The 71,423-nt window shown below is 39.3% G+C and overlaps 6 protein-coding genes across 8 annotated transcripts in view; 4 read left to right on the top strand and 2 right to left on the bottom strand.

Annotated features, from left to right (window-relative positions):
• Window positions 1–9,678: 9,678 nt before the first annotated feature.
• Window positions 9,679–10,916, top strand: olig4 (oligodendrocyte transcription factor 4). Its single transcript, XM_020654797.3, has one exon. The coding sequence runs from the start codon at window positions 9,846–9,848 to the stop codon at window positions 10,602–10,604; it is 759 nt and encodes a 252-aa protein (XP_020510453.1). The 5' UTR covers window positions 9,679–9,845; the 3' UTR covers window positions 10,605–10,916.
• A 7,485-nt stretch (window positions 10,917–18,401) lies between these two features.
• Window positions 18,402–24,074, top strand: bsdc1 (BSD domain containing 1). The gene is made up of 11 exons (XM_020654786.3): window positions 18,402–18,485; window positions 19,039–19,093; window positions 19,460–19,576; window positions 19,724–19,891; window positions 19,983–20,037; window positions 20,557–20,672; window positions 20,864–20,932; window positions 21,415–21,499; window positions 21,596–22,087; window positions 22,264–22,367; window positions 22,464–24,074. The coding sequence occupies exons 1-11, from the start codon at window positions 18,475–18,477 to the stop codon at window positions 22,491–22,493; spliced, it is 1,302 nt and encodes a 433-aa protein (XP_020510442.1). The 5' UTR covers window positions 18,402–18,474; the 3' UTR covers window positions 22,494–24,074.
• A 7,322-nt stretch (window positions 24,075–31,396) lies between these two features.
• gjb9a (gap junction protein beta 9a) lies at window positions 31,397–37,388 on the bottom strand. Of its 2 annotated transcripts, none has more exons than XM_020654770.3 (4): window positions 37,236–37,388; window positions 34,428–34,640; window positions 33,613–33,914; window positions 31,397–33,515 (listed from the first exon to the last, which is right to left on the bottom strand). In XM_020654770.3, the coding sequence occupies exons 2-4, from the start codon at window positions 34,596–34,598 to the stop codon at window positions 33,176–33,178; spliced, it is 813 nt and encodes a 270-aa protein (XP_020510426.1). In that variant the 5' UTR covers window positions 34,599–34,640; window positions 37,236–37,388; the 3' UTR covers window positions 31,397–33,175. The 2 variants fall into 2 exon arrangements, with proteins under 2 accessions (XP_020510426.1, XP_020510428.1); XM_020654772.3 differs by having other exon boundaries at window positions 37,240–37,347.
• Window positions 37,389–42,096: 4,708 nt separating this feature from the next.
• Window positions 42,097–58,579, top strand: LOC109999677 (protein tyrosine phosphatase type IVA 2). Its single transcript, XM_020654775.3, has 8 exons — window positions 42,097–42,243; window positions 42,937–43,075; window positions 43,174–43,298; window positions 43,379–43,948; window positions 44,054–44,146; window positions 46,567–46,697; window positions 56,671–56,745; window positions 56,900–58,579. Exons 4-8 carry the CDS (start codon window positions 43,853–43,855, stop codon window positions 57,009–57,011), a joined length of 507 nt encoding a protein of 168 aa, XP_020510431.1. The 5' UTR covers window positions 42,097–42,243; window positions 42,937–43,075; window positions 43,174–43,298; window positions 43,379–43,852; the 3' UTR covers window positions 57,012–58,579.
• Window positions 58,580–61,609: 3,030 nt separating this feature from the next.
• On the bottom strand, window positions 61,610–66,459 carry haus2 (HAUS augmin like complex subunit 2). Its single transcript, XM_020654774.3, has 7 exons — window positions 66,326–66,459; window positions 65,420–65,506; window positions 63,523–63,621; window positions 63,240–63,309; window positions 62,792–62,924; window positions 62,506–62,614; window positions 61,610–61,959 (listed from the first exon to the last, which is right to left on the bottom strand). The coding sequence occupies exons 2-7, from the start codon at window positions 65,504–65,506 to the stop codon at window positions 61,840–61,842; spliced, it is 618 nt and encodes a 205-aa protein (XP_020510430.1). The 5' UTR covers window positions 66,326–66,459; the 3' UTR covers window positions 61,610–61,839.
• Window positions 66,460–67,476: 1,017 nt separating this feature from the next.
• The window catches only part of lrrc57 (leucine rich repeat containing 57), an 8,075-nt gene continuing 4,128 nt past the window's right edge, over window positions 67,477–71,423 (top strand). The window contains exons 1-4 of one of the 2 annotated variants that reach the window (XM_020654777.3): window positions 67,477–67,627; window positions 67,865–68,134; window positions 68,209–68,298; window positions 68,442–68,577. In XM_020654777.3, coding sequence (XP_020510433.2) covers window positions 68,215–68,298; window positions 68,442–68,577 — 220 coding nt within the window. In that variant the 5' untranslated portion in view covers window positions 67,477–67,627; window positions 67,865–68,134; window positions 68,209–68,214. Of the gene's footprint in view, window positions 67,628–67,864; window positions 68,135–68,208; window positions 68,299–68,420; window positions 68,578–71,423 lie in introns of those variants that run through there. The other variant, XM_020654779.3, reaches the window with a different exon arrangement.

The following is a 71,423-nucleotide window of genomic DNA, read 5'->3' as shown; positions in this document are numbered from 1 at the left end:
GTGTTGCAGATTTGTTAAATGTAAGAAATGGAATTCATGATATATAATTTATTAATTATTTCATTGGTGCATGTATTCAATCTCCATGAGTTGTGCATTATTTGAGAATTTTTATATCCTTACTGTAAAGTATTTCCTTCCAAGTTAATTTATTGATTTAATGTTATAAGTCCCTAAAAAAAGTAATGCCCATCTTAAATCTTTTGTTTGTTGTGTAACCTGTTTTTTTGCCCCGAAATTGAGCATCCTTCAACAAGAAGCATATCAGTAGGCTATATGAGTGAATCATTTTTATTTAAGCAATAATCCACCATGTACCTCACATCTGCTGAGAAAGTGATCTTGTTTGTCTCCCCTGTCTGTTTGTTTTTACCTTACCCCTCTCTCCCCATGTTCCCTGTATGAGACGTGTCCCTCAGCACCACCCAAAGCCACGTTCATTTTCTTTAAGGACAAAGGCACCTCCTCAAATCCCGCTGACTCTGTGGCAGTGGTCAGGACCCAGGCTGTGGAGGACTGACTCCCCCTCAGAGTTCCACGTCCTGAAGGCTGCAGCTTCAAAGAGAGTAGGGTCAGGGGGCTGAGTAGGAACTTGGTTTAACCCTCATGTGTCCTTTGCATCACAATGTTTGGGTACGTTCCCACTCTTTAACGCTCACTTTCCCCATCATATGCGTATATCAATGATTGTCCCTCCCCTCCTTTCAAGCTGATATGTCCCTCCCGCTGCTGCTTAATATACAGATTACACTCTGAGCTACTTGTTCTTTATAAGAAAAATTAGGTAATTTATTTCATCACTTATAAAATCCAGGAAGAAAGACATTTGCTATGTTGCTATGGTGTTGTAGTCTGCAATAAATCTAAAATGAATGCCTTATACTCCAAAGTACTTTGTGTGCATAGAAGTCATGTAAAAAGTCAAAGAGGTTTCATTATTAGGTAGTTCAATAATCCTGTCTATTTCATATCACTTGATTTAGATATTTTCTTTTATTGTTTTTTTTTCTGAAATGAGACATTATAGATAAACTGTTTCTTACATTAAATTGTCATTCAGTCTTAAATATGCAATCAGAATCACAAATTCACAATAGTCTCTTTCAATATTAATATACAAATACACAATAAAAATCGGTATAAAATAATCTGTCAAATCACTAACACTTGTTGAAATTTTAAATAGCTGTTGCCAATAATTTTATGGTTCCATCAAACTTATTACTCAATCCACAAAGATGTCAAGAAATCGCAAATCTGTTCATTACCACCATTTCCACTGAGAAAGTTTTTTGCAATCTAGTGTTGGCAAAACAAATCGCTCTATGGAATGAGGTCAACACAGTTTTGAAACGCTCTCTTCAGTCCCCTGGGTTAATCAAATAGTTCTTCTGGATATAGGGTTTTTGTCAAGGGTAAGACAAAATGGCATGTGGCCTGCACCATAAATAAAAAAACACAAAAGTTTCCACAAATTCTATGCTAGGAATTGACACTGCATACATCCCTTCTGGCCAGTTTTACATAACAACATTCAATGTATTATCATTAGTTTACTTATCAGTGGCTGAGCAGACGACAGTTGCTTCAAAGAGAGACTTGGTTAACTGGAATAGGAGGAGGAGAAGTAGAGGGCAAAGGGCACAATCCTACATGAGTTTCCTCTTTCTCTGATACCCAATAAAATTGTGAAAGGACTGAAAGTGAATGGCAGAGATGGGTCACTGAGAGACACAATAGTTACTGAGGAGAGAGGAAATCTAATCAGCTTGGACATGCTAATTTTAAGGAGCACCAATTAAGGAGAGAATTTTATGACACTTTTTTGACAAAACAAAACAGTAGAGCTGCTCTTGCTTGGTTGGGGGTCTATGGTAAGTGCCCCTCTGTACAAGTATAATGCCCCCCCCCACCACCACCACCACCACCACCTTTCCTCAGCCTCAGCAGCATTTAGCCCAGGCTCTAATGGGATGGCACCTCCTTCATGCCTGCCCTCGCCCACATTGGGGAAATAAGGCAGTGTCTGTTTGTTGTTCTGGAAGACCGTGTGTCCCGTTCATCACTGTCAGAGCACAGAAAAAGGAGGATTTTAGGATGGGGGTGAGGTTGTCAAATATGTCCTGCATTGGGTTTTACAATCAGGGCCCCACGTGGCGAGTACCCCACCCTGGATCCATACATCTTTCTCTCTGCCTTTTGGGCACTGACAGCCTTTGTATCAGCTCACTCTGGCTGCCAAGATATGTGTCTGCACTGCTAACAGGGGCCCAGATAGAGCTCCTAACTAGACAATGACTGGATATCCAAGATGGCCAATGTTTAACCACTGAGCGACCCACTCACACCCCTGCCTGGCCCCATAGCCCCCTGTGCCTTTGTGAGCTCAGGATTAATCTTTTAAAGGCCAGAGCAGGGGTGCGCCCCTCCTGCCCACTGTCCCCCAAATATACTGCCAAACAGTCACTAGAGATGTACTTTTACGAGACCTTTTGTTTAAGAACTGTGAAGTCTGCCTTCAAGTCAGTACTTCATTACTCTCTGATTCTTAAATATTTGAGGAATAAACATCATGAATAACAGATAACTGAAAATAAACCCTGCAAAAACTTAAAAAGATGCTTTGGACAGTTCAGTGCAAGTGCTTGGTAAACATAATTCATCAGTAAATAATTGCTAAGGATTTAATACAAAATTAAACATGGTTTTGTTAAAGGCAGAATCACGACCAAAAACAGCTATTTAATACTGCACTCAGATGCATTAAATAACAATTGGTCTGGAGGGCTAAAAGTTGCCATTGGATCCCAAAGAAAGGGAAGTTAGACAGAGTGATATCAATTACAAAGTGCTATAAACCCACACTCAGACCTCATAACACTGAGAGGGCCTGATAAGCCATCTGAGCCAAAGAGCTGTCTTTGTTCTTAGGAGAAAATTCACAACTAGAATCAAACACTATTATTTACTTTTCCCCCAAAAAATAGGGGGTTCCCAATTGGTGTAAGGAAGAACAGGTTACATATCTGTATGTATGATTTGTTGATCAGGATTCTGATTGATAATCATTGCGTACTGTCTGTCATCTTATCAGTATGACAGTGTCACTGGGTTCTCATCAATAGTATAATAAGTACACTGCTTTATTCAGATACTGAGAAAAAAGTAATGATAATTTGTTATAAAGATGATGATGTTAGACGTTACATTAATTATTACAAATCTACAATCCTCTTAATGCATAAAAATTAATACCAAGCAGAAGTGACTGCAGTAGTAGTTCCTAGGTCGGAAAAGTTTAATCTAGCTTTGACCTTTGGAAAGTACAATATTTGATATTATTAATAACAGCCTTGAATCTTTTTCCATTGCGAGGGAATGTTACCATTTAAAAGGTTTATACATGGCTGCTCACATCTCATCTAAAAGTTTTCGTCAGCTTGTTTCAAAATCCCTTAATCCCTTTGAACAACTCGTCATATCTGACATCTTTCACCCACAATGCTGTTTCCCCACAATGTAAACAATAAAAAGTCTATAGACGAAAGGTTCATGGCCAGTTATTTTCTTCTTCAAAGCAGAGAGAAGCAAGATTCAGATTTTGAGTCATTGGGCGGCATTCACTAATAAATGCGTAGAAATGTTCTTACTCTGCGCATACAATAAGTGTATAATGCAAAATCACCGTAGGATTCATGACACGTACGTACCGGTCAATTTTGTTCTCACCACTTGCAAACAATCATGTATGTTCCCTGCCTGCCCTTAAATAGGCTCCAATTAATCAGCTGGTTTTGATAACACAATGCGATATTTCATGGCACTATTGGTGGGAATGTTCGATATTTAGATTTAGATTTTAGATTAAAGAAGTATAATAAGGATTAAAAGGCATACATTTCATGGTTATTTAATACATTAAGTCAATGCATAAGTAATATAAGTAATAATATATATATATTATATTTATTTATTTTACTGAATGTATTTTTAATATGTCATGCATTTAGTTAAAAGACTGTATGTTAAAATTTTCTGAGAAAGCATGGTCAATCATTTGTGCGTACTCATAGTCTGAGGAAGTTCTATTTTTGTTTGCAGAGTAAGAATAAATTCAAGTAAAACATATTGATGAATCTCAGTTTGTCTGGCAAACATCCATACGAGCAGTTTAAGAACAGAATCATGCGTACTGTTTGTGAATGAGGCCCATTGAGAGTGAACTTTTCCTCTGTCCCCCCCCAAGTGTAACAGAGAGCCTTCTATTACCCAATAATCTAAATTGGTGTTTTTAAATGTACTACAAAAAAGCAAAAGGTCAAAGCACTCAATTGTGTGTCACTAACTAGTCTGGTGCCTTCAAAAGACCTTTACTTACAAAACAGACATGCTTGATACAATGAGACTGCAATAGCTGTATAGAAACCAAACATGTTGGTGCGCACACATTAAAACTTACCATTGATTAGCTCCTCAATCATTGGCCAATAAGGATAACTTTTGGGCACAAACACTTAGGTGATTGTGCCCAGTGACCCTGGGGTCAGCAGTAAGTAGCAAAGGACTGTGCCCGACACAAAAGGACAGCATCATGTACTATCCACATACAGTGGTGGCTGCTGGCAGTCTTTTGAATAGACACATGGCAGGCCTATATGCAGATGGGACAGGGAAGAGGGAGGGGTGAGGGCATGTGTTGCCGTGGTGAAGGAGCACATGCAGAGGTAACAGACTGAAACAATGGTCTTGATGAAAGGGAGAGGTCATGCCTGGGATTCAAGGAGGGAGATTATTGGCCAAGCAGGTCCCCTGTTTTATTAGACTGGATAACAAGGGTGGTGGGGGTGGGAAGAAGTCTGCAGAAAACTGACACAAAGCCACCCCCATGCACCAGTGGGCAGCCAACTGTTCCAAAGTGTGACCAGCACAATGCCAAAAAGATAAGTGTGTGTTGTGTGTATAAGTGTGTGCATCTGTATAGGCTTGTTAGCATTTGTGTATAGTTTGTCGGCTGATTAGCATTTACCAACTGGTTTTCATCCCTTTCCCAATCTACCCCTGGTAAACAGACAAAAAGGGACATGTAGTTATCCTTGTTATCATTATGCATACTCAATTACCTTCTCTGTTATTAACTTGACTCATATTTTTACTGGTTTATTTAACAAGTCTGATCTCTCAAAACTCAGTTTTTCTCCCCAAAAAAATAAATACATTTTACTGACATCTAGTGATATTGCAAGTATAACAGTAATAACAGGCTGAATGTTTCCTCAAAATTATTTGAGAAGTTTCAGCAGCCATTTATCTTTTTCTGGACCCCTTGTACTCTGGATTTTTAACATACTTGTCTCTCATCTTGTTCTGTGGATTATTCAGTTAAATACAGGATGTCGTTTACTTTAAAAAAAAAAATTGTTTTACCTTTATTGAATTAGGGTTGAGGCAGATTCTAACTCATGAAACAAAAACTGTGTCCAGAAAAGGATATGTTTTTTTTAATTGGAGTAAAAAACAGTGAAGAAACAACTTAGATGCTGAATGTCAATATAGCTTTAAAATTGTCCAAATTAAACTGACTCTGATCTGGTGCACTTGATGACAGTCATGCAGTTTCTGATGTAACAACATGCCACTTAATAATTATAAATTCTTCCGATAATTACTAAACTCAGGTGCGGCAGAATCCCAATCTGATTGGACTGGTTGCTTGAGTGGTGCCAGTTCACTCCCAGAGCACTGCTGGGGTGCCCTTGAGCATGCATCAAACCCCCAACTACTGTTGTGCTCTTTCATTGGCAGCCCCTCACTCTGAAATGTCTACGTGCAGGTACACATGATGCTGTTTGTGCACGTGTGTGTATTACTGGCCTATGTGTGGGTAGCATGTTCAATAAGAGAGTGAACACAAAAGGAATATCCCCTGCCTTGGGGACAAGGGTTAGGTTATTGTGCCATGTGTCAGAAAGTAATTTGAGTCACTATATAAATCAATGCATTAACTGCTCTCCATTTCATTTGAATATCTATATTTAAGCGTTTCAAACGTATTATGTTTTGCATATGTTCTGGGCTACTTTCTACTAATTATCCCAACATGCATGAGCATGGGGCCCAGAAATCCTGGCGATGCCCCCATGTTTTTTATAGTTTAGAAAAATCCCAAAGGAAGATATGCATTGTTTATCTATTTGAATATCAAATGGCCTTGCTTGCAGATTACAGTATCACTAATGTAAAAATTAGGGTGTTCTGGAGGCTGCTATCATTTGGGTTATGGAAACATGAAGGTCAACATCTTGACCTGGGCTCTAGTCCTTCAGATGACACTCTGCACAGCAACCACTTCTGCTGTTTCTCCATTCAACCTCTCTAGCCCTTTTGCCGGTCTTTCTTTGGGGTATAGGGTTAATTGTGGGGTAATTTATGAAGTTCTGTCAGCATGCAGCAGGCCAATGTATGAGACAGCCTGCTGACCAAGCCCCATTCAGCTCCAGAGGAGAAGGCCCGGACTCCTTTTATCCTAACCATATTCAGCATCCCTCCCTTGGTCTGGATCCCCTCTTGACTCTCTCTGCCCTGCAGCTCTCCACAGCATGGGACCCTCAGTATCTGCTTAAAGATGAAGGGGAAAGTTATTGGACACTTCAGTGACTCATAAACATCCAGGGGATTTTCATGGAGCCTTTGTGTCTTTTTGTTGTAGAAGAGATAATACAATTGTTTCAGGCCTTGTAAATGAATAAATCTCCAAGCAGTTTGTCCTAGGGGTGACAGATAACAAAGGGCAATACGCCAGTCCTCAGAAACACTCCTTGGCCCGTTCAAACAGTTTGTGAAACAGTTTTATTTCTTTTCCTCGACATTGTTACTCAGAAGGAAACATTAAGTACCATAGTTGAAGCAAACCAAATGAATTTGCTCCCTTTCTGACTTCAACAGCTACAACTATTAATAACAGCCTTATATCTATTATCATTAATATAAATATTGAAGTAAATCTTAGAGCAGCTCAACTTCAACCACTATAATTACCATAGTCAGTCCTCCCCAGTTTTTCCTTGCCACTGTATCTTTGCTTAATGTTGCTTAGCGCTGTGCTCATGATGGATTAAGTTTAAAAAAGTAATAAGGATTAAGGTCTGTTACCTGCTCTTTTGTAACATAACAAAGAGTAAAGGCATTTAACTGACCTTTTTCAACATAACAAAGAGTGAGGTTTATCCATGCTCTTTTGTAAAGTGTCTTAAGATAAAATTTGTTCTCAATTGGCTATACAAATACATTTGGATTGAATTTAGCATATCTTCTCCAGCTGATCCCTTTTTCTACAATGATCTTGATCTCCGAGCATATGAAATTCAGGAAGAATTGAGAAAAATAGTGAAAAAACAAGAGGCAGCTACATTGGGTATGGGGTCTGCTCATGAGTTACGACCACATGCCCTAATAGAACAAAAGTTCTGTGGGGCATGTACACTGAACAGGTTTGCTCTTCAGTTTAGTGATTTCTTGAGCCATGATAGGGCCTAATCTCACTTGATCCTCTGCCACTACAAGCATACGTCTGTGTTAATGCCTTCATTTTCTGGTCACATGAGCACTTTCATTGGACCGCACCGTGTGAAATAGCAGAAAGGGGATCTTGAGCTCTTTAATTAGATGAAGTATCCTGAAAAGCGGCCTCCTGAGAAGACAGACAAACATTCTAATGCAGGGTTAAAAAGGTAAAGATTATGTTGAAGCTTGGAAGGTGGTCACACTTTCATTTGTAAAACACAAAGCTTGGATATCATTGTGTCTCTATGTGTGGCCAGTTGCCAGTGCAAACACATGAATAAGAAGAGGAATGTAGAGGAGAATGCATTCTATCAGGCTCATGCATATAATAATGGAATAAGGGATGGACTGATTATACTCCTTTTATTTACCCAAAGCCCCAACCAGTTTTCTATTTCAGTTAGTAATTTTGTATTCATTTATAGACTGCTCTTAACTGTATCCTCATTTAGTTGATATGATAACAAATCTCTCTAAATGAACAACATGTAGCAAATTGTGTCTCATTAAATATAATTTCAGTCACATGATAGTTTTCTAAGAACAATTAAGAAACATCCATAATTTGTTCTTATCTACTGGCTGTTAAGAACACAACGAAAGCTGTGTCACAGAATCTGACATGAAATTTTCCAAACGACCGGCAAAGGATAAAAAGCAGATAATTGTGTCTTACATAGTTAATTAGAACCTGACCCAATTAGCAGTGGAGGGGCTACAGTCCTGTTGGCTCTGTGCCTAACGATGGGAAAATCCATATGCTCCAAATAAATGGCCCATCTTGGCTCTCAAAGCTATCCAGTTATAATATTACTGAATGTTGGCTGAGCAACAGCACCATGCACCCCCCCGCTGGATCTACAGTGGGGGGTCCTAACGTCCCTCTTGATTCCCAATTCTTTCTGTGGGTTCCTATTTGTTTAAGAAGGTTTTCACTTTTCAGAGGCACAAACATATTTTGACAAATTTGAGTATTGTCACATATAATTTGATTAAAATAACAGAAATTCACTGAATACATTTGGTAATTGAAAAAATATAAACAATTTTTAAAGTCATATAGAGAACTTTTTTTCATCTAAGTGGATGGGATTTGATCTTTTGTGTTCTGAAAGAATACAGCCTTGCTCTGTATCATGAAGTACGCCTAATAATCCACCCATCAGTCAGTCATTCACATATATTTTTCAGATGCAATACAATTAGAAATAAAAACGTGACTGTTAAGGTCAGCCTTTGCTGGGTTTGATTTGAGTTATAGAAATGTGGAAGGAAAATAAATAGGTTACAGAAAACAGAGAAAGTGCTACTAGCACTTTATGGTAAGACAATGCTGTGCCCACTCTTAAGTATCTATTTAACTACCTCCTCCCTAACTGAAGGACCCCCTCCCAGTGATAGGGATCTGATTTCACAGACAGTTTGAGGAGCCAAGTCAAATTTATCTCCTCCCTTTTGTTTTGAACTCCTGGTTAAATTCTAACTAGTCTGCCATTTACTCTGTTCCTTACATGTTTCAGCACCTCATATGGTGTTCATACCATTTGCTAACGTGTGTCATGGATACCAAATGTTATTAAGACATTTAGACCTAATATATTGCGTGCTACTGACAAGTGAAATAAAAATTTGTTCCAAATCACTCTAAGGAAGTTTAAACTCTCACTTTTACTTGCACTTCTAATTACTCAGATGAATTCCCATCAGGAAAATGTACTGTGTCTGCATTATTGCAAACTATAATGTAAATATTTTACCTACTCACAAAAGAGTCGTACTTACTTTTGCTACAGTTCCTATTAACACATTCACTGTACATCATGTATTTTTAGAGGACATTTTAACACAACTCTTTTTGACTCCTAAATGTGCATCTTGACACAGCACACCCCATTTTTGGTTAATGTGTAGAGGGTTCAACGGGGTTGGGGGTTTCAAACGTTAGTGTGGGAAGGTGAGGTGGGGGCTGCGAAAAAGAGATGTAGGGGTGGGGGATGTCCCTTCTGCAATTGGCTCATGCTCCAAGTGTCTCATTATGCGACTTTATTGTTCCTTTGTTTTGTCAGTGGTATAAATACAACCCAGTGGGCCCAGAGGGTGACAGTTAAGACAGATTGATTCAAGTGGACAGACTGGCCATTAGACTGAACAGCACAAACTCAGAGGCAAGTGAAATTGCGGCGACACTACAGAGAACTGGAAAGCAGAGCAATAAGAAGTACGAGGTTTTTTCAGCTGCTTTCTTTTTCAGTTTAAGTCCCAGTTTTCTCTTTTTTTCAACCAAAATGGATTCTGACACAGGCTCCACCTGCAGCCGCTCTTCATCCCCAGACCTGATTGTAGACGACTCTGCCGGGAGTTTCTTCTCCAACAAGATGTTCCAGACATATTGCAGAGAAAAAAGAGCTGGTAGTGAGGATAACGAAGGCAGAATGATTTGCAGTGGGGGTGCCAATACCAGGTCTGAGCTCAGCAAAAATGATGTGCAAGACCTGAGATTGAAAGTCAACAGTCGGGAGAGAAAGAGGATGCATGATCTGAACCAGGCAATGGACGGCCTGAGAGAGGTAATGCCCTATGCTCATGGACCATCAGTACGCAAGCTTTCGAAAATTTCCACCTTGCTTTTAGCTCGCAACTACATCCTCATGCTTTCCAGCTCTTTGGATGAGATGAAAAAGCTGGTGGGTGACGTTTATGGAGCCAGTGCTTCCATTCAGAGCCGTCCAGCTGCCCTACCTGCTATTAACCCTGCAGCCCCCACTGCACATCTCCCTCTGCATCCTCTGGCCCAGTCTCTGCACTCTCTGGTGGGCAGCGCCCCTTCAGCTCTCCAGCATCACTCAACTTCTGCTGTAGTGCCAGCCCCACACTCGCCTCCCTCTGCCAGCTTCCTGGGTTTTCATTCTGCTGTCCAGGGACTTCTTAAGGACCCCCATCATCTGACCGGCACCTATAGGCACTTTCCTGGCATGCCTTGCCCTTGCTCACTTTGCCAGCCTTTGCCCACCTCCACATTACATAGCTTGTCTATGACCAAGTGAGCATGACTCTCTATACACTAACCTTTGTCGTGTGGATGAACAAAGTTGCTGACCTGAGGTGACTGAATGAACTGCTATAATGATAAATAATGCCAGAACATGTACATACTGTATATATCTTCTGAAAACTGCTGCTATCTTTTATCATTTGTCTCATTTGCATTGTTTCTACACTGTATACAAATATTCAAAGTCTTGTAAGGGGTTTTCTCAAAGTAGCTAAAACAGTTATTTATCTGTGGTGAAGAAATGTCAGAAACTATAGCAATGTTGTACAGGATTTCTATTTTCCTAAATTAAAAATTTGGTATACATGCAATTGCTGTCTGTTTTTTTTCATGAGAGTAATATTTAAATTACTGATGATTCGAATAATTTTGTTTTTCTCTAAACAAGTCAAATTAAAGAAATAAGCCAGGCACTATTCGTCTGAAAACTGTCAATAAAAGTTGCTGCATTATAAACTATTAAAATACAAAGCAGCTTAATTAAAAGTCAAACAAAACCATCCTATCTAACTGAATATAGGGACAGCTGTGGCTCAGTCGGTCATCTATCAACCGGAAGATTGGGGGTTGGATCCCAAGCTCATGCAGCCACATCTCCGATGTGTCCTTGGGCAAGATACTTGCCCCAAGTTGCTTCATCAGTGACATAATGTGTATGAATGGGAATAGTTACTGCTGATGGCCACTTAACATAGCAACCACTGCCATCAGAGTGTAAATGGGTAGGTGTGACCTACGTTGTAAAAGTACTTTGTGTAGTCAGAAGACTTGAAAAGCGCTATACAAGGTCAAGTACATTTACCATTATTGGTTGATGGCAGGACAGAAGAGTATTTGTAAAAAAATGTATGCATAGGACAAAGTGTAATTCATTGCTTACCAGTTTTAGAGACTACTCTTTGCAGAGCTAGAGGGACGAAAGGACCAGACAATATCACAGAACAGAGGCTACATGTGGCGTGCAGGGGACCATCAATCTTACCTCAATGGGGTGTAGGAGATGAAAAGCCGACACAGGCGCCAGTAAGGCTCGTCACTTTTGTCTGACACACGAGAGGGACATAGCCATGCCGTTAGCTTGAAGCCAGTGATTTGTCTCTGTCTCATAAGAACTCAAAGAGCAAATTTAAATGATAGTACATAATGTGATCGGTCTGAAATAAGTTTCAATCAAAGCAAACAGAACTTCTTTCAAAAACTTGTAGACAGTTTTTACATACTCAAAACTCGTATTTGCAGAGAAATGTGGTTGCATTATAGTGAAAATGTATTTGTTTAAAAAAAATAATCAATCCAGTATTAATCCTTCTAAAGTTCTATTGACACTGATTGCCATGAAGAACCTGGAATCAAACAACGCAACATTGGATGACCCTCACTTAGCACAAATCAAGCGTGTAAACTACATACTTATCCTCCCACGGCTGACAGATGAGTTGGAGATCGGGATAAATAAAGAGATGTAACTCATTGTCAACTACCTCCCTCCTACACCTCCTCCTCCTGAGAACTCTGAATAGAATTGAACAATAGCCATGTGTGAGACACAAAGGCCGGTTGAGTCCAGGCTCACGTGCCTGGGACACAAATCTCATCCATTCAATCTACATTTCATCATGGTAACAAGCGCTGTCAGGCCAAAAGGCCTGACACCCTTGCTCACCACAAAGGCTGTTAGCGCTAATATATGAGGCTATTGACACTGAAAAGAGCTCTTGTCAGTACTTGGGGATTGTCAGCTGTATGTCTCAGTAGGGGGAGGCAGCTGCCAGCCAAACCAGGCTGTGGAGCTTCTCTTGTGGGGACCGATGCTGCTTTGTCACCAGGTCCCCTGACACACAGACCTCATATCCTCCCACAAGGCCCCCCTTTCTTTGGGTAGAGGTTAAAATGGGAAGCAGAACACATTAGATTAGTGATGATCGCCTCTCTTTTTTGGTAGATTATTAGAGACACTGACTTGTGCAAATCTGGTGTTTCCTGATTGGATCCAGATGGTGTCATCCCACATTGTGGCACCAGCAGTCTGGAGATTGTGTGTGATGGATATGCATATGAAAAATACACTGTTGGCTGGTCCTGTGTACCATTGTGGTTGGCTGCTGCTGTCATCATTGTGCTCTTTGGCAAACACTTACCAGCAGCGCTGCACTTACAGTCTTACAGCTTTTTCAAACATGAACTCCTGAAAATGTCTAAAAAATTAACCTGACATTTTGTTTCTTTTTCACACATGTCCCTCATAATGGGAGAATGAGTCAAAGTCGATTTTTGCCATATGAACTGGACATACTAAAAAATTGTGTCTCTCCGACCCACGGAGAATTACAATAGTAAAAGTGGAATGTTTACAACATTACCAAGATGGTAGATGAAGAAACAGAGTAAGAATATGTAGCTGCTTACAGACTGCCATTTGAAGGCAGAATACTAACATACCTGTCATGCCATGTGTCTGACCAGGGCTCAGAAAATCAGCAGAGACACCTCCCACCCCCACCAAGGACTGTTTTCGCTGCTGGACTCTGGAAAGAGGTTCCGCAGCCTCCGAAGCAGAACTTCCAGGTTCTGTAACAGCTTCTTTCCACAGGCCATAAGACTTTTGAACACGAAAAAATAATCCCTCCATTCCCCCTCAAACCCCCACACAGGACTACCTCACTGGACTGTAAAATACAATATAACGTGCAATATATTTATCTGTATAGTAATTTTACTCATAATTTTTCTTTTTATATCTATTTATATCTGCACCTTATTTCTATTTTTTATATGTAAATACATGCTGCTCTTTTTATCCTGCACTACAACGAGCCAAATGCAACGGAATTTCGTTCTTATCTGCACTGTAAAGTACAAGTTTGAATGACAATAAAGAAAGTCTAAGTCTAAGTCTTGCGCTGACAGATACGGTCTGATCGTCCTGATGTTATACAGGACATGACCAGGTAATCAAGGCCATGTGAGCCTTATATCTTAGCTGCACATCCACCATGACACCTGCATGGGACTGGCTGGGATGACAAGGAGCTCAGTCTTTGATAGGTTGAGTTGAAGGTGGTGTTAATTTATCTAATTAGACATATCAGCAAGGCTTGATGAAATTCATGAGCTGGGTATCATCAACATAGCCGTGGTATGGGAATGGGATGATTGCAACAAGTCAGGTGGTGTGCATTGAGAAGAGAAGGGGACTGAGCACTGATCCTTGAGGCACCCCAGTGGATAAATTGTGCGCTTTGGACACTTCTCCCTTCTAAGACACACTCCCTGAGAGGTAGGACAAGAACCAACAGGGGGCAGAACCTGAGATGCCAGGAGAGAGATCCTGAGATGCCAGGATTTGATGGTAAACTGTGCCAAAAGCAGCTGACAGGTCTAGCAGCAACAGAACTGAGGACTGACTAGCAGTTCTAGGCCACTCTTTGACTGCACTACTAAACCGTCAGTAGTGCAGTCACAGAAGAGTGGCCCAGTTTAAAGCCTGACTAATTTGGGTCAAACTGATTGTTCCTGAAAAGGAAATCAGAGACTTGATTACAGTGTGCACTTGAGTAATTGTAGATAGGGTAGTAGTGAAACCGGTGTGTAGTTTTCAACCTGGGCTGGGTTGAGTGTGGTTTTTTTTTAGCAGCGTGGTGACCCGAGCTTGATTGAATGCAGTGGAGAACAAACCTGTTGACAGAGAAGAGTTGATCATATGCATAACTGCAGTGGGTGTAAAGGGAAATGGTCTGATAAAGGCTTGATGAGATTGGGTCTAGAGGACAGGTGGTGGGCCGAGGGTAAATCATAAGCTGACTGAAACACTATATTTTAGTTGGTGCCTGTAGGCTGCGTTGGATCAGAAACTGGTTACTGATGATTTAAACCTTTTCATTAATTTATGATGCAAACATATCTGGTGTGAGCAGAGTGAAGGGAATAGGAGGAGGTGGATGAAGGAGTGAGTTAAAAGCAAAAAAAAATTTTTTGTGTGTCTGTGGCATCGCAGATCTTGTTTAAATAATACGTGGTCTTAGTTTTTGAATTAAGTTTTTATTTATAGTCGCTGAGGTCAGTAGACTCTTTGGATTTACGCCATTTTCACAGCGGCCCTGAGCACTGCCCTTTGCTCCCGGATGACCTCAGTAAGCCATGGACTAGGGGAGGTGTTCCTTACAGGCTATGTGACTGGAGGCCAGAGTTTGTTCAGAGGGGAGGATAGTGAGGCTCATCTAGAGACTGAGGCAAAATCCTTATGAGCAGGAATTACTTCATTAGAGAACTGAGTAGGTGGATACTCCTCTAAAATGCAGTACTTTAAAGACATTTAAAATACTCCTTTTGGGAACTAAATGTCATGAAAATATGCAGAAAATGTTCAACAGAGAATTCAATATTCAAAGTTGGCTTTGTACAAATTGCATGGACAGAGTTAATTGGGCCACTGAAAGACAAGGGAGGCAATATTTTGGGACACACGCATGTATGCACACACGCACACACATTTGCAGCATCTGGATAAAGGGGGACTTCAATTAAGGGAGAGCACACTTTCACAGGCTTATTGCCTATTCCTTTTTTTTTCAGTAAACCCCACAACCCCCTTTCAAACCAGAATACTGATGAAGGGAAGCACAGCTGCTGGGTTTCTGCACATACAGGCACTATGGAGTGCACATACGCTCACTTGAATATCCACAGATGTACCAAGAGCAGAAGATTAATGAGGGGATCTAGTTTGGAATTGTTAAACACTGATTAACAAACAAAACAACTCTAGGAGATATTTCATTGGTTTCATATGCAGCTCATTGGTTAAATCTGTTAAACTCAATTAAACAATTTCCATATTGGCATACTCACACTGAACAAAGTTGTCCCATACCGTTTTTAAGCATGATTGTCCCACCTCCCCATTCTCTTGCTGGCCTGCACTGTTATGATTTGGTCCTGTTTAGTTGTATTTTCAGACTTTAGAATTATTTTTGTTTTAGTGGTTCTCATTATACCCTGGTGTTTCTCTCTGCCTCTGTGTGTTTCCCTCCGGTTTGATTACCCTCATTGTCTTCACCTGTGTTGTATGTCTCACCTGTGTTTGATTGCCCTTTTATAGTCTCTGGCCCTTTCCGAAAAGTCACAGTTCAGTAAGGAGAGTGGACTTTTCAATGGGGGGTTTCAGTAGACTGCAGTATGGTTTGGATGCATCCTTCCAGGAAATGGGTTAGGGTTATTGTATTTTAACACCCATAATGCTGTGTGAAATTAAATGTAAAATGTCACTTCATGTGTACCTCCAAATGAAAACAAACAAGGATGAAAAAAAAAACGAGGATGGATGCAGCCGGTACGGGTAACGCACTTTCAAATGTTAAGATGTTACACTGTTTACATGCAATGAGAGGTTTTGTATTATTTACTGAGCCATCGTGAATATAACATCTGAGTTGGAGTGTCAATAACATGAGGCGGTCTAATGGGGCCACTTCCACACTGAATGAATCAGGATCAGTTGGAACAAATATCTGCCTACTGTGTGCATCTACTGAACAATAGGTCTTAACAGTATACATCACAGATAGGGACTATCTACTGCCAGATTGTGTAGGCTCTTTGCAATTTGGAAAACTCTGTGTTTCCTTCCTTCTGTGTCTATGTCGGATGTCAGACATCTCCCTATTCGTGTTCTTGTGTGGACTTCCATCTGTCCCTGATAGACACTTTTTGTGTTCTTCTCAGGTTGGATTGTTCGCTGGACTTTTGATGGACTTTGTTTTGTATTTGGACTCTCTGTCGTAAGCTTTTGTTTTTGCCTTTTTGTTTAAATAAATAATTTTTGGTTTCTGCAATTTGGACTAACCGGGCCAGAGCACAGTTACTCATAATGTCGTAATACAACACATGAATGGCTTTATGTAATTATGAAGTGTGCTTAGTTTACTAGACTCTTGGGTCTGCGTCTGCATGGAGAACAATACAGCTATTTTAATGACTTTGTGGCTTATTTTGAGTCATTTTAGTCTGATAAACCCAGAACACTCTGGGATTTCTCCATAATGAAGGCTGTCAATGTTGTGTATCCGTGTACTTGTGCATTAACTGTACTGTGCCAAAGGATATGTACTGTGTTTGAGCATGGATCTTAGCACTCACAATAGTCAAACGAACAGGACTATAGGGCTGAAGTGTGCTTGGGCACGGTACGTATTGCCTGGCGTGAGTGCGCCCTAAATGCTGGTAAAAACTGATAAAGGTCAATTTTTGGGCTTTTTGTGCCTTTTAATTGAGAGGTAGGACAGTGGATAGAGTCAGATATCAGGGAGAGAGAGTAGGAAATGACACGCGGGAAAGGGTCCACAGGCTGGATTCGAGCCTGGGCCGCCCACTTGGAAGGCCATATCCTTCATACATGGGGCGTGCGCACAAACCACTGCGCCACCAGTAAAGGTCTTCTTTTTGGGAAAAAATAAAGTTTAAAAAAAAGACCCCATCCCCCTTTCAATTAGACTAGCTATATGGGCCTGGATCACGATGTGGGCAAAATTGTTAAAAATCTACCTTTAATGAGAAGTGACTGCAGATGCTAAATGCACATGATGGTAGGGACTGACATTCAGCTCATATGCCTACTGATAACTAGCCAGACATAGCCTAAAACAACTCCTAAACCTCAAGTACAAGTCAAGTCTGAAGTCTTTGAGGGCAAGTCTAAGTGGGCTGTTATGAGAACGCTGCCGGATGTTCTCCGGAGAACTCACCTAGAGCCGATAGCAGGGGGAGTGACGTTTATATACTGTGACTGCTGCACAGTGCATAGAGTGTCTGCAAGCGACCACTACTACGAGCTCCGTGCACTTAAATAAACGGCTGCATTATGTTTTCTGTTCGCCAGTATGTTGTTCTTCGCTCATTTGTTGAAATTGTCATTCTGTTGGACCGCACGTATCATTGCTATAAAGGAAAATATTCTCTACATTGTTTTTTTATGTCACGTCTTAACTCAGGAGACCCCCCAACCCCCCTCCTGTCTGACAAGGATAGTCTCCAGCTGTGAGGAGCATATGTGAACAACCAGGTCGGGAGATCTCCATAGTAGTACTCCCAAAATTATCTAGAGATTTTCCAGAGTGTGTTTGTGAAAACAGCTATGTAGTCAGGGGAGGGGGATTTAATGTCAGTATGTACATGACTAAAGTTCCTATACTGCCATCTGGTGGGTAGGTGTGAGGAATGACCACTGAGCAGCTGGATGTGATAGTGATGAAGGCAGAGGCAAAGTATGTTGGAAATCAACTGCTATAATTTATTTGGCATCACAGCATGGCAGAAACACATGATTTGCTGTGGAGAGCGGCTTCCACCAGCACCAACCCCACATAATGCATCAAACAGCCATAAGGCAATACAATATTAACACCAAACTAAACGCCCAACTCCGACGCACACTGCCCCCACATGGTTACCTAAAGTGTCAATACAATATATATACATCCTGTCAAGGGTAGTTCAACAAATATTTATCTATTGCCTTTAAAACAGATGCTTAAATAATGCTTAACAAATCAAAGACATTAACTCAGGTGGATAACGATACACTTATTCACTGTAGAAAATACTACACTGAGAAATCGCCGTTTCAGTATATATAGCCTACAGTATATAACAGGTATTTACACCGTGGTATTATTACGTGTCTATGAAAAACAATCTGGATAAAATGATCCGCATTGTTTTACACACGTATTTCTTATTTTTTTCCTGCTTCCAATGTCATAAACATCCGGTCCAGTAGGTGGCCACAGTAATGTCGTGCCAACAGAAAACTACAGAAGAAGAAGGGGTTGGAGTTCAGTAAATACTGATGATGTCATCGTCTGAAGATGGCTGAAGGGTGAGTGTGAACTCAAAAAGACTTTTCGTTTCAAAATATAACTTTAAAAAGCAGAGAGCACCGACACCGTGTGCATATCGTGTTCCTCATTGCGTCGTATGTCGCTAAATGTTGCGTAATTAGTTTCAACGCTGGACTTCACAACTCATGGCATCACTTCAGGAAGTGGATTTGTTTACCAAAACATAGCCCTGCTAGCGTTAGCATAGCCATGGTGACTATAAGCTTGAACAACGCATTACAAAAACAGTCTCCATACGTGTTTTTAACATTTGTTTCTTACTTTCGACTATAGCATCGCATTATTCTTCTGTTTCAACGAATTATCTTAAATGTCTGTGTTAGCTGATGTTAACATGTTAAGGCTCTGTGTGTGTTTGGTTAGTCGGAGATGCATTGAAAGTAAGTCTGAAGTTCAGATAAAGGGACTATCTATTATTATTTTGAGCGTTTCATAGGGTACAACGGACTTGCATTGCGGTTTTGCATTATATATATACAGCACACATAATGGTTTATAGTGGTAGATAACAGTCTACAATGCATTTCTCAGAGAAGGCTGGTGGGGAGGATGGCTGCAGCAGAGCTACCAGGCCGTCAGAGACAAGGTAACCCACAAGAGGAAGTCATCAAGCCCCAATTGAGAACCACCAAAACGTGGTTGAATAGCATTTTCAAACAAAGATGAAACTCTTCTCATTATCTTTAAGCAGGACCAGACTGTGAAGGCAGTAACTGTTCAATTTGCAATACATTTCTTGTAAGACAATTTAAAACAAATAGTGTTGTAAGAGAGTGCTTATTAATTCTCATAAACCCTCTGTATGTATTTCTGGTGTAAGCTGTATAGAGCTGTCTTCTTTTGGCATTTGTTTTTTTCATATTTTGTGAAATGCCTGTAAAATGGACAACTCAAAGGAGAAAATGACGTTAACCTGAAATTTGAACCCTTTTTATTTGCTCTTTTTTTGTAGTCATCTGAGGCCTTAGAGTTCATTAAGCGAGACCTCACAGAGTTCTCTACTGTAGTGCAACATGACACCACCTGCTCAATTGTTGCTACAGCCACTGCTGTCAGAAACAAGCTTGCGGTAGGTTCCAGTCTCACCTTGTTAATAGTTTATTTATTATTATTTTACATGTGTTCAGATTTTCGCTGATCCATGTCATATGCGCATCTTACAAGGTTATTAGTAGTAAAACTCTATTATTACTTGTCTACTTGAACTACTCTCCAGGTGGAAGGTTCCTCTGAGACCACAGAAAAGGTAAAGAAGAGCCTCTCTAGTTTCTTAGGAGTAATATCAGACACGCTTGCTCCATCTCCTGACAAAACCATCGACTGTGATGTGATTACATTGGTGGCAACGCCAGCCGGAACCACAGAGGTCTATGACAGTTGTAAGGTGGGCAGAGGTTTACTTACTTACTTGTAGCTCATTTCTCATTACACATGAAAACAAAGCAGCCTCAGTCAAGCATTTATTTTTCCTGCAGGCACGTCTCTACTGTTTGCAAGCGGACCCTGCTACATACTGCAATGAACCTGATGGTAAGGTTCTATGTTGACATAGTGAAAGGCCTCCACCAGAGTGTTAGTTAGGCATTAGTTATACTGTGTTTGTGGTAACACGCATGCTATAAATCTAGTGCATTTCACTGTAGATATTCAAACGTTATACAATTTTCTTTAAATTACTTGTACATTACAACCCGTGCGTGTGTGTGTGTGTGTGCGTGTGTGTGTGTGTGATTTAAAATGCAATAACTGTAGGAGCCATTTTCTAGTTATTTGTTTGTTATTTTTGTTTTGATTGTCACTGATTCCCAACTGCACATTGCAATTATTGCCTGCGTACGATCTCACTGGATTGGTGCATCAGTGGCCGTTTTATGCAGTTAGTTTGTAAATTGATCTTAATTTGTTTTTTCATGACAAATTGCCACCGCAAACTGTGAGGTGTTTTTAGGATTATGGATGGAGATGGATTATATATGTTCTGTAATTATTCACTGATACTCTTGTTTTGACATGTTATAGGGTACTTAAATGAATAGTTATTTTGTGCAGGTCCTCCAGAGAAATTTGAAAACTGGCTTTCTACCTTCAGTTTGGAAGATAATCAGGGAGAAATCTCAGACCTTCTGGTCAACAGTCCCTCTATACGAGCCCTCTACACTAAAATGGTATATATTACTTCCTGTCAAGTCCTATTCTTTAAATAAACAGTTGTTTTGAACTTACAGTATACAGTTTATCACATTGATTGATTTTTTTTTTTTTTTTTGTCCAAAGGAACTTGCAATAAATATCCTATTTTTTATTATCAAGATGAGAAGTGTGTTGAATCAGATAAGGACAGTTTTTGTATTCACAGGTGCCAGCAGCTGTAGCCCATTCGGAATTCTGGCAGAGATATTTCTACAAAGTCTTCCAGCTGGACCAGGTAATAATGCCTTCTATTAACATCAACTTATTATAGGATATGAATTATTTTTATATATATATATATATTGTTCATCATTTATGGTTGACAGTCATGAACAAATCCATGATAGTGTAAAGGAATGTATTTGGGGTAAAATATGAAAAGCAATTTTAACCAATCAACTGATTGCTAAATCAGTCTTCAGTGATAAATTATTAGTATCTGTAAGTAGTAAGTAATTCTAATTGGGAAACCGGAGAAGTAACCCTGACAAAAAAGGGGTTCTTGAATCGATCTCAAAGGGTAAGACAAGACCCTTATTTTTCTAAACCATAAAGGTGTTAGTTTTCTAGTAGCTTCCCTTGATTTTCTAAGCATTAAAAAAATGTATAATACATGAATTGTGTCTTATTTGTAATGAACTTTGCTGAAAATATAAAAGATATCCACATTGAAATTCTTACTGTATTGCAAAAAAGTCCCTTTCATTGTCTTTTAAGGAGGAAGCAAGGAGATTGGCATTAAAGCAGAGGGCAGAACAGACTTCTCACACAGAGACCCTGGGCTGGGAGGAGGAGGAAGAGGGTAGGCTATCTTTAGCTTTATGTATGGTTGATTTGTACATGTAATTCAAAACCTGTGACTTACTCTGCCATTCTGTTGTCCGGCATTTTCTGTCAGATGACTTTCTTGGTGCAACGTCATCATCACAGCTCAGCTTTACAACCAAGTTGGACAACGACTCAATGGACCTGCCCCGACCCTCGACAACTCTTCCAGGAACAACTCTGCCTAGCCCCATCTTTTCTCCCTGCGAAGAGCACGATGTCACTTACTCAGTTAGCAGCGATAGTATCAGCCAGCCAACACAAGTGGAAGTGCAGACAGAGCCAGTTGCAACAGAGCTGGCCAAGAAACTAACAGAAGCTAGCTTGGAAGATGTTGAAGTCAAGACACAAGAAAAGCAGAGGCCTATACAGAGGGACTTACCTCTTGAGGCCCAAGAAGAGGCTGTCACCCTGCCAGAGGTCACTGTTGATGAGACATCTCAGAGGACGCCTGCCTCCATCTCCAAACCAGTAGCAGCAAAGGAGGAAGGGCCACAGGACCTGAGAGTGTTTGAGCTTAATTCTGACAGTGGGAAATCTACACCATCTAACAATGGCAAGAAAGGTATGAAATACCGGTATGTGTTTTTCAGTTGGCAGTGAGATAGTCTGATTTAAGGAGTGACTGAAACAGGTAAAGTTTAGTATTTTGGTTATGAGTTTTCAACTAAATGCCTTAGCAGAAGCAGCAGAGTCAAACAAAGGGGCAAAGATAGTTAAAATGTGTCTATCACCCTTCAGGGTCAAGCACAGATGTGAGTGAGGACTGGGAGAAAGATTTCGACTTGGATATGACAGAAGAAGAAGTCCAGCTGGCACTCTCTAAAATAGAAGCATCTGGAGAGGTAAGTGTGAAGTTCAACTTGTGACATTTAGTGTAATGTTAAATGAAAATGTGAAAAATCTAATAAATTTCATCAACTATTTTGCTATTCTAATAGCTGGATGAAGACTGGGAGAACTGGGACTGAGCGCCACTGCGATAGAAATTACCATGCTTTCTGTGTTTTAACACTCTGTCCATACTGTCACAAAGTTATGGTTGTCAGTTGGATATTTTTCTACCAGGTTTGGACCATGGTAAACTTGTAAAAAAGACAACTGGAACAACTGGAAGTCAAAGGCAATTAGCATTTGATTGTTAACTTAACTGTTGGTGAAGTGCAGATGGTCATTGTCTATTTTTTTGAGAAACTTCAGGCTCAGAGAGTGAAAGAGACTAGTAATAGAACCAGGTTGTAATCACCCTAAAGACACACGGTGACAAGAATGTGAAAGGTTCCACAGCAGCATGGCTGTTCTCCTTTTTTCTTTGCTACATTAAATTAATCGTGTAAGTTGCAAGTACATTTCAAGTTTGGCAATGTCTTGCAGCAGCAAAAAAACAAATTGTAGTGCTGTGTCCCCTTTCGAAGATGTTGGGCCAATGACTTTTGAATTAATGATACATGTATTTAATTCCAGTGCCCCTGTGAGTATTTCCTCCTCATGATGAAAGAGAATCTTCAAAAACAAAAACTATTTTGCCTTCATTCTCAGAGCACCTTTAATCTTTGATGAACTTCCGATTCTAGATATATGGCCTTAAAAACACACAGTAATGCTTTTGAGATGTTTTTGTCACAAGTTAATCCCCTGTTACTCAAACTGTATGTGTCATTATCAGTTCTTTCCCCTCAATTGTCTTATCATATTCATTTGATTATGAGCTTGTCACAGGCTGCATTTAACTTGCTGTCATTTATAAGTGTTTCACTCCTTTTGAGTTGTTGATCAGTTTGTCTTATTTGGGTGGATGGAATTCACTAATTATTATTATTGTATGTTAAGAAATAAATAATTTTTGAATTTATACACAGACTTCAAACAGGTCCAGCTGTCATGGTACTGGATTTTTTTTTCTTAAATGTAGGTTGGAATCTCTTGGTATTTACATTTATTGGAAAATACAAAATATCTATTAAGTTTGATTTTCTTTGCCAACCTATGCTTTGGGACAAAATAGTTTAGCTGGCACTGTGCCAAGTAGAACAATGTGCAACGTTCACTTGCCATGCTATTCTGATTCACATTTTATCATCTGTAATGTCACTAAGAAAATATAGAGATACAGTCAGACTGCAGATGTAATATTTATACTTAAATCCTTGCTTATTATTGTTTAATGTGCTTTGGATTGCTTTCTGTGCAATAACATGCAAAACATTGGGCAGATGGTATTATTGAGTTATATGTGTTTTGTAAAGACATTGGCTGTTCTTCAAGTTTATGTGTTCTGACAATGTGTTGCATGTCTATAATCCTCAGCTGTGTATTTTCCATTGAGATACACACTTTGAACTACCAGTAATCAAAGCTGTTCTAAACAACTGTTTTAAAAACTGTCAAGTTCTTTTTTTTTAAGTTGAGTATTTCACTATGTATTTCAAATAATCATTGTCATTAAAGGATTTGTGGCAAAAAGGTGAAGAGTTGTGCATTTAAAAGTCACCCAATATTGCCATTTAGCTTCTTAAAAAAAAAAAAAAATTGACAAATCTGTTTAAACCACATCAGGATTCAGCACACTGTGTTGGTGGAGTATTGAGTATCTCTAACTACAGAGTAAGCAATGCACCGTACATCTTCACACATACCAAAACTATTTGTTCAAGTTGCCACCAAGTGTGTCATCACCAATTAAGTTATTTATCTTCCGTGTAAAAACATCAAGTCACAAAGTCAAGGAGTTTTATTTAAAATATATATTTTTTAAATCCAGAGTTGCTGGTACTCTGTGAACCAGCAAACAACGTGAGCCAACCCTATTAGTTTTACTTTAAACTTTCGTCTTCAGAGTATACTACTGCATCCAGAATATTGAAATGAATTTGCAAAATGTGGTTTATCTTTTGTACATATGAGGACTGACGGTTGTATGTATAATGATAATGATAATATTGTAACCTGGACATTTTTGTTTCCTTTCTACCCTCAATATCTAATTAAGTAGTAACTAAGATGTAGAAAAATATAATGGTAGGGGGAACACTGACATTACAAAATAGTTATACCCTTCGTATACCCTTTTGTGTTTTCCTGATAGAATGTTTGGTTAGGTTGGGGAGTGGGTGGCAGGGGATGAATTAACTCCAGTTCCCTTAAGGTTTGCGTTTAAGACAAAGGGGTTCCTCTGGATGCATATTTAGGGGCTATTAGACAGCCCCCCTCCCACTCTGGGTCTTGCACAAAGTCCCGAAACTGATGAAAGATTCTATTGTTTTCTCAGTGGTTGAAAACAAATCTCCCAAAGAGCTAAATGACCTAAGGCCTGTGTTTCTAACTTCAGTAGTAATGAAGTCTTTTGAACAATTGGTGGTGCAGTGATGGCTGATCGAGTCGTTGTTGAAGCTTCGACGCCTGATTAAAAAAATGGTTCATTACTCGAGGCTTCAATGACACAAATGCCCGATTAGGACATCTAGTGGTCAATAAAATGAAGTGCAATCGACACGTGTTATTTAGTGGTTCATGGATTATTTGGGATTTTATTCGCCATGCACATTCCTGATCGACTACACTACATGGTTGTATGGTTTCAAGCTGACACAATAAAATATACAATAAAAATGAACTGATGTTGAAGACAATGTTTCTTATTTGGCACATCTGATATGCTATAGCTCTCCTTAGTATGACATTTTGTGCTATGAATCATATTCTATCCTTAAACAAGTCTAAATAGCCCATATCTTAAAAGATGTTGAATAGTGAGTGTTCAGTAGGCTAGATCTCAAATGTGATCTCATTTCATATGTTTAATTGATGAGCTACATAACTCTCAGCCCTGCCGGGAATCGAACCTTCGCTCCATTGTTGAAAGTCAATGTTTGTAAACTATACTTTTTTAACTACCCAAATCAAACAACAACCAAACAGCACCCTATAACATAGTGTGACTAAACAAAGGAATTATATCTATTAGTGAATTTAAATGTGTGCTCCAAAATTAATACAACAATAGAATACTATTACAGTACTACTACCTGGCCCAGCCTCGGTCTAAACGAGTACCTCTGTCTTAAACTTTTAATCAAACACTAAAAGTCCTAAAGTATGGAGTTTGATCAGTCTCAATATTCATGGATGTACACTGAGGGATTCACAAATGCATTTTGTGATTTATATATGAATGACTCTATTTTTATTTTTAAATGCACACAAATATTATATACACATTAATTTAAAAGTATTTGCAATTTTCATCAAAAACACATTTGGATCTTGTTTTATTTAAATACGAACAATTCAACCTTCACAAACTGTGGTTCAATTAACAAATCAATTTTTTTCAATAGTATATTTTTTTTAACAGGGAAATTGTCTGTGGCCTATCAGATGTCTCCTTCCTAATCAGCCGATCACAGTGGCGTAGATTATAGTAAATTCTCTGGTACACCAGGAACTTCCAGGAAAGGCTGGATGGCAACCAAGGAAGATTGGTGACTGTGGAAAGACAAATGACCTCCAGGAAAGACTATCACGGGCAAGTGAGGCTAGCAACCTCAAAGATACGAAACGGAACGATGAATGGTAAATGGACTTTTCTAGTCTTCCGACTACTCAAAGCGCCTTTACACTGCATGTCACACCTACCCATTTACACCCATTCACACACTGATGGTAGTCGTCGGTATGTAGTATCATCCATCAGAGGTAACTAATCCCATTCATACACCACCGCCTCAGCAGCGGAACAATTCAGGGTTAAGTGTCTTGCCCAAGGACACATCGGACATGTTGCCCAGCGGGGGATCAAACCCTTGACCTTCCAGTTGAGAGACGATGACTCTACCAACTGAGCCACAGCTGGAAGAATACCCCCAGAGTCTACCGAGAGGGGGGGAGGATGAGACAATGGACACAATGGTAACGGCTACGGAAAACACACGGATAACGAGACGGCTCACTCCTAATAAACTTACTTGCTGTGCTTCATGATACTATAACTTCACTGTGCTCAAGATCATATTAAAGAAGCTAAAATAAATATGTCTGCTAAGGTCTCTTATAGTAATAAAAAAATAGAATATTTCCAGATGGTCTGCATTATTACTAACATTAACAGTTTGTCAGTCTGATCAGTGTCCACAGACTGTAAGAATAACAGGCTCGACTTTCTTCTGCTCCCTCTGCTGCAGGGCTGAAATTTAAAATTAATATTTGGAAGAGGCAGAATATTTCTTCATGTACAAGAGTTTCTTACTCTAGTGCCAAGAAGGCGGACTAGCGACAGGGTGGTATTTTTACTTTCAGAATAAAAATCAATCTTTAGATAACTTCATTCCAAAAACTCCTCACGGAAGGACAATGCCACAAAAGGTGGATCAGTGTTCCTGCCTCACCACAGCCATGCCAGCACAAATGTGAGAGGGAATCATCGATTTTCCTTAATCTGGTTGGTGTGATGTAAATCCTATGTCAAATTTTAATTTGAACAATGTTATATCTTACACATTTAGATAAGGCTGTTGTGTTTTTTAAAACAGTCTCCCACTGTACAGCGGTCAGAGATATGCCCAAGTCCCTCTCCCATTGGTGTTTGATGGAGGATAAGCTGTCCAAGGAGGCAGTGGAAAACAAACTATATAGATTAGAAACAAATCTTTTTCCTGAAGCCATCTTCCTCAGTCTATTATCCAATTGTCACCTTTAAGTCCTGTGTAGGTGCTTTTTGAGACAAGAAGCCCCACGATTGATTTTAGTTGTAAGTATGAGAAAAAGTCGACATCTCTTAAGTCAAAATGATTTTTTAATTTGTTAAAAAGGCACCCTTTCACCATCCTTCATTATCTGCCTTAATTGGTTTATTCCTCGAAGTTGCCACGTTTTGTTTTTCAGCGTTCTATCACCAGCTGTTAATAAGGGATTATTCCATAAAGGGCATGATGGTAAAGACAACCCATCAAAGGATAAACACTTCTGCAAGCTTTTTACAACATCACAGGACAACTGAATTAAAGAATTGTCTATTTTAAAGTTGTTTTTTGAGTGAAACCATAAAGCTGATAAAGACACAGACTTGCTATGTTCAGAAATTATATTTTCCTCAATGAATTTCCAACTGCCTGCCTCATTCTTGTATGTGTAGGCCCATAACAAAGGGAATCTGGCATTAAAAGCAAGATAATAAGAGTAAAGTCACAAATCTTTTTGAGGGATTATTGCTAAAAACTGTTCTGTTTGTCCTCGTCTGGGTTGACCTTGACACAGTACGGCACCTTCCTGTTGGTGAAGGGGGTGATACATCTGCCTGTCTCAGTGTCTACTTTGCATAGCATAGAGTACATCCTCTGATAAATAACTGGAAGCACTATTATTGCATTTCTGTAGTTTTCCTGTAGGTGACCATGAAGCAGCCAGACTGAAGCAGCAGGTTGTGACGCTGGACGCCATCATCATGTCTTTACCATGCTGATTCTGAAGAGCACGCCTTCACATAGCAGTCAAAGGTAAACTCATCTCTCATATGATTGGACAGTTTTTATTGTAACTGCTATCAGCATCGTGTTTAAAGAAATGTAAAAGTAATTTTAGTCACATATTCTTAAAATGTAACGAAGACTAGCAACAGCTTTTAACAGATTATAACTCTATGGTTCTGCAAGAAGTCTAGTCCAAGTTTTAAATTGTTTTCTTCCTGTCTTCAATAAAATCATTGTCCAAAAGAAACAGCAGTCCAGACTCTGATTCCAACTCATCAGGTCCTCTCTGACTAAAGGTCATCAGTTAAGGTCCTCTCTGACTAAAGGTCATCAGGCCAAATAGGCTTACTCAAGTTACTTCTGCATATTTCTCATGAAGCAAAATAATCAAACTGAATGCAGTTTCTGCTCACAACGCTGAAATCATGTCTCATTGTTTATGTTTCACAGTTGTACTGTGAGTAGTTAGAGATAAGAAATCAACAGGAGACACTGTCGTTCTTTATCTGCAGCTATAGTATCCTGTTTTACCACATTAACGTCATCATCACACCTCATTATATTGGACCGCCTGCACTCAGCGCTTTTGTGCATAAGAAGATGTTAGGGTTAGAGCCTGAAGCAGAACGCCTGAGTTAACAGACAAAGTTCACAACCAGCTCATGCTACCAGATATCTTTATCTGGGGCTTCTGGCTTTGTCGAACTAGCTTACTTTAAAGAGATTCTGGATATGTTGAACTTGCTTCAGGCATACAACAACTGGCCCAATTTATTGATCAATAACCTAAACAACAGCCCAATACCGCCACCTAGTGTCTAAAGTGGGTTTTTTCTAAACTGAAGGTGTTGATGTGTTTGCGCTTCAGAGATAAAAGTTTCCACGGATAACAAAAACCAGTACAAACCGGTTCTGCTCGTCCCTTTCCTAGGCTCACTGAATACATGAAGAGAGAGGACACTTGGCTTCCATGTATGAGTAGCACATGTCCCAGATTGTATCACTATCAGGTAAAGTGCTGTCTAACTTTAAGTTATAAGAAGGTGGAGTATTACAGAATCATACTAAGTAAGCAACAGTCTTGTCTAACACTGAGTTAATGTAAAATATTAAATTATACAAGCTTCTGATTTCTGCCTCTCAGGTTGATTCTACTCTTTCTGTGGATATCACTTGTTAGCTCACATTCCTGGCTGCTCCTAAGTCAGTGGCAAAAGTTAATTATTTTAACCCTGTTTATGTCGTGATTATGTGAGAATATTTATCATTAGTTTAATTTTCAAACGTTTAATTTCTCAGGCATGCCCATGTTAAAAAGAATCTTCAATAGAAAGTAGCGGGAACACTTTTGTCTTAAAACATAAATTCATAAAACTGATCATATTGTTGGATTTGTTTCTTATTTACAATAGTTATACTGTCTTATTATATATATTTTTCCTCTTAAATAGCTATTCTTTTTTCTTTTTTTTCAGCTTTAAACATAATCTTTATCTTGTGTGGTTTCAAGAAAGAAATAGGAGCAATTGAAGGTCAAAGGATTAAAGAAATTTTAGAAAAAGTTGCAAAATTTGACATGATTAGAGCAGAAGACCATTTAAGCCATTATAGTGAAAAAAAACATGTTTATGCTGGAAATGTCATCATTTGGATTTTAGCACCAAATCAATGAAAGCATTATCATACGACACACTCATCCCATCATGCCTTATTTCACTGTCATATGATGTATCTAACAACATTTTTCAGCATTGATGCTCCTAGGTCTAGCCACACCACATGCAGGTCGCTCTTCTCTCTCTAAATAAAGTATAGAGATCCTGGATGACCTTTTGACTGTCAAAATATGGTGGAAAAGTCAATCCAACATAACCCTCCAGCATTTGGCCTTTCAAACACAGGGCAACATAATGTAAAGAAAAATAGCACTTTAAAATAAATCTGTCACTGAATATTAACTAGGATCTCTGTGTTTTATCTGAGGATGACTATGGTAGCCATCTCACTGTTTACTGTCACAGAGCTCCAAAATTCGATCAGCTCTTCTGGGTGACAAGAGTGTATGGTAGAGAGGATTCTTCATCTGGGAGAGCTGCTGGTGTAAGGTCATTTCTGCCACAGTGGATGAGCAGGTCATCTAGCAAAGGTCCAAGCACAGGTGAAAAAGGGATGAGGTTCCTTCAAACTATGCCACCCCAGCCTAACCACTGTATACACATGTGCAGAATAAGGTTGAAATTACTGGTGTCCTTCTTAGGTTCTGTTGATTGTAAAATCGAAAAGAATACATCACCTTTCTATTAAACCTTTTGTTGCTGTGTGATTCAGTGTGATTTTTTAACAGATTGTTTTAATTTACGCTTGGCCTCTGTGGAAGATGTCAGACCAGCTGATTTTATAAAGTCTTCTTTGCCTAAAACAAAGATACAAAAAACAAGTGATTTACTGTTCCTTTGTCTTAAGTGTTGTAGTGAAACAATGTGGGGGAGATTCATTAACTCCCTGTGGACACTTGTGGGGGAGAGACCCCGCAGATCTGAGAACTACTGAATTGATGAGCTGATGACTCTCACCTGTGTGGGGAGCGCTACTCTTGTTTTGAAGAGGGACATTTGGGTGGCCGGGCTGGGAGAGGAAGGGAGGCAACTGCTGTTGTCTGGGGCTGTGGCTTTGGCACAAAGAAATGTGATGGGGATACGTGTGCTATTACTTTACATACTATATACTACTGTCTTTCAACTGTAGTACTTTCCTGTAGGCCTATGTACTGTATGTTATTTTATTATTTTATTTGTTTTTTACTTGATTTACATTGTGATATTGTTTTTTGTTTACCTGACTGTATATGCGCATTACTCTTCTTGAATAAAGCTAAACAAACAAAAAAACGAGGTTTGATGCGACCTTTCAAATGACGCCATTTCCACACTGAATGAATCAGACGAAGTAGGAACAAATAACTGCCAACTGTGCGCACCTACTGAACAATAGGTACTAAAAGTATACAGCATGGATAGGGACCGTCTACTGCCAGATTGTTTAGGCACTTTGAAATTCGGACGCACCCAATGACTGCATCCAAATATGTGAGACTCTTTGTGTCCTTACAGGTGTGTTTGTGTGTGTGTGTGTGTGTCTGTCTGTCTGTCTGTGTGTGTGTGTGTGTGTGTGTGTCTGTCTGTGTGTGTGGTAGCTAAGCTGACGAGCACCGTTGCTCACAGAGAGACTGTAGGTTTTTTATTTTGGCGTAGGCTACGGCCTACAGTAGCCTGTGTTAAGTTTTGGAACTAAAACCCATGCAAGCTGAAGAATGTCTTGTAACTTCATTGAGCAGAAAGTTACAATATGAATATCTGTTGTGAGAAAGCCCCAGTTATTTTAAGCTCTAAACAAAGGATGACTCAAAAAACTGCTCTTTGAGATTATTTTATTTTGCGTTCCTTGCAGTAAGCAAGTCTCTTTATTTCTGGTTATTATATCAAATGTGCTTTTGTTTTCAAAGAATGCAAAGGGGACTTTCGCCTCATCGTAACAGCTGCTGAAAGAACGACCAACAGGTCAAAATGTTTAATGTTTTAGACATCTACAAATCGTATGTTGTTTTGTGAAGTGGAATACATCTAAAAACATCAGTTTAAGTGACTAACCATCTTTCAGAGAGATGCTCCATCCATTTTTATATCTCTAACTCAGCCAGTGATGAGAAACAGTATTGTTTTCTGAATGCATGTCTTTTAACTCTTCTCTGGCCTGGTGGGTTGGTCGAACAGCTATGATTGGCTGAATTGCCACTCAATAAATCTGACTTGACCAATAGGTTTTCATCAATGACTCCCTTGCTAAAAAGTGTGGGGAATAAAATTACATTTTAAATTACACACCTTAACGTTCAGTTAAAGTGTGGGTGTGGCAACAACCTAGGCTGCTTAAAACGGCAATGCCTTTTAGGGGATGTAGTAGAGGTTTTCACTTTCTCCAGTGGACAATCATGTTTATGAAACATTTCATGTTTTTCCACTTGACTAGCCAGAGCAAACCTGATAACATAGATAAAGAAAACAAAAAGAAACATGTGAAAATACAAACATTCAATCAGACTTCAAATTATAAGCAAAGATAAATAAAAACACAAGGTGTTTCACACAATAAAAAAAAAACCCACACCCTCTTCATCACCAACCACACAGAGAGAGAGAGAGAGAGAGAGAGAGAGAGAGAGAGAGAGAGCAATAGATTACTTTGTAATTAATAAAGAACTCAGTAATAACAAAACTCACTTAAAGCAGGAACGGATGCAATTGAGGAACAATACCATAACATAATAATACAATAACAATACAATGATCTCATGTTCTGTGACGTTTCTATTTCCTCACTGCACTACAACACTTTATCATACATAAAATGTTTTGTCCGATCCAGTTCCGCCTAGCATACTTAATGCTGGTATTCTATTTGTTTGCGACTCCTACAAAATGCCGCGGATGGCAACACCCCCAAATGCCTTTATGTGTTTCTGAAATCATCACTTATGGTCCTCTATACATGTGTGATGGTTTCTACAGATACCCATGTCCTTTGCCTGGATTTTCATGTTTTGGTTGACATGGGACGTTTCTGGGCGAAAAGCTGGTGTGTTTCCCAAAAGTCAATGACAGCACACAGGTGGGTTTCTGAGTTTCCAAGTTTGTTCCCTTTTTTGGGGAAAAATTTAAAGCGGCAGAGGCTTTTTTTTTGTCAGCCACACACTCAATATAACTATTAATTGTGTTGTTGAAACCAACGGCTGTAATGTACAACATAGACACTATGGTTTTGCATTTAATGAACATAAAATATTGATGTTGACATATTATAAACAATCAAATATAGTCAAAACTGTATATCCACAATCCTGAGTGTCTCTCAATAGGCATACGTTGATTAGATCATGTTACAAAGAAAGAAAATTAATATGAAAACTATTAATACTTGTAGTCCTCTTCTTCAAATAGTGTCTAATACAATATACAGCCAGTTAGTGTTGGAGATCCTCCCAATGGAGAGTCATGAATGGTTCAGCTGGATCAAAAGATTGGTTTACAGGAATGACCTTTAAACAGTCTCTTGATTTCATGACTTTTTTAGGTAACATGTTCCTGTCATGTGGCCATCTGTTATGAAAAAAAACCTTAAGTGACCGCTGAGTCCTACAGCGTTGTAGTAACACCAGCTTCTCTGACCTTTTCCCTCCTGTTCAAGCTCATCTGGCTCTCAGCTGTTGGGTCAGTCTTTCGATATTGGGTTCTGGGTGGGGCCATAATGGCAAGTTCATGCTGTTCAGCAAACAGGAGCCTTTCATTTTCCTGGCGGACCCTCATTAATTTGGTGATTCGCTTGCCTATGAGATATATCATCTCACAGATGCACATGAAGATGCACAATGCACTGGATACAACCATAAACAGCATGAAGATCTTTTTCTCTGTTGGACGACTGATGAAGCAATCAACAGTGTTGGGGCATGGGTCAAGTGAACACTTGGATAACCTAAAAGTGAAGAGTAGATCAGCTGTCTTTAAACATTTTTCTTGTAAAGTAAGAGATTTCTTAAATACAATTTGAAAAGTAATGAAACAAGATTTACCTGGGCAAGTCATATCCATGGTATATTCGGTAAAGAATGTAAAGAAACGATGTGTCAAATCCAGCTTTGAAGACTAAACTAAGCAGATAGGTCCACCATAGCCCCCCTCTCTTCTTTCCAGGGTTGACATACAGGTGGGAGCCATGGTGCAGTTCCACATATTTTTTGTCCTTTCCTTCACGGTATTTAACATGAGCCATCACCATCAGTGATGGGCAGGTAACAAAAATCAGCTGCAGTGCCCACAGACGAATGTGGGAGATGGGGAAGATGTGGTCATAGCAGATATTGGTACAGCCAGGCTGTAGAAAGAGGGAAATATATTTTTTATACTTTTCCTCTAATGAGTGTCTCAGATTGATAAAATGATTGCTGCCTTTGTGCCAGAAAAAAAGATATCTTGGAGTTGCTAACACAATTATTAATTTTATATTATAGCTAATTCAATTGAAATTAATAATAATTACAACAATAATTACAAACAATATAGTGCTCCCTGGAGTGAGTGAGGACAGTCATGGTGACTGGTAAAAGGCTACAATGCCTGTAAACCTACAGGCCTTTGTTAGGGGATAGGTTAAGTGTGCATATGTCGATAAAGAAATGGGGAATATTCCGACAGCATTACTTCCTCTTGAAACCCTTAATGAAGCACCAAAATAAAGCATTTTGTTGTTTCTGTGTAATTGTGATTGAGAATTAACTCCTGATAACAATCTATATGTGAAAAGAAAGAAAGCTTTATTGCTTGATACTTAAAGTGAACCTTCAGGCTGAACACTTAGCTCTTAAAAATCTTTGTTCCTCAATCTTACCTGGCGCGTATTACACACAAAGTCCTTGTTCTCGTCACCCCAAACTCTCTGTGCTGCCACCACAAAAACCATGACACGGAAAACAAACACCATGGACAGCCAAATCCTCCCAAATGCAGTTGAGTATTTATTGACTCCACTCAACAGGCTCTCCAGTCCTGACCAGTTCATGCCTGCTGCTCAACTGGTCCAGTAGACGGACACAAATCAATCCTTATAAGAGAGGAAAAAAGAAGTGTTATGTTTCCATATCTCTAAAAGATAGACACATAAAATGATTGTATGAAAATGTTAAACCAGTACATACATCAGGACAGATAACATGTATAAAGATGCACTGTCTGCAGTTATTTTGACTATACTCAAGCTGCTAATGAGATCATAAACAACAAACTGAAGCTGCCCCTGACATTTATTTAACTATTCAAAAATTGTTCCTCAGAAGTATAAATACAACCAAACCCCTCTCTTACTTATGACCGTATAACATAAGCCATGAGATAAGCAGAAAAGGGAAGAGAACAGGAATTATTTATGTTTTTTTTTACTACTGCTGCAAAATGTGTAACCTCGGTCAGTTGATTTAATGACAAAGACTGAAAAAAGCCTGGTTGGCTCATCTTAAGATAACTGAAGTTAATCTGCCCACCATCATTTTTAAAGGACCTCACGTCTGAGGTTTCTTTGATCCATGGGGTACACTTGCCTGATTTGGCTACTGACATCTTGGCTATTACCCTTAACTTTCTAGTCTCAACTGGGAATTGTTGCTGCATACCAAGTAAAAGTCACAGTTCATTCATAGTTTTACACATTGGTTTCTTGAAGCTTCATCTTGAACCCTGGCCAATGTTAATGTGTCCAAATAGAGGATTTATATGTTAAAAGTAAGCTTCAATTCTGGTTTGTATACTGCTTTTAAACAAACACAGTGAAAATCTTGAAATAAGTGTGAAAGTAATGAAGTAAACTAAAAAAACACTTCAATGTCATTCGTCCACTTTAAATGTAACCTCTGAGTTTAGATAAGATACAATAAGATAATACTTTAATGATCCCCAAAGGGGAAATTTGGGCATGGCAGCAGCACAAAGAAAAGTAGAAGTAGGTAATACAATTTAGATTTGAAACAGAATCGATAATATGAATACAAATAAAAATATGAAGTACATATATAAATGGTAAAGTAAAAGACAATTTGGCAGTGTGTGTGTGTTTAAAAAGATTAAGTCTTTGTCATTACAAAATCAAATCTACACAATTGGTGCACTGTTTTGTATTGGACTGCCATGATTCCAATGTGGGGCTGCCATTGTTGAGTCAGAAAAAACAACAAATCTACTGTGCAAATTACTTAAAATAATATAAATTATTTCATCCAAAATGACAACATAGTTGATTACTTGATGAAATTGATGTTGCAATTTGCGTTATGGGCAGCTGTGGCTCAGAGGCAGAAGGGGTTGTCACCCAAAACATGAGGTTTTATACATGTTCAAGTATTCTAGAGCAAGAAACTGAACCTAACATTTCTCCAGAAGGTATAGCCATCAGTTTTAACATGTGTCTGAATGCATTCATTAGATTCTGATAACTATCCTGACAATTTGAAAAGAAGCCTGTACCATCAGTGTGAACTTGTGTGCGAAAGGATGAATGCTGACATGTAGTGTAAAGCGCTTTGAAGGTCAGAAAACTGGAAAAATGCTATGTAAGTGCAGTACAAATGCTATTTATGATGTATTAAAGTTACAAACATTGACACTTTTCAATAAATTAAATCATTAAAATGTTTCAAGTTTGTTTATTTCCAGGTTGACATATTTTATTACATATTTTGTTGAAGATTTATAACAATCAGCTTAACAGATTTAAGTTTTGCTAGGTTCTCATAGAACATGGATTTTGTCTCTGTACTAAACTCATTCTTGACATTATAAAATCCCATTTTGTCATAAGGATAAATGAAATCCATGTGGGAATAACATCGCCATAAACTAGCCTGTACAGGTTGTGCAGCAGTGCTGGATTACACAATGTTAAGAAAAGATTACAACATTTAGATATTAGAAAAATGGATTTGCTAATCTCTGAGGACAGCATTAACGTGCTCAAGCCTCAAATTACTCCAATACAACTTAGTTTACCTTTCATTTGCAGATGTCTGAAATATGGGTTCATAGCATTAATGATGCTTATGGAGATATCACTAAATTTACCTTTAATAAGACTTCAGAAATGGTCCAGTAAATTTCATCTGCACCTACTTTGACTCACAAGACCCTTTTTGATTCTATGTTATTCTTTCCTTAAACTGAAACTATCATTCAAGCCTTATGGGAAATCAAGTGGAGAACAGTTTTAATAAAAAAAAGAAAAAAAAAAGCATTAGTTAAGTTTCCTGCAACACTGAAACCCAACAAACTGTTAAGGTTGAAATGTATGTGGCAACTTAAGAGGGTTACATTCCCCAAGCTTCTCTGTGTACCGAATCTAAACTTCATATGAACATCACATTTTGTTTATTAGGAACTCCATGTTTACATGGATTGCTCTAAATCTTGCCACAGTTAAAATGTTGTATTAGTCATGGCAGAGGAAGTGTATTTCCATTGTGACTTTTAGATGGAATAAATGTAGCTTAACATGTGCTGTAATAATTAAAAACTTGTTCTCACCTTGCTTTAAAGTAAAAAACTGTAACTTTAATCTGTGTTGAATTAAAACATTTGGGCGATTGTTCACCACACTGATTTTAGGATGTGACACAGTAATGTTAAACAAAAATCAAATAAAAAACAACCTTACCTACAGCTGAAACCAAACGCAATAATCAGTACTCGCTTCCAGTTTTAAAGTGTAAGAAAGGAAATGAAAACTAGCTTGAACTTTTCAGCTCTTTTTCTCTCTGTCTCAGCTTACTTGCCCCTCCCTAAGAAATCCTGCCAAACCAGATTCAGCAGCAACTACGTCACACGTTAAACACACACACACACACACACACACACACACACAGACACAGATGTTGCATGCCCTGTCTTGTCTGTGTGCAACAAACAGTAAGACTCCACTCCCCTAAACGCATATAAAAGAACTCCTCATGAATGGGTAATAAAATGAGAAACAACAGAAATGGGAAACAGAGTTTCCATCCAAAAGTGTCTGTATGTGTTTAATTCTGTGTGAGTGTGTGTGTGTGTGTGTGTGTGTGTGTGTGTGTGTGTGTGTGTGTGTGTGTGTGTGTGTGTGTGTGTGTGTTTGTAGAAAAACAAATTAACAGAGAGGTGCCACACCCTCTGTGTTGTAACACAGTGAGAATGCGGAAGAAATGGAAACTAAAAAAAAAACATTTTTATCTTTTGACTTTTATCTCAGAATTATGAGATTAAAGTCAGAATTCTAACTAGAAAAAAAAGTGGAATCAAAAAAATTGAATTCAGACTTTAATCTCAGAAAAATCAGAGCTGATTTTTTTTAGTGGCCCTAACTCTCTTCCATTGAGAACATAGTAATGCAAAAAAAGTATTTAAAATATGAGTTAAATAAATGATGTCTATCCAAGTTAGTAACTACTTGGGAAAGCATATTTTGGGATAAAGTGGCTGCGTGGAGTATAAAAAAAAGGCAGTTTGATGAGGAACATGGAAGAAAAGAATACTAAGAAAATAGTTGGGGTGCGCTGGTGGCGCAGTGGTTAGGGCACGCGTCCCATGTATTGAGACTCTCATCTCAAGCGGTCACGTCATTCCCCGCTCTCTCTCCCTGGTTTCCGACTCTATCCACTGTCCTCTCTCTGCATTAAAGGCACAAAAAGCCCAAAATAAATCTTTAAAAAATAAATAAATAAATAGTTTCACATATGTACAGATATTTACAGGCACAATGCTCAGGAAATTCTGTTGATGTGAAAGAAAGGTGGGAGCTGGAGATGAATGTGGTCATTAAGGATAAAGAGTGGGAGGATGTGTGTGAAGTGGGGCATAAGATAACGAATAGTCCAACTTGGAAAGAATTCAGTTGGAAATTAAGAATGCAATACTTCAAGACTCCGTTTATAATATCAAAATATGACAGAAGTAAGACAAATTTATGCTGGAGGAACTGTAAACAGGTTGGAGATCATACTCACATCTTTTGGGACTGTCCCAAACTGAAATCATTTTGGGAAGGGATTCAAGCAGAAATACGAACCATCCTAGGAGTAGATTTACCGCTTACAGCGTCATATTTCATCATAGGTTTAATACCGGATGGAGCGATGGATAAAGGAAAGGCCCGGTTACTACACATCCTTCTTCTGGTGGAGAGGAAAATGATAACCATATCCTGGCTTAGACCTCTACCTCCCACCCTTCTCCAATGGAGAGAAAGGCTAGAGAGGGTTTACTTGATGAAGAAAATAACAGCGAAACTCCATCTGAAAATGGATTTGTTTGTGGTTCTATGGGCTCCTGTCATTGCTTACCTTAATTTACTGATAGAGTAAGAGACCAGTTTACATAAACTCAATTTATTTAAAAGAAAACATTATGTGTATTTCGTTTGGTTTATTTTGGACTTGTCAGTAGACATATTCATAGAGATGTATGTGAAAGGTTAACAATTGCTTGTGTGTGTATGGACAGATATATCTGATGCCTGCTTTGAAGAAGCAATTTTTTCCCTCTACTTGTCAAGAGTCTCCTCTTTGTGCGGATGAAGGTGTTGCCATGAGTTTTATTTGTGTTTTATTTATTTTTTTATATGTTTGCCGAACTGTAAATAATTCTTACCATGTTTCACCAACTGAGATATGTAAATATAAATGTGTAAAATATTGAATACAATAACTGTTTGAATAAAGAATGTTCAAAAAAAAAAAAAAAAAAGGCAGTTTGAAGTTATACAATATGCAAGACCATATAAAGTGCACCTGCAATGTAAAGTTTATGAATGGTTCATTAGCTTCATCAATGTAATTGAACTAGAGTAAAACAAATTAAGATAAAAACAATAGTGATAAGAAATACAAACATTTGAGAAAATGTGTATAGTGAAACCTTGCAACAATGCTTAATGCTGTATAGTTTGTACAAGACAATGCTGTCAGGCTTGCAGGCTAACGGCTTCAGGCTAAGATAAACATCACATGGTTGCCTTTAGTGGTAAATCATGTAGTCAGACACAATTGAGGCAAATAATGAAAAGTTGGGCTGCAAACCTCCTACATTGAAAAAATAAAAACCATTAAAATTAAAATGTTGTAGTCTTGCAATTAAATGTCAACAGTCTGATTTTATGCAGCTTTAAACAAACAAACATAAAAAGTATTTTCATGTCATTGCAGGATGACTGGCATTTTGACTGATGGAGACCAACCCATTACAAGGCAACATCCATGCACATATGTGACTGTGTCTTCCCCCAGAACAATAACAGCATCATCATTAAATATGCCGATGACACGTCCATCCTTGACCTCATCAGAGGAAGGGATGAGTCCTCTTACAGGGAGCTGGTCCATAAAGTCACTGTCTATGGAGAGCACAACAACTTTGTTCTCAACATAGACAAGGCAAAGGAGTTAATTCTGGATTTCAGGAGGAAAGCCCCCCTCTGCAGCCTCTCACCATCAAGGGAGCTGTGGTGTGCGCTGGCTGACAGCTACAAGCTCCTTGGTCTTCACATCACGGAAAACTTGAGCTGGGCCCAAAACACTGCTAAAACAGTGAAGAAAGCACAGCAGCTATACTTCCTCAGGCTGCTGAAGAAAACTGTACTTAGACATCAGCCCCTCAACCAGGCCTACAGAGGACTCGTTGAAAGCCTCCTCACCAGTGAGAAACACCACACTGGCTGAGAGGAAATCGCTTCAACGGGTCATCAAGACTGCAAAGAGAATCAATGGCTCCAACCCCTCCTCCATGGACACACTGTACACACAATGCTGCAGGAGAAAAGCACAGAGCATCCCCAGGGACAAACAGCACCCAGCTCGTGCTCTGTTCAGGTGGAAGAACTCGGGCTATTACCACCAATAAACTGGAGAGTGGATAAATGAGGTTACAAACTGAATGCAACTTGTGTGTGCTAGGGCAGAATAACAAAAAGGAAAAACTGCAGCGTGAACCTAATAAAAACTGGATGTCTGACAATTTCTTTGCAGATCACATCCATGATAGTAGGTCTGCTAAAAAAAACAAACATTTGGACCTTATTCAATTATTTGGTCTCTCCAATGTCAGAACAAAAAAAAGAAGAATTCTAACCTATTTTTTCTAGAAGATAATTTAAATGTGTCTTCTGCCTTATACTGTAAAGCTCTGTGAGGCCCCATTTTATCTTCAAGGAGCATATAGTGCTGTATTACTCCTCTAGAACATGCAGGCTTGCTTGTGTACAACCATACATTCTCTAAAAGGAAGTAGAGCCTTTAATTATCAGGTCCCACAGTTGACATCAACTACCAGTAGCCTACACTCTCTCGACTTTTAAGAGTAGGCTTTAACATTTCCTTTTTGATAAAGCTAGGGTTAGCTCAGGCTTGGTCCAGTCCCCCGGGATGCTGCTAGGCTTTGACTCCTAGGGGAAGTAACAACTCTAATCATCAGCGTTTTAGCATAGCATTTTTATGAACTGGTTTTATACAAATAAAACACATTCAACCTCTCGTGTGTTCCAAAAAACATCAAGAGATGGTTAATAGCGTCATTTGTTATTGCAAACCTGAGGCAATAAGGCACTTGTGTTAAAGAATGAATGTCCAACTGTATTTATTAAAATACCCTACATTGTATACTACTGTTTTATCCTGCTTGCCAACTCTCTCTTTGTCATGCATTTCAAAACTGTTTTTGACCCATTCTTGCATGAACAATATGAACTTTTTTTTTTTTACAGGGCCTGTAACTTGTCAAGTGCAAATGAGAGGTATATGCCTACATAAAGGCCTAACAAAGTGGACCTTATCAAATGTAATTAAATCTATTTTCTCCAAAGCGACAGCAACATACATCATTACAACACTAATCCATTCATACACCGCCACTGAAACAGCGGGATTGCCCAAGGACATCAGACATGTTGCTGAGCTGGGGATTGAACCCTCGACCTTCCGGCTGTGATTGTAAATCAATCCAAATATCTATACAAACCAACACTAGCTTGTCACCATTTAAACATCCCTTTGAACAACCTCACAGGTTTTTACAAAGTCACACTTTGACAAAAGTAGATCAGATTGCATTTGATGCCCCTAACAATATGGGCAATGCTGCTAAAGGAAGGAGGGAGCGATACAGCGATGCTTTGTGTCAAGGAACATTTGTGGGGTTTTTTCTGGAGTTATTCATGTAGTGATGCTTTAGAAATAAAATGAATGCAGCAATTGTGCCTTTGTATTTTAGCAACAAACCTGTCGTTTGAGTTTATAAATGACATTATTATGTGTGTTCCCTGGCATCCTTGCTGATATGAACTCTGCGTCTCCTCTCTATCTGGACGCAGACTCGTGAACTCGTAGGCCTCCTGTTATGTTACCTAGGTGCTCGCTGCCCGTTGTTAACCATAACCTTCAAAATGGCGAATCTTTGACGTCAATGCTGATGCACACGACTACACAGGAAGTCCAAATGATTCGTCTACAAATCAAAACGGTCTTATTTTTCACACTAATGTTTTTGGTATTTTTCAGTTTTATTTTGAAGGCTTGTGGCCGGAAGTTACAACGTTTTTAGTTAATACAGTCACTTGACATATCTGTCCAACAACATGTCACATTTGTGGAGTCTTATCTGTCATTAGAATCGTCTGGGTTTTTCGTGAAGCACTGCTATCTGTGAGTTTTACCTACGCCAGTTGTTTTGTGTATGTAATATGTAATATTTTAGTAATATGTTGCCTTTGTTGACTAAAAGCCATTCTGCTCGCTGTCATTTGACTTATATGAAAACCGGCAAATCCTTCACTGTAGGTGTAAGTATAAGCCTGATTTCTGGGAACATGGTGGAAGATGGACCTGTTATTAAGCTTTCAATGCTGGATGGCGTTATAAATGTGATACTCTAGTGATTGTGTTTCTCTTAGAAAATAATGTAGTCATTTTGATATATTGCAATACGTTTTGTTGCGAAAGCTGACGTTGTTATGTAGTGATGTATTTGTAAAATAAATACCAGTGACGTTAATCTAGTTGGCTGATGGTATAGTAAGTTAACTTTCCTCTTACAGTAGTTATCCTCAACACAGCCGGGCGTTTCTTTGACTGTCAGGAAAATTACAATTTGTTTGCGCACGCTTTACAGGTTTATCTTAATATTCGTCGATACCGTTATCTATTTTTATTTGTTAGTTTTTAATCAGTCAAACAGGTGCATATTTAGATCTTTAAACATTGCGTTAGCGTTACAATAAGCTGACTTGATACCGTATTTTAGTGTGAGCTCTCGACCTGACTTGTCTGTAAAAACAAGCTGCTTGTTGGACTTCAGGCTGCTGACGTCACGTAACATTCAGTGTTTTCACTCAGCAGCAGGTTAGCAGAAAGCTAGCGGGCCGTTGTCAGCCAGGACCCACAAGAGCAGAATCATCATCAATGGTGTGTCTACAACCAAGAGCCGACACATTCTCCTGTGTACGCTCAATGAACTATCTCCTCAGCTTTTATCATAGTAAGTTTATCACCGCTACTGTTTGCAAAAGAGTTACATTTGAAGATACAAATCGAGCATGAAATATATTAAAATTGTTTTTGTGTTTTTTTTTTCAGGCTGCACATGTATGGCGTTTGCGAAGCTTGGAGGGGAGTTTTGCCAAGCCCAGCACCTGCTGTTTATTGTGGACAAGTGAACAGGAGACTCAAGATTGGGCAAACGCAGCCATTTACACAAACAGGTGTGTGGTGTTTTAATTCTAGAATAGCACTTAATGGTTACACTGCTATATGTCACATACTTTTCTCTCTGTCATTACAGGTCATTACTGCCATCCTGTTCAACCCATATGAAGACAGACAAGCCAACCTTCAGCCTGTTCACTGTTCAGGGGAAGAGAGGAGGCCTTGGTTTGATCCTAGAAGTTTCCTGAAGCTCCTACCCTTTCTTAGTTTTGCATTCTTCTTTAAATCTGATTCAAACTGGTCTTCTCTTAATATTTTGTTTGTTTTCAAAGCAAATTTTAGTTTTCTTTATTTGCCAAAACAAACATAAGAAATAGTTTCCACACAAGACAATTCTACAGTCTTTTTATTGTCACTAAAATAATTGAACATTTACATACTTACATTAAATGTAGCAGATGATAAGTTATTAGGTTTTCTTTTGCATTTTCATACAATCAGTAATCCCTTAGATTCATTGGAGACCTGTCTGTAACTTCATTCTGTGAAGCACAGTTCTTTTGTGTAGTATTTTTATTCCTTTATTAACAAAATTCTTTAGGTCTTTATAATGAACCGCCCAGCTCCAGTGGAGATCTGTTATGACTGTCTGAGGTTCCTCATTACGCACAATCCCACTAATGCACAACTGGGGAGGTTTATAGAGGTAGCATGCATTAAAATTTGTATCTTTCCTTTATTGTTTTTTTTTATTATTACTAGAGAAAGCCACAATGACATCCTGTGTTTAAAAGTGTGTTTTATTGTGTAGGATCTGAAGGCATATGGTGTCAACACACTTGTGAGAGTGTGTGCTGCAACATATGACAAGACACCTGTGGAACAAGAAGGCATAAACGTCCTGGTAGGTACATAGATACCCACCAGATTTGGGCTTTTGACTTTATTTTTTTTTTATAGTAAGAAATTGGGAAAAGCAGCACCTGACACATGCCACAACATGTGGAAGTGCCAGTTCGGGAGCAGCAGCGTGCCGCAGTAATGCCCCTGCTCCCGCCAATCTTCCACCACAGATAAAGTCACCACAGTGATAGCCTTCAATAGAACTTAAAGTGAAACTTTTTAAGGTGTAAACAATATGCACTATGCAGTCCAATATCTACACCAGTTATAAATATGCCGGTTGACGGCAACATATTAACCGTACAAAGTAGCCCATTTCTTCAAGGCGGAGGTTTGTACAAGTACTTTTACGCATCATATTGACCTACTAGTGCGATCACACTTTCTTCTATCAATTACTCTGACTGGCTGCCGTGGCTAGGCTAACCTTGTTAGCTGGGATTAGCTCTGCTACGAGCTTTGTCATCATGGAGATACCAGACAATTAAATGTTCAATATAGCCTACATGAAAAGGGGACATTATAAAGTCTTAAATCATTGAATATGTTAAATATGAGTGGCACATGGCGCTGGCTGGCAGGCCACTGGCACCTCCATGTGTCGTGGCATGTGTCAAATGGTGCTTTTTGATCTCAGCTCTGAGTAGGTTCACACAGTGTTCAGCGTGTGCACCACAACTTAAAAAAGTCAACATTAATAGCTCCCCGATACTACTTTACATCTTAAAATCACTTAGCAGATGCTTTTAGCCAAAGTTCTTGAGAGTTCTAATCAGCATCAAAACAACCCTAAACCATTCTAAATAACAGCATCAAAATCATCCTAAATAACATAATTTGTCATTTTTAAACTAAAACCATCATCATTGTCATCATTATTATCATTAAGTGGGTAGGTGTTCATGAAAGAACTAGGTCTTTAGTTTTTCTTTATAGGTGCAAAGGGACTCTTCAGATCGGATGGAATTTAGTAGTTTGTTCCATCAAAGGGGGGTGACAGGAAAAGAGTCTAGTTAGGGCCTTGTTGTTTTATTGGCAGAGCATAGTGGATGGGAGGGAGGGTAGACCTAGATGGTAGAGTTTAGGTAAGGAGGAGCCGTTTTTGTTTCTGTTTTCTAATCGAGCAGCAGGGTTATGGTGCATGTAGGACAACCTGCCAATAGGGAGTTGCTGATCTTCCTGATGTTGTGCAAGGCAAATTGACATGACTGGGCAATCAAACCCCTTTGAACCTTAAATGTTTGCTGGTCATCAGTAATGACACTGAGGTTCCGGTCATACTTTGTGGGCATGAGTTTGGTTGTACCAAGGTGGATATTAATCTGTTGTTGCAAAGAGGAACTTGCTGGGATGACCAGGAGATCAGTATTTGAGAGGTTTCATCCATTTAGAGATATCATCAAGGCAGGTGGAAATTCTTGCTGAGACTGTAACGTCATCTGGTGGGAATGACAGCAAGAGCTGGGTGTCATCAGCATAGTAGTGGTATGAAAAGCCATGAGAGCGGATTATTGCACCAAGTGAGGTGGTGTGTATGGAGAAGAGAAGGGGACCCGAGCACTGACCCTTGAGGTACCCCTGGGGATAAATAGTGTGCTTTGGACCCTTCTAAGACACTCTAAAAGATCTCCCTAAGAGGTAGAGCACGAACCATCAGAGAGCAGATTCCTGAGATGCCAAGTTCAGAGAGTGTGGGAAAAAAGGATTTGATGGTTAACTGTCAAAAGCAGTAGACAGGTCTAGCCTTTTCGCTGTCTTTAAAAGGTCTCCACGGCACAACTTCGTCAGTAACTAAAAGACAAAGGAAATTAAGGGATGCCTCTTAAAGGCAAGAGTAATTTGTGTTGGAAGAGTTTTTCCAAATAACATCCTACAGTGGTATTCTATTGAGTTATTTTACTTTCGTTGCTTAATAAATATTTTGCCCAGCATGCTTTTGTATTTCAAACACAGTAAGAATTTGAATGTTTACAATGAAAAAAATCTTATTTAAATAAAAATGAAATTGACTACCACTGAGTAACACAACAAACAGTGCCTCTTTTAAATCAAACTTTGAAATTAAACTTTGAAATCTGCATAGAATAATCTCTTTATTTTTCTCTGTGTGATATGGTTTGACGCTACAGGAGAGAAGAGAGCTTAAAGCAATTTCTGCAATTTCTGAAGGCTTTGATAAGTTTAATGATTTATACTAGCTAAAGGCTTTTTGATTTAAAGCTATATACTTTTTATATCATTCAAAATTATCATGGCATTAACGTGCCTTGACTTGCATGTTAAGTGAAAATATAAAGGGAGTTTACTGGCTTATTGTCTTTAGTTCTAAATAAGAGACTGTGTGCATGCACACATAATTGTGTGTCCTTTATAGCATGTTACACCAAAAAAAGTTCAAATACAATTTAATGTCTTTTTCAGGATTGGCCTTTTGACGATGGTTCTGCCCCTCCAGACCAGGTGGTTGATGATTGGTTGAACTTGCTGCAAACAAAGTTTAGAGATGAGCCTGGCAGCTGCGTGGCTGTGCATTGTGTAGCTGGACTAGGACGGTAGGTATGCAAAGTGGTATTGATTAAACTGTTAACCAAATTGATACAAAATGTTGTTAAAAGTCAGTTATGCTAGATATGTTTTAATCCAGGTGCTGATATCTGTAAAATATGTTGCATAAACCATACTTTAATGATTAGTTATTGTTATGTCTGTAGTGTCATGTGAAAGATTAAGAGGATTACTGTGCGTCTCCAATCAACCCTTTCTCTGCCATTGCTCATCTTGGTTTTTTGTTATTATTATTATCAAGATTTTTCTGATTTAAGAAACAAGAGACAAGACAATATACAAAGTACAAAACACATGTGGGGATGGCGGTGTAGGGGGTATGTGAAGGTTTCTGGGTGTCTAAAGGTACACAGTAATGTATAAGATGCAACATGAAAATTCACTTCTGTGAAGGATATATAAAGGTATGTCCGAAAGTCACACATGCATTAACAAGCAATAATATAAGGGAGAGCATGAGACATAAGATGTAATTGTTCATTGCAGAAGAACATCAACAGAAGTACACAGCTCTCAGTTCAGACAATTCCTGACAATTACCAGTTCCCATTGCTCTCGGACCCTTATCAAAGTCTTCTTGTAAAACGGCTACTTTTCTAGCCAAGAAGCATACTGGCTTTTGCCCCTTTCACTTGAGAACTATCAACCGTCAAATATCTTTGCCTCTGGCGATTTTTTTTTCTAGCACATAATACATTTATTTTGTCTAAATCTATCAATCAACTTGTCCACTCTACGCTCTGCGACAAACATAGTAGAGTTGTGCAAGTTAAAAGAAGCTAATTTAAAGTTAAATTCACAAACTAGTTGATGGTTCACAATTTAATTTTTTTTAACTGAGTTCAGTCCAAAGAATGAACTAATTCATCTTTAAGCTGCATCGAGCTACAATTTTTTTTCAGTAGAGCCTTTTCTACTTCATCCCTCTTATAATCATTTACTCGCAAGATTTTTTTTCTTAAAAGCATTATTATTGACAGCATTTTTTTGTCCAAAGCAACGTACAACAAGGGTTCGAAATTAACAAGCGCACAATATGGATAGATTTTCCGTTTGGTGAGTAAATTTCACAGGGCTATCTGCATGGCGGGCAAATGTTTATACCCAAAAGTCATGTATTAAAACTATGCTGGGTATTAATAGGGTTTGATGTAGACTGCAGCCAATTTTTCCTGCTCTTCAGCTGTCTGTATGATGGAGAATTGTGCAACGGAACACACCCAACTGTTACTGCAGGATGCTTTTGGAAGCAACCTAACTTTAAGTCAACCTAACTTTAAGGGCGCGATCACACTGGCAATCTGTACCGTGTCATACTTAAGCACAATTGGCCCCCCACTGCGCCATAAATGAAAATATTTAAAGAGATGCGCGGCTGAATCCGCGGCCGAGCCCGCGGCCGCACATCGGAGAACAACACAGAGAACATGTCTGCTACTTTGTGGCTTATATCGAGTCATTTTAGTCAGATACAGCCATGAAACTCTGGATTTCTCCATTATGCAGGCTGTCAGCATTATGTGCCGCTTGTGCTCGTGCATGAAGTGTACCGTGCCGAAGCACACCTCTCCCAAGTGTGCCAAAGACACGGAAGTGTACCGTGCCTGAGCACAGCACGAGGCTGTAACACTGGCCAAACTAACTGGACTTTAGGGTTGCCAGTGTGACTGCGCCCTAAGTCAACCTAACGACAGGCGACAGAGCTGGGGCTGAGGCAGGTTTTAAGCCTCTTGACAAACTGTTACATTTCACCCACCTGTCAATCAGGTCAGCTTCATGCCTTCTCGTGAATAATGCGTAATAAAGCGTGTCAGACCAATTTTGTTTTTTGAACCAGGCTGTAACATGTTAATTTCTGCTGTAAAAACAGACTTTTTTGAATGGGATATGTCCCTGAGTGTAAACAGGAAGTTGCTGCTTGTTTTTAACACTTTCTAAGAATGATTAGCAGGGACCCCAAAAAAGAGCTAAAGAGCTTTGAAAAGTGCCCTGAAGAACAATAACAAACAAGACAACATTTTAGTACAGCAAGAGATTAGAAGAGCGCTTGGTATTCCTTGACATCATCACAGTCGACTTTGTTTGTAAATAAAAAAACAGTATTTAAAAGATTGGAATGTAGGTTGTTATACTCTATACTGGTACCCATTTCTTTGCATTTCTCTGCTCCAACAAATCTGATTTTTAAGGGTTGTTATGAGTTTTTTAAATGGTACAATACTAGCATCAGTTGGATTACTTTGCTTTTTAGCTACAAGATCCCAAGGTGAAGTTCTGCATTAAATTGGTATTAGAAGTGCAACATATTGCATATCTGTGTTTTGGATCAGCCAAAAAAGTTTGCAATAAACCATCTGCTCATCAGCTAGCCATTACTTAAAATGTTCATGTAAACAGCACCACAAATCCAAATTATTTTGCTTTGCTATACTTTCAATAATAATGAGACAAGCAGTTAGATAAATCTGATCTCCTGTTACTAAAACTCTTTTCACACATCAAAAGAAATCTCCTGAGAAACTCCGGAGATTAGGCTATTTGGAGGGGCTTTAGGCTATATGTGAACGCCAACAGCCAAATTGACAGCTGATACTATCCTGATACTATTGCTAGCTAACACTAACTAGCTTATGTTAGCTAATTAGCACTCACTGATGTTTGAATCAGGGCTCCAGACTAACGGCATCCCGTCGTCCCGGGGACAATAGGAAATGTCCCCTGGGACGAAATGCATTTGTCGGCCTATTTCATTGCACTGTAGCCTAAATGACATACTGAACCACAAGCTGACTACAACTTAGCGCATCTTCTACAATTCTATAATTCACTTAGCAGACGCTTTTATCCAAAGCGACGTACATCAGAGAGTAAGTACAACACAAGCAAGGATCTAGAAAAAAGGGAACAATGTCAGTAAGAGCAAACGATCAGCTTTGAGTCCGATTGGACACACAGGTGCTGACAGGCATTGCACAGAGGCAAAGCACAACATTGACGGCAGTTCTTGAGAGCTCTAATCAGTATAGAAACCATCTTATAAGTCATTGTTATCAAACAAAAACAATCGTCACAACCATCATCATCATCAATGATATCGAAACCATCATCATTAACTTAGTAGGTATTCATGAAAGAGCTGGGTCTTTAGCTTTTTCTTAAAGGTGCAGAGGGACTCTGCGGATCGAATGGAGTTTGGAAGTTCATTCCACCACCGGGGGGCAACAGAGGAGAAGAGTCTAGTCAGAGACTTAGGACCCTGTTGTGAAGGTTGGATCAGACGGCTTACATTGGCAGAGCGTAGTGGGTGGGAGGGAGTGTAGACCTGGATGAGAGAGTTAAAGTAAGGAGGAGCCATTTTTGTCGCTGTTTTGTAAGCAAGCAGCAGAGTTTTAAATTTGATGCGAGCAGTAACTGGGAGCCAGTGTAAGGAGATGAACAGCGGAGTGACATGTGCTCTTTTAGGAAGGTTAAAGACCAGTCGTGCTGCTGCATTTTGTATCATTTGCAGAGGTTTGATAGTGCATGTAGGAAGACCTGCCAGTAGAGAGTTGCAATAATCGATGCATGATATCACAAGAACCTGTACCAGGAGCTGTGTAGCATATTCTGACAGGTAAGGTCTGATCTTCCTGATGTCGTACAGGGCAAATCGACATGACTTGAACCTTAAAAGTTAGCTGGTCATCAATCATGACACCCAGGTTCCGGGCAGACTTTGTTGGCATGAGTTTGGTTGTTCCAAGCTGGTTATTGATCTGTGGTTGCATAGAGGGACTGGCTGGGATGACAAGGAGCTCAGTCTTTGAAAGATTGAGTTGAAGGTGCAGTTCATTCATCCATTTAGAGATATCAGGAAGGCATGATGAGATTCTTGCAGAGACCGTAACATCGTCTGGCGGGAATGACAGGAAGAGCTGGGTATCGTCAGCATAGCAGTGGTATGAGAAGCCATGAGAGCGGATTATTGAACCAAGTGAGCTTGTGTATATGGAGAAGAGAAGGGGATCAAGCACTGACCCTTGAGGTACCCCTGTGGATAAGCTGTGCGCTTTGGACACTTCTCCCTTCCACAACACTCTAAAGGATCGCCCAGAGAGGTAGGACACGAACCATCAGAGAGCAGATTCCTGAGATGCCAAGTTCAGAGATCGTGGATAGGAGGATTTGATGGTTGACTGTGTCAAAGGCAGCAGACAGGTCTAGCAGTAATAGAACTGAGGACTGACCCGCAGCTCTGGCAGCTTGTAGTGATTCTGTTACTGACAGTAGTGCAGTTTCAGTAGAGTGGCCCTGCTTAAAGCCTGACTGATTTGGGTCAAACAGATTGTTTCTGGACAGGAACTCAGAGACTTGCTTAAAGACTGTGCGCTCAAGTATTTTTGGCAGAAATGGCAGAAGAGAAACCGGTCTGTAGTTTTCAACCTGGGTTGGGTTTAGTGTGGGTTTTTTGAGCAGAGGGGTGACCCGAGCTGGCTTGAATGCGGTGGGGAACACACCCGTTGACAGAGAGGAGTTGATGATATGCTTAAGTGCAGCATTAAGTGGAGAGGAAATGGTCTGCAGGAGGCTTGATGGTATTGGGTCCAGAGGACAGGTGGTGGGCCGAGAGTCTTGCACAAGCTTAGAGACTTCATCCTCAGTCAGAGAGGAGAATGAGTCGAGTGAGGCACTTTTGGCTGGTGCCTTTGGGCTGAGTTGGTCAGGCTCAGAAAACTGGCTACTGATGGTTGCAACCTTTTCAGTAAAATACGAGGCAAACATGTCTGTTGTGAACAGATCGGAGGGTGGAGGAGGAGGTGGTTGAAGCAGTGAGTTAAAAGCAGAAAACATTTTTCTTGTATCTGTGGCATTGCATATCTTGTTCTGATAATATGTTGTCTTGGCCATTTTCAGGCTGGAGGAGAATGAGACAAGTCTTTGCTTCTAGTCATTGAGGTCAGCGGACTGTTTGGATTTTTGCCATTTTCTCTCTGCTGACCTTAGCCCTGCTCTTTGCTCTCTTATGACTTCCGTGAGCCATGGGCTAGGGTGGGTTTTGCGAGCGGGTTTGGACACCAGAGGGCCGAGCTTGTTTAGAGATGAGGCTAGTGTGGAGCAGAGTGTATCTGTAGCCTCGTCTGTAGAGAGTGCGGTAAAGACCTTTTGGGCAGGCATGGCAGCCATTACCTCGTTAGACAGCTGAGCTGGCTTGAGCAATCGCATGTTTTGGTGGTATGACACCATTTGTGGGTGTGCCTGAGGGAGTTCCGGCAAGGAGATTGTGAATTGAATAAAGAAGTGGTCTGATAGATGCAGAGGGGTGACAGTCAGGTTTGCTGTCGAGCAGTTCCGAGTCAGGATTAAGTCAAGAGTGTTGCCAGCTTTGTGGGTAGGAGGAGTTGGGACTTGCGTGAGGTCAAATGAGGATAGGAGAGCAAGGAAGTCTGTTGCCTGGGCTTGGTCAGTGTGTATATTCAAATTCAGGGATTTCCAGTTCCACAACAAAATCATTCACATTACACCCTGGTGAGTGGTAAATGATAGCCATGTACATTTTAATAGGAGCAGTAACCAAGATTGTGTGATATTCAAATGAGGCGTTGTTCAGTGGGAAGAGTTTATTGAATTTCCAGGTATTAGAAATGAGAATACCTGTACCACCTCCACATCCAACAGAGCGGGGTGTGTGTGAGAACACTGTGTCAACAGAAAGAGCAGCTGGTGTGACTGTATTTTCTGGGCGGATCCAGGTTTCAGTAAGGGCAAGTGCCTGAATGTCTGACATTTGACAGATGTGTCTTTTCCTGTTCCCATGAATGACAGAGATTTCTTTGTAGCACATGTTGCGTTTAGCAGATGACCAGAGAAAATAGGCAAAGCAGTAGTCGTGGATGCCCGGGCTCTGTGGCCACGCTGAAGCGTCAGACTTCGTAGTTTTCAGATCAAAGCTTCAGGCACGCGTCAACTGCCTCTCCTGTTGACGCTCAGAGAATGAAACTTAAGTGCTCAGTCCAAACAAAGCCTGACAACGACCCACTAACAATATCTACTCAAAGCACGTTTCGATTCACCCACCTAGCTGACAAGACCTTCCTAGTTTTCAGATCAGAGCTTGTACTGCTGCAGTTTCGGATTCAGACTCTTATAAACTTGGATTTTCATGAAAATCCCACCCCAGATTTTCAGCTTGCGATCAACGGAGGGTGTGACACGCGTCAACTGCCTCTCCTGTTGATGCTCAGAGAATGAAACTTATGTGCTCAGTCCAAACAAAGCCTGACAACGACCCACTAACAATATCTACTCAAAGCAAGTTTCGATTCACCCACCTAGCTGATAAGACCTTCCTAGTTTTCAGATCAGAGCTTGTTCTAACGCTATATATTTACTATCTATTATTATTTATCTATATTTATTTTATAAATAAGAACATTCTAAGAACATTCTTAAATGTTCCCGCCGCAGTAGCCATAGCTGCACTGCACGGCCATCCTGACAGTAATCAGTTCTGTCCACACTTCTTACCAGTTTCTCCTATTTCCACTGAAGTAAAACTAAAGATTGGCTGATAATATCAACGCTTACTTCCTAGAGTGAGCTACAATGAGCAGCTCAACCAGATAAAAAACCCTCCTCTCCGCTGTGCGGCCACTGGCGTTGAGCCTCTTGCATCTCCCGACTTATTCAAACTCTGATTATTGTAAAATCAGTAATGTTAAATGAATATGAACAGATTTTATTTACAGATGGTTCGTTTTTAGGTCACCCAGAGATGAAAGTGTGGTGCTGATCACGTCGCAAGTTTCAGCGCGACATCACTTCGAAATAGAGTAGCCTGCTGTTGTGCTATATCACCAGCTCTCTTCAGACTTTAACAATGTTATTATAACTGAACATTTCCTTCTTATCCGGAAACGATATCACGCACAGGTTATCCCATCATACAGAGGTCCGCTGGAGGAGCACTAAAATGCTTCCTTGAATTACGCAAGAGATGGCACAGATTCATGGCGCATAAAGAGTCAGTTATAGAGTAAGATTACGATAGTATGGACATGTAGAAGAACAAACTGCCAGACTCATAACAAAAGCCATTTAACTGAGTTTACTTAGCCCAGTTAAAGAACATGGATGTGCACACGGAGCACGGAGCTGATAAGACTGCAGTACGTAAGGAAAAAAGATTCACGTCTGTTCGTTTTGGAAACATTGGATCATTTTATAAAGTCTGGCACCGAAATACTTGAAGTTTGCATTAAAGACACTCTGTGTGTTTGTAACAACATATTCATGTGAGCAGGTTTTATCTGTTTTTTGTTTTTTTATCTGAACCTTAACCTCTCTCTCTCTCTATCATATAATTAATGCATTGATCCCAGGGCAGGTAGAATAACTCCTGTGTCTAGGTTTCTATGACTTTGAAAAGCAATATTAACAAATATATAAGTGAGTAATCTTAAAAACATAAAAAGTCTTATTATTGTTGTTAATATAATTTTGTTTTGGGACGGTTCACAGTCAACTCAGGACGGTTGAAATTGTTTTTTTGGGACAGTTCCGGGACGGTGGTGAAAAAAGTTAGTCTGGAGCCCTGGCTTGAATGATGAGGAATTTTTTTCCCTTCACTTCTCAAACAGCAGCATTATCGACATATGCCTGTATGTTTGTAGACTAACATCCTACAGCGATGTAAGGAGAGGGATTCTCTTCTAAATATCATCACTGAAGTGACACTTTGGCGACCATGTTAACTGTTGACTTTCAGACAAACGCGAACATTTTTGTATTATCATAATGTCAAAATTACTTAAGAGATATGTTTTAATGAAAGCTAAACAAATAGGCTTTCGTTTGGACACGTAACGTACGACAACCAGACTCAGTCGGCTGACAGTCACCAGTTAACATTTTAACTCTTTTAACCGTAACACCGGCACAGACTTTGCCGTTTCTATCGATATAGTGTCCCGTGTGCTGTTAAAAGTATCACAAGTGCCCTAAACTCAAAGTTTATCTTAATATCTTAGTTTTGATATGGTTGTCAGGAGATGTAAACATGTGTCGTTTATAGGAGATGTTAAATTAAAAACCAGCCCTCTGCGCTGGTGATGTCACTGTAAGCTATTAATAAGTAATTTATTTGCCTCTTTTCAATAAAAGTAATTATTGTTTCCTAAGGACATCAAACTTACAAAACAAAGTAGAAATCTTCCTGTGAATAACAAAAGTGTTGTAATCTACAAAATCACATTTTTTTTAAATATGTAAAATATACACAATGTATAACAATAAACAATAGGGGAGCGTGCATTTAGGTACTGTACGTTTTTTTACTGAACACAAATTTGTAGCAGGGTTTATTTTGCTAGGTTTGCAGCCACTACAGTATGCTGCAGGAGAACATTCATTCGGAAAGACCTTTTATTCCGAACGAGATTATGCTGGTTATGGTTGAACGGGTCAATATACATGTACACGCTTGATACAGTCGTTTCTTTCTGGTTGGGGTAAAACTAATCTTGCTATGCATATCTGCCCCTCTCATCGCATCTCTGAAGGTCCTGGAGAGCTGCACTCACCCTCTGTTTATCAGTTCCAGGGCAATTATGTACTCCTGTGTTTGTGGCTAGTAAGAGACGATTTCTTTTTCAATAGTCAAATATGCGAGAGAGGAGGATGAAATCTTCGTTAGAGGGAGAGTGGAAGAGAAATTTATAGAGATGTGCAGAGATAGCAGTGTCTGTTTATAACACGGGCAGAGTCAACTTGCTGGGCGACATTTGCGTGCTTACCAGAAAGTAGACCAAAATTAACAACAAGGCTTGAGTTATGCTTGAAATTAATCTCACTCACGCCCATTGTATTAATTCTTATGAAATACACACTGATTTTTTCTCTGCATCTGGTTGCCTGTTAAATGAACGCTGGCCCATGGAAAACAACCTGCAGTTTGTTTATTCTGTGTTCAGCTTAGAACCATACATAAACCATGTCTAACGGCATAATGCGTTTACATTACATTATTTATTATTTGCATTTGTATTTGCTGATGTTGCTCAGCCATCGTACACTTCCTGGTCCCTGGAAGGCTTGGAAGAGGTGTGCTTTGGCACGGTACAGTTCATGCACGAGCACAAGCTCGAGTACACAAAATGGACAGCCTTCCAATATCAAGAAATCAGTGTTTTGGCTGTATCTTACTCTGACTCAAAATAAGCCACAGTCAGTAAAGTAGATGTCACCTGTCCACAGTGCTGCTACATACCTACTCTGTGTTATTCTCCAAACCATTTTAGCATAGCTTATCTAATACAGACTCTTGAGAAACCAATGTCTATATTCTATTTCAAGACACCCCTTTATGTCTGTTTTTAATGCTTTCTCCGATGGGAACGTAAATTGTAGTCTGAGTCACTAGTGTTTAATCAAGAAGTGATATCTAAGAGGGGGTGTCTGTTTCCTAACCCCATCATTCCTCAGTTTTCCCTCCATTCTACTTGGTCCTCTTAGCAGCAGTGAGTGCTTTGGAATTTTCTTCAATATGGCAGGAAATATAAAATAAGAGCCTTGAAATCAATGGGCCAGACACTTTAAAAACTATATATTTAGGGGACAAGTTCAAGTTCCATAGCATTTACTTCTGTTAGGGCACATTTCCTCTGTATTATTTTTTAGGTTTTCCTTGAAAAATGTACTTGAATAAAGCAAATATCAGGCATACAGAGTAATTTAACACAGACTTAATGTAAGGGTATCAGGAAGTGCTGCAAGGCAACTTTCATAACCTAGCAGAAGTAAGTGTTGGTGAGAAGCTCTCTGAAATTGAGGTTGTGGATGCTGCTATTACAACAATTCTGTTAGTGGCTAACAGGCCCTTATAGTACATTTATCAAGTGTGAGCTTTATAGATGGCTAAATAGCCATAAGACTGTTGCCCAAACAGTGGTTTTGAATTTTTAATCTATCTGTTGTTTTCTTCAGAGCTCCTGTGTTGGTGGCCCTGGCTCTAATAGAGTGTGGGATGGAGTATGAAGATGCTGTGCACTTCATAAGACTGTGGGTATAAAGCACTGATACTAATGTTCTCCATTTCCTAATGTTTTTATGTACAATAAATGGTCTTCTGTTCATGTAATATATTGCAAACCTGTCACTCTTTATTGCCAAATATGTTCTTCTTTTGAGCACAATGTTAATTTTATGTTATCAGGAAGCGTCGTGGAGCATTCAACTCCAAGCAGCTGCTTTACCTGGAAAACTACAAACCTAAACTGTGTCTGCGCTCCAAAGATGCCAACGGACAGACCTGTTCTATTCAGTAGCCAGCTACAGCCCCATGTATCTTTACCGCAGCTTTTTATCTTTGATGTTAAATGGAGAGATAATATGTTTGGAGAAATTATTTTTCTCTAACCTTAAAGTCCTTTTTCAAATCTTCAAAACTCTGTATTTCCACAATTTCCCAAAACTTCGGTTAAAATCTTTAACCTCTGATTTTTTATTGAAAAAATAAATAAATGTATAGTTTTTCCTCTCCTGTGTCTTTACCCCACCTTAATTTGTGGCAATAATTCACAAATAATATATAATTATTATATCTAGGGATCCCATAATTAAACAATCCATAAGTTTGACTGAAATCAATCTTGTTTGGTGGAAAGTTTAAAACCATTATTCCAAAAGTTACTCTCTCAATCCACTTTTACAGGTGCAGCATATTAATGATGTTGATGTTTACAAGCTTTTGAGTTAACACTATGAAATTGGGATCACCAAAAATTCAATGTTTTCTTATAGTTGGCAAGTAATGTTGACATATGACAAGATCTTGTGATGTAAAACTGCAGCTTGATCTTTTTCCTAGCAAGAAAACTACAACTGCTGAATAAATTGCAGCTAGTTTGTGCTTTCAGAGGCTTGCTGGTTTATTGCACATCAATCCAAACAGTGGTTGTGACCTATATTCTGGTTATTACTGATCAGATTTGGTGTCCTGTAGCTAGAATGTAGCTCAGATAATCAATGACTCGAACGAGTTGGAAAATGTACAATATTTAAGACATTAGCTTACAAAAATGAAATGCTTCCAAAAAGTTATTAAATATTTTCAAGTTTAATGCAAATATGTCAAATGCTGTTTTTAACAACTCTGCGATCTACCAAGCATACCCCCTTATTAAAGCCGTAGTTACATGTTCAGCTTCTCAAAAACAAAGTTGTGCTGGCTATAAATATTTGACACGAGGGCCAACATGTTTAAATTCAGTATTTTAATGTACTGTATGTATAAATGCATTAGAAAACAGAGGTAATGGTGTAGGTTCTCCTGTTAGCTGTCAAATAAAATCATCAGTTGGAAAATATGTGGCCCAGTGCTCTATTTCTGCACTTCAGCATACGTAGTGCATAGTGCTAGTATGGAGCTACCTGGTATCAAATGGGCATATTTGCCCTAAATGAACAAAAGATCATTTGTTTAAGAAGGTAATTAAATAAGTTAAATTTACAAGGTAGTAGAAATTAGTTATTATCTACAGCCATGTACCCCGATTATCATCCCTGACCATTGTCATACTTAATTCTGGGAACATCTATTACTTTTTATATTCCCTGTGGAAAATTACTGTGGGGCCTAAATGGTTGCCAATGATATCCTAGTGGCCATATTTTGTCCATCTCTGGCTCTTTATTCATCTAGCTAGCTGCTTAGCTGCTGTGTTTGTCAGATGTTGGAGGTCTTTGTGTTATTCGTTTTCTATAGATTTTATTCTCATTGCCTGTACCTTTGTCAATATGTACTTATTTATTTAATGATTCCATTGTTTTTGTGAAATGTCTGTCTGCTTGAACAAATCTGTCTGCTGTGATAATTAAAGTATTTCGTTCTCTAGTTGCGGCTTGCTGCAATTCTACTTTGTTTGATATGATATGTTGTTGTATTTGTAAGAGGCTTTTAAGCTCAGTGGTTAGACCTTGTGCAGAGGCTATACTGTAGTCCTCACGGCTATCCTCGGTGCAAGTCCAACCTTTAAAGATGTTGCATATCTTCCTTTACTTTGTTCTCCAAATATTTTATATCACTGTCTTCTGCCCTATCTATAAAGGTATAAAATAGTCCCCCCAAAAATGTCAAGCATATTTGCACACAATTATTTAAATTCTGGAATAATTCCAAGTTGAGTCAGGGCCAGGCTGCATGCATAACAGTTCCAGATCACATTGACAATACTTCTTGTTAAAGTGCTATAACATGGCACCTTTCCAAAATGATGATGAGTCTGAGCTGACCTTGGTGAACTCTGTTAGTGTATGTGCCTCTGGCTGTGGTCGTACTGCGCATATGTGGCCATCCTGGTAGGCTGGCAGCATTGCGTGTATCAAATGGATATGATTCAAGGTTGATTGGTTTATTGACTGAACCATAAACCACAGAAGCACATGAACTAACCTTGAACAACCACATGAACACAAACTGACTCAATTCTGACTCCAAGTACCTCAAAAACTGGGTGTTAGGTACTGTATAGAGGAAAATTGGAAACTGTAACTTCTAGTAACTTGTCAGAAGGTGTTTTTGTGTTCAAATGTTTTGTGTGGCAAGTTTACTCATTCACTGTGGGCAGGAGATGGGGATAATTATCTGCCAAATAGAGAGCTCTTTAACCACTGACTTTATTGGTTAAAAATATTTATTACAAATGGAATTATTCAAAAAAGAGGATTTTCTGGCACAAACTTCACCAACTGACAAGGTGCATGAAGAGTGAAAGGCTTAGAAGAGGTCAACAATGCTCCAGCAACACTTGTAGTAAGATCAACTTTATTAACAATTTAGACCGACACGTTTCAGGTCGTGGCCTTCATCAGGGTCATGGATTTTGCAAATGGAATTATGCAAAAATATGTATTTAAAACACATGGACCAGAGTTTGTCAAACATAATGAAGCAGACACAGTTCAAAGTTTTCTAGATATTACGAATTAAGGCTTGAATGTTTATTGAACAAAATCCTACAGCATGGTATGCCATAGTACGTACCATGGTAAACTATGGGGTTTACCATGGGGTAAGGGGTCATTGAGTCTACGCTTCCCCAACCTAACCCTACCCTTACCCTAAATCCAAATTCACACATCCACAACTGGATCACCAATCATGAAATGGATTCTGAATATGGAAGTACATCTTGACTCATGAAGTGGATCATGGATCTGGAAGTGGATTGTGAAGATGGGTGTGGATCACCAATCATGAACTGGATTCTGAATGTGGAAGTAGATCACCAATTCTGAAGTGGATTGTGAATATGGAAGTAGATCATTAATCATGAAGTGGATGATGAAGATGGGTGTGGATCATTAATCATGAAGTGGATGATGAAGATGGGTGTGGATCATGAATCATGAAGTGGATGATGAAGATGGGTGTGGATCACAAATGGGGGGGGTTGACACTGGTGCTGCGGCGATGCTGCGCTCCTATCAAGTTATTCAACAATCAGAAATCACGGAAATCTCGAAATAGCTTCTTCAGGTACTTCCCGATGTCGTAGAGACTCGTAGGTAATACCATTGGAAAGCCTGTGGCCGCAAATGGGGCCACGTCTTGGTTTCGAGTCGAGACGACCTTCCTATCAAAAGTCATTCAACAATCAGACATAACCAGGTGGTTTTCATCCCTTATCCAATTGGAAAGAGTGTAGCCACATTTGCTGGGGTACAACCTACTGCTTCGTTGATGCTACGCTCCTATTAAAAATGACAAATTCACACATCCACATTTCACGTCTCAATTTAACATTTCACCCGCTTCCCGATGTCCTACACACTCAGGGATGGTATTGTTGGAAAGCTTGTAGGCACAAATGGGATAGTGAGACTTAATTTCGATACGACCTTCTCATCAAAATATGTTCAAATTTCAAACTTGAGCAGGGTATCACTCGGGCTATCATCCCTGTTCCCTAACCCTGGACTATTTCCAACTCCATTTTTCATTAACGGTAAAATATTCTGAACAACTGGACAATAATCTGACCATTACTGAAGCAAACTGCATTTTAATATCACCCTGTTGATACTGCACTTTGTATACCTTCCTCATTGTCCTCACCATTTCTTATACTTATTGCTTTATATAATTTTTTTATTTATATTCCTTATCTGATTATTTCTACTTCTATATCATGTATAAGGGCAACTGTAATGACCAAATTTCCTCCTGGACTTAATCAATCATTTCTGTTACAAGAGTTGGATATTTACGATACCATACCATACACTTTATTCTCCCCTTGGGGAAATTTGTCTTGGACTTAAAGTGCTGCCAAACATTCAGTTGTTTCCACTTGAATCAAATAAATAAAAACAACAGAAAAAAACCACATCCACTCAAACAAAAAGGCACATACCAATGCAGAACCACACAACATATATTGCACATCACCCATATTGCATGCTTTGAGTTAGATTGAGAGATAAAGTAACAGAGGTCAGAAAAATATTAAAAAGCATACAGGATCACCATGATGCCACCCACACAGCCTTTTGAAAATGTCGTGTGTGAATGATGACGATGAGTCATCATTAAACATCTGGCTTTAATTCATCACCTGACTGTCCGAGTCCCCTCCTAATGTACGACCCCTGGGTCAAAGTTTACCATCAGGTTTGTTTTTATGAATCACAAACTTTGGACTGGAAATGGTGTACACCAGATATCACTTCAGTATGCGGAAACATAGTCGCAGCTTCTGACATAATCACGGGCACTCCGCTCCTGTAATAGTCTGCCTCCACCTAGTGGTGAAACATGTCCATTTCTCAAACCGCGTCCACCCCCCCCAATAAAACCTCCAACACAGAGTTCTATTTTATTACAAAAAGAGAGTCTGCACCATTTGACAACAACACTACACTGTTGAATTATTAATAATAATGTATTTATTATACATAGATATAATTATATATAACGCAGAACTTATTGGATCATAACTGTAACTGCAGACAAAACTAAAGATTCTGTATCCACATAGATGATTTCCTCCAACTAAAGGAGGAAGAGGAGCAGGAGGAGGAAGAGGAGGAGGTGAAGAGTGGGGAGGAGGAGGAAGAGGAGGAGGTGCAGAGTGGGGAGGAGAGGAGGGGACATCACACAGAGCTTTCACTCAGCATGCTGCTCCTGCTGTGGACCTGCTTCCAACGGAGAACCTGATTGGACAAACCGTCCATCTCTGCGGCGTGAGCCAGTAACTGGGCGATGGAGGAGTTCTGTAACAGAAAATAATTTAACAGTAAAAATAAGGCAGAGGGGGGGCAGATACAGTTTATACAGTGAAGGGGGGTGGGCGATACAGTGTTTTTTATTAATGTGCAAATCTCACTGCTCTGGAATGATGGCAGACTGTCAGGAGGCGGGTACCAAGCGCACTCAAAGGACTGTGACATCATTAACATGAGCGGTGCATTAAGTCCACCAGGAGGCAACTATTTGTTTTCATCGATTGATGTCAGGTTAGGATCATGTTTCAGAGTATATGACAGATGGAAGTCAGGTTAGGATCATGTTTCAGAGTATATGACAGATGGACGTCGGGTTAGGATGAACGGTGTGACTGTGATATCATATTCACCTTTTCATTACTCTGTAAATGTTTTTAACCATCTCAATGTTTGAGTTTCACAGGAAAAGGGAGACCTCTGCTGGACATGTCAGGGAACTGATCTGTTAACCCTTTACTATCTAAAAGCTTTTAATGTATGATGTTTGTTTATGACACGCATGCACGCAAGCACGCATGATGTCATGTTACTGACCAGCTGATCCAGGTGGTCTCTGGCGGTTGGACTGGAGCTGACCGAATTCAGTTTCTCCTCCAGCGTGTTAACGAAGTCCAGCAGCATCGACACCAAGTCCACGACAAACCTGCACACACAGACCATCAGAGACCACCACACACTGGTTCACATCTTGGACAGGTGCTGGATTGGGACATACCATATCCAGCACACTGAAGTTTGGATCTCAATCAGTTTAAAGAAACACCACCCTAGACCATGTGATATGACTGACCCTAAGTAGAATTTGTTTTTTGTTAGATACCTGTGCAGGTGAGCCTGGACAGGCAGGTTGGTGCGAGCCAGCGGCCTCATCAGTCTCTGTCTTAGACTGTTCTGGTCCTTCAGAACGTCCTGCAGGTGACCACAGAATACCTGCAACATGTGGAACCTGCGAGCTGCAGGACAGAAGAGAACACAGAGTCTTGAAGGTTCAGATCTTTGTTCTGACTGATTCATGTTAACGTCTTCATCGTAAATGTCACATTATGATTAAACTTTTACTTTATACATAATTAACCTTTAACGTGTTGTCTCTGATGCTATTCAAACACAGCATTGATGTTTCACGAATCCTCACATTCGGGGGGCGTTATGGTTACCACCTCATGGTAACGTGAACCCCCCCCCGGTAAAGTTTTTTATTTGATGTTTTGTTCGATAAAAATGTTATCTGCAGGTTTGACTGTTCCGGTATGACCTTTAACACTCACTCAGGTGGAAGCTATGTGTCACGTCAGCACTCCTCTTCTCCGTCTGCAGAAGCTCCGCCTCGAGCCGCAGCTGAAACAGGACACATGTTTAGGTCAGACTTAGTTTTCATCATCCTGGTAATAAATTGCAAAGTTTAATGAAGCACTCCGCTCAACTGTCTGAGTGTGACATCAGCAGCTCCACGCCATAGCGAGTGACGTCATTCTTGCACGAGACAACCAACACTTTAAATGATCGATTCAATGTTGTAGCACAGAAAAAGAAAAACGTCTTTTCTTTTACCTCATCCAACTGTCTCTGTATTCTGATTCGCTGTTCAGCCTCATGCAGGTTGGAAGAGAAGGTGGGGCTTAGCTGTGTGGAGGCAGAGTCTATCTCCTCCTGAGGACAGGAAAAAAAAAAGGGAATGATCACTGGGGGTGGCAGGGAGAGGGGTAAAAAAAAGAGGTAAGACGTGATGTAAAAAAGTATATATTAACAAAAGAGAACAACATACTAGAGAACAGGAAACATAATGCAGCAGGTTCATTCGAGTACAAGATCGTAGAGGTTGTGTGCAGACACTTTATGTAGTCACTGTTTATAAACTTCATTCTCTTCCTATTGGCTCCAGGTGAATTCTCCTGATTATATCCTGCTGTGTTCTCACATCAGCTCACTCTGATTTTCTGTAGAATAAATATGAGTAGGCTTGAGGAGAAACATTGTCTGTTTGTGTTCACATATAGCCTAAAGACCCTCCGGGTAGACTAATCTCCAGAGTTTTTCATGAGATTTCTGTATGTGTGAAAAGGGTTAGAGAGAGCAGAATCACATCAGCTTCAGAAAGAGATAGAAAAGGTCCACTTTCCATAAACCCCTCTCCTAAATGCACAGGTTGAGGTGCCTTGCTCATATCAAAACTTAAGCTTAAGCTTCTCATGGCTTCGTGTAAATAAGCTGCTTGCTTCAGATGCTGGACTCTTATAAATATCAGAATATCAGGGGGAACTTTTCAAAACACGAGGCGTAGTCGTTTGCGTCTGTGCGCCTGCATGGATAAGGTGAGCACATTAAAGTTGCTTTTTGCAAAAACAAAAACAATCAAAAACACATTTGATACAAAAACAAAACCGATATTAAAATATATTCTATGGTAAGAGTGAAAAGATAAATTATGTAATTCCCCCCTTAGCTGCGAACTCCCCCACCCAGCTATTCTACTGGAAACACTGAAGGAAACAGCTAGCAGGAAGGGGTAAACTAAATGATACATTTAGAAAATGTGAGAAGAGGTCAATGGCAAGGCAAAGAGTCAGCCCAAATGAAACATTCAAAAAATGTGAAAAAGGGTTCTTACAAAGCCCCTCACTGAGCTCCATGCACAGTTTCTAACAGAGGTAGACCAGAGGAAGGACGTTTTATATCAGATTGTCCAGCTGTTAGCTAACAAACTCGCCCAGAGAGGGCTGTTGAGGACAAATAGCATCACAGAGTTAGTGAGTCTGATAATGTGTGACACAAAGAATAAAGCCTGCATGGACCGTGTATGTCTAAAGTGCTGCTTCGATGAAGGAACATTACCTAAGACAGTTTTGAGGTTTCTTGGGAACAATGGGAGCGAGTTACTTCAACAAATGGAGAGAAAACCTTTTCAAATGTTTTAAAGCAAACATAGACAGGGACAATGCAGGGCTTAATACAACTCTTTCAGAAAAAGACAGAACTTAGCCATACACCAGTTCAGCTGGATCCACCAGGCAGAACAGTTCTGATACTTCAAACATAAAAAGCTGAAGCTGCTTTTCACGTAGATTTTTCAGAGAACTGTGTGTGTAAGATGAGTACTAAAATTCAAGCGTTTCCTTTTGGAGGCAGCCGGAAGCAGGCAACATGTAACTGAGAACATGTAATAAAAATATGTAAAGCATTTTTAAAAAATGAATTAAATTCAGGATAAATCATGGTCACACCACATGACATTTTCTATGGCCAGGGTGACTTCATCTAGATGAAAAAAAACAAATTAATTCATTTAAAAAAAATAATAATTCATGTGTATACAAGATTCCTAATGTTTCAAAAATTTAAAAAATATATATATTTTTTTTTATTTTCAAATTGAAAATCCTTAAACGTCACTGACCCGTATACAGTATATGATGTATTTGTCTCTTCAAATATGTGCAAGTAAACTCACCTGAGATAAAGTTCCTCTAGAGACACACCTGGACAGCAGACCTGCAGCCGGGGTCACCGAGAACGGAGACAAATCCCTCTGAATCATCTGACAAAGACACGAGCTGCTGTCATCAATACATCCATCAGTTGATCATTTCATCATTGAATTTAACTTAAGTCAAAGTTTTCAGTGAAGCAGAGAGTCACAAAGAGACACCTGACAAAGTTATATTCATTTCAGGGTCATTTTAAAGTCTATTTCACATTGAGGTTTGGAGAAGTGCATTGTGGGTAAAAGTGAGGAATAATTAATCACGTTTTTTAATAAGTTTAAACAAACATCTAATTTATTGTTAAAACATGTTGATAATATAACTTTGATAACTCACTGTTGTATTAATGAATAATATGATTTAGTTTTCTGTGGCGTATCGAGTACTGACATTCAACTTAGATTAAACATTAAAAATGTATTGTTTGGTCCTTTTTCTACAAAAAAGTGCGACATTAATGTTGTCCTTTCTGTATTTTATTTATTTTTCTATTAAATTTATTTTATTATCATTGTTTTTCGTTTTGACCTCGTTCCCGTCATTGAATTCTTATGTTCTTAACATTTTGTAAATAAAGTTTAAAATGAGCATTGACAACAGTTTTCGGTAAAAACAAACATTAAGCGGAGTTTAACTAAAACTTCATGAAGCCGATTTAAAGTCTAGTATGTAAAGACCGTAAATCTTTATTTATGTCCTTCTCACAGCTCGGTGAGTCAGAACACGGATCGGGATTTACTTAAACCAGCACATTTTTATACAGGGTCTGGTCTCTGGAGGAGGAGGTTTAGATTCTTCTGTTGGCGGGTTAAAGATTTATGAAGTTTAATAAACCTCAGTGACCTCCAAACACTGCGAGTTTGTGTTCTTACCGTCAACTCAACGACGTCTCCAACTTAACAACAACAAATCCAAATTCACCCGCCGAATAACTTCCTCTTCTTCTTCCTGCTCCTCCTCTTCTTCCTCTTCTTCTTCTTCTTTGTTGGGTTTCCATGGCAGCTGTTTTTACTGCCACCTGCTGGATGTCTGGACTTTTTACACGCTGAGGTTCCTCTCAGTCGATCGTTAAACTTTTATTCTGTTAAAAACGTTTTACAAATAATGAACACATACTTTTAGAGCAAAGATGTTCTTCTAATTCTTCTTCTTTAAAGGGTAGCAGCAGCTTCAGTGTTGGATCACTGAAGCTGCTGGTGAAAGAAGCTCCTACAGTTTCTATTAAGAAAAAAAAAAACTTTGGATCGAATTCAGAGATAGAAAAATACATATATATATATAAACACACATCATAAATAACGTATCTTTTATATAAAAGTGTGTTTATGTAAGTATTTCAATCCTTGGTGTTCAAAGTATTTACATCACGTTCATTTACTCGTTTAAGTCAGTCCAAATTTAAAGTACTTCTTTATTTGAGTCATTTTATTTTTACTTCATGTAATAATACATCACGTACACATAATAAACAGGTTAATCTCTAGTTTATAAAGGCTGCAGATTTGACTGATTAACACATTCATACATCAATAAATATAATAAGTAGATTCATTAATATGTTAGTAATATAATGTATTATCTAATATGATACATTTATTTTTAGAATGAATATAATATAATAGTGTTAATATATTTATGATACAAATATAGACTAAAGCTTCTTAGAGAGTCAGAGGAGTTTATTATTATACAACTCTTAAGATGCCAACCACCTTAAACAACCAACGAAGAAGAAGGAGATGACCCATAAACAGAAGAAGAGTGTGTATTATTATAGTATTGTTGATGTGTTGCTTTAAGAGGTTGTGGTGGTTGTGGTACAGCTGTTTTTGTAGTCTGTCTCCTGTCTCCTGCCCAGGGACTACAGATGTACATTAGCGTGTAGCTAACTCTAGTACAGGTAATAGGCTGTACACTGTCCCTGTTAAATAAACAAATAAATAAATAAAAGGGAAACATGTGTTATGTCCTGCAGTAGACTGTAAAACGCCTTGTAGCGTCTAAACTTACTGAGAACAAGAAGAAGCAGTGCGCATGCCCATAAAAGTCACTTGTCTCGGCTTCTCCCATTGGCTGGCAGAGCTATGCGCTCAGGGCGTGCACTCTGTTTATCAGACAAATGTTCAGCATCCTGACAAAAAGCGACGTTTATAAAGTGCAGAGTTCGCTGTGATGTGAGTAAAACCGGCCGGTATCTGTTCGGTGTTTGTCCGGTAAACCTAGCTCTGTGTGCAGGATAACCGAATAATGTGGAAACGTAATGTTATACTGTTAGCATCTGTTAGCTTCTCTGTTAGCTTTGTTACGTTTAATAACTCCAATGTGTTTGAATTGTGTTTCTAGTTTATAAACGATCTAATGTGGCTAACGCTAGCTTCTGAAGCCTGTTGTTTGATGACTCTGCTCTGCAGGGATTACACCGCCTGATCTTATTAACACAACAGAAGAAGAAAACAGCTGATCTTATTAACACCACAGAAGAAGAAAACAGCTGATCTTATTAACACCACAGAAGAAGAAAACAGCTGATCTTATTAACACCACAGAAGAAGAGGACAGCTGATCTTATTGACACCAAAGAAGAAGAAGAGGACAGTCCTAGAACCACTTCCTGTCTGATGTGAATCTTTACTAATGGTCCTGCTGTAATCTGACAGGTAGACAGACAGCTAAAAAGACAGGTAAACAACAGGTAAACTGTCAGGATGGACTGGTAGACTGTCAGGTAGGCTAACAGGTATGCATTTGGTTACAGGTTGAGATGGGGAACAGTGCTCTGAAGTCTCACCTGGAAACGTCCCAGAAGACTGGGGTTTTCCAGCTGACATCGAAGGGGCTGCAGGAGGTGAGACTCACCTGTGCACTCTATTGCAGTTCTCACATGATCACTTCCTGTACTATCTGTAACATTGTAGTTTCTACATGATCACTTCCTGTGTGATAACTGTGCTGTATGTGACGTTGTAGTTTCTATATAATCGCTTGTAGTTTCCGGAGGAGCTACAGAGACTCACAGGGAACCTGCGGATGGTGGATCTATCTGGAAATAAGATTGAGGTTCTTCCAGCCGCCATCGGAAACTTCCTGCAGCTGAAGAGTCTGACCCTGAACTCGAACAGACTAAGTGAGTCAGAAGAGCTGACACTAACTAACTACAGCTGACTAACTAACTACAGGTGACTCTAACTAACTACAGCTGACTCTAACTAACTACAGCTGACTCTAACTATCTACAGCTGACTCTAACTATCTACAGCTGACTGACTAACTACAGCTGACTGACTAACTACAGCTGACTAACTAACTACAGCTGACTAACTAACTACAGCTGACTGTAACTAACTACAGCTGACTAACTATCTACAGCTGACTAACTAACTACAGCTGACTCTAACTAACTACAGCTGACTCTAACTAACTACAGCTGACTAACTAAAGCTGACTCTAACTAACTACAGCTGACTCTAACTAACTACAGCTGACTCTAACTAACTACAGCTGACTCTAACTAACTACAGCTGACTCTAACTAACTACAGCTGACTAACTATCTACAGCTGACTAACTAACTACAGCTGACTGTAACTAACTACAGCTGACTCTAACTAACTACAGCTGACTCTAACTATCTACAGCTGACTAACTAACTACAGCTGACTCTAACTAACTACAGCTGACTCTAACTAACTACAGCTGACTAACTAACTACAGCTGACTCTAACTAACTACAGCTGACTCTAACTAACTACAGCTGACTAACTAACTACAGCTGACTAACTAACTACAGCTGACTCTAACTAACTACAGTTGACTCTAACTAACTACAGCTGACTCTAACTAACTACAGCTGACTCTAACTAACTACAGCTGACTAAGTAACTAACTACAGCTGACTAACTAACTAACTACAGCTGACTAACTAACTACAGTTGACTCTAACTAACTACAGTTGACTCTAACTAACTACAGTTGACTCTAACTAACTACAGCTGACTAACTAACTAACTACAGCTGACTAACTAACTACAGCTGACTCTAACCAACTACAGCTGACTCTAACTAACTACAGCTGACTAACTAACTATCTACAGCTGACTAACTAACTACAGCTGACTCTAACTAACTACAGCTGACTAACTAACTATCTACAGCTGACTAACTATCTACAGCTGACTAACTAACTACAGCTGACTAACTAACTACAGCTGACTCTAACTAACTACAGCTGACTCTAACTAACTACAGCTGACTCTAACTATCTACAGCTGACTAACTAACTACAGCTGACTCTAACTAACTACAGCTGACTCTAACTAACTACAGCTGACTAACTAACTACAGCTGACTAACTAACTACAGCTGACTCTAACTAACTACAGTTGACTCTAACTAACTACAGCTGACTCTAACTAACTACAGCTGACTCTAACTAACTACAGCTGACTAAGTAACTAACTACAGCTGACTAACTAACTAACTACAGCTGACTAACTAACTACAGCTGACTCTAACTAACTACAGTTGACTCTAACTAACTACAGTTGACTCTAACTAACTACAGTTGACTCTAACTAACTACAGCTGACTAACTAACTACAGCTGACTAACTAACTACAGCTGACTCTAACCAACTACAGCTGACTCTAACTAACTACAGCTGACTAACTAACTATCTACAGCTGACTAACTAACTACAGCTGACTCTAACTAACTACAGCTGACTAACTAACTATCTACAGCTGACTAACTAACTACAACTGACTCTAACTAACTACAACTGACTCTAACTAACTACAGCTGACTCTAACTAACTACAGCTGACTCTAACTATCTACAGCTGACTAACTATCTACAGCTGACTAACTAACTACAGCTGACTGTAAGTAACTACAGCTGACTGTAACTAACTACAGCTGACTCTAACTAACTACAGCTGACTCTAACTATCTACAGCTGACTAACTAACTACAGCTGACTCTAACTAACTACAGCTGACTCTAACTAACTATAACTAACTACAGCTGACTCTAACTAACTACAGCTGACTAACTAACTAACTACAGCTGACTAACTAACTACAGCTGACTCTAACCAACTACAGCTGACTCTAACTAACTACAGCTGACTAACTAACTATCTACAGCTGACTAACTAACTACAGCTGACTCTAACTAACTACAGTTGACTCTAACTAACTACAGCTGACTCTAACTAACTACAGCTGACTCTAACTAACTACAGCTGACTAAGTAACTAACTACAGCTGACTAACTAACTAACTACAGCTGACTAACTAACTACAGCTGACTCTAACTAACTACAGTTGACTCTAACTAACTACAGTTGACTCTAACTAACTACAGCTGACTAACTAACTACAGCTGACTAACTAACTACAGCTGACTCTAACCAACTACAGCTGACTCTAACTAACTACAGCTGACTAACTAACTATCTACAGCTGACTAACTAACTACAGCTGACTCTAACTAACTACAGCTGACTAACTAACTATCTACAGCTGACTAACTAACTACAACTGACTCTAACTAACTACAACTGACTCTAACTAACTACAGCTGACTCTAACTAACTACAGCTGACTCTAACTATCTACAGCTGACTAACTATCTACAGCTGACTAACTAACTACAGCTGACTGTAAGTAACTACAGCTGACTGTAACTAACTACAGCTGACTCTAACTAACTACAGCTGACTCTAACTATCTACAGCTGACTAACTAACTACAGCTGACTCTAACTAACTACAGCTGACTCTAACTAACTATAACTAACTACAGCTGACTCTAACTAACTACAGCTGACTAACTAACTAACTACAGCTGACTAACTAACTACAGCTGACTCTAACCAACTACAGCTGACTCTAACTAACTACAGCTGACTAACTAACTATCTACAGCTGACTAACTAACTACAGCTGACTCTAACTAACTACAGCTGACTAA

This window comes from Labrus bergylta, chromosome 18, assembly GCF_963930695.1.
Source record: "Labrus bergylta chromosome 18, fLabBer1.1, whole genome shotgun sequence".
Taxonomy (NCBI): Eukaryota; Metazoa; Chordata; class Actinopteri; order Labriformes; family Labridae; genus Labrus; species Labrus bergylta.
The sequence above is the reverse complement of the archived record's forward strand: the minus strand, read 5'-3'. Positions and strand labels throughout refer to the sequence as shown.

Coding starts and splice junctions, on each gene's coding strand:
- olig4 (XM_020654797.3), top strand. CDS start 9,846: ATGGATTCTGACACAGGCTCCACCTGCAGCCGCTCTTCATCCCCAGAC.
- bsdc1 (XM_020654786.3), top strand. Junction 20,673..20,863: donor GAGCCCTCTACACTAAAATG/GTATATATTACT, acceptor TTGTATTCACAG/GTGCCAGCAGCTGTAGCCCA. Junction 22,368..22,463: donor AAATAGAAGCATCTGGAGAG/GTAAGTGTGAAG, acceptor CTATTCTAATAG/CTGGATGAAGACTGGGAGAA.
- gjb9a (XM_020654770.3), bottom strand. CDS start 34,598: ATGAACTGGTCAGGACTGGAGAGCCTGTTGAGTGGAGTCAATAAATAC. Junction 33,915..34,427: donor TTGTGTGTAATACGCGCCAG/GTAAGATTGAGG, acceptor CTCTTTCTACAG/CCTGGCTGTACCAATATCTG. Junction 33,516..33,612: donor CATGGATATGACTTGCCCAG/GTAAATCTTGTT, acceptor CTTCACTTTTAG/GTTATCCAAGTGTTCACTTG.
- LOC109999677 (XM_020654775.3), top strand. CDS start 43,853: ATGAACCGCCCAGCTCCAGTGGAGATCTGTTATGACTGTCTGAGGTTC. Junction 46,698..56,670: donor TGTGTAGCTGGACTAGGACG/GTAGGTATGCAA, acceptor TGTTTTCTTCAG/AGCTCCTGTGTTGGTGGCCC. Junction 56,746..56,899: donor GCTGTGCACTTCATAAGACT/GTGGGTATAAAG, acceptor TTATGTTATCAG/GAAGCGTCGTGGAGCATTCA.
- haus2 (XM_020654774.3), bottom strand. CDS start 65,506: ATGATTCAGAGGGATTTGTCTCCGTTCTCGGTGACCCCGGCTGCAGGT. Junction 63,622..65,419: donor CTAGAGGAACTTTATCTCAG/GTGAGTTTACTT, acceptor TCCTGTCCTCAG/GAGGAGATAGACTCTGCCTC. Junction 61,960..62,505: donor GAGACCACCTGGATCAGCTG/GTCAGTAACATG, acceptor TTTCTGTTACAG/AACTCCTCCATCGCCCAGTT.